This window comes from Ambystoma mexicanum, chromosome 6q, assembly GCF_040938575.1.
Source record: "Ambystoma mexicanum isolate Mex_15411 chromosome 6q, UKY_AmexF1_1, whole genome shotgun sequence".
NCBI lineage: Eukaryota > Metazoa > Chordata > Amphibia > Caudata > Ambystomatidae > Ambystoma > Ambystoma mexicanum.
In genome coordinates this window covers 192163473-192235561 of record NC_090937.1, presented here as the reverse complement: position 1 = coordinate 192235561, position 72089 = coordinate 192163473, and positions in this window count along the sequence as shown.

Here is a 72089-nt window from a genome sequence, read left to right as displayed (position 1 = left end):
CACTTATCCACGACACGTTATGGGCCGTGAGACTTGCAGTTTCAAATATTAGTCACCATGCCATCTTGGAAGCTTGCCAAGCCATGAATGATATTTCCTTCCTGACAATCTAGCAACGCATGCACGCGTTCTTGAATCCACACTTCCGGGAGGCCTATCAACATCATTGCCCAGGGAGGAAGGCACTCTGCTGGGATACAAGAGTTTGTTCGTATAAGTAGATATATTTCTCCCCCCTTCCTTCGTGCACTGTGCTGTTCTATCTAGGGCAAGGGAGTTGCTAGGTCTGGAAAAGACCCGGGGCTAAGCTGATGTCGGAACTGTTGGGACTGGGGGCTAGCTAGCCTTTTGGCTGTAGCTCCTGAGATTCTATCCGGGGCTACAACCAAAAGATCAGGGGCTATAGCCCCCTTAGCCCCCCTAGCAACGCCCCAGATTCAGGGAGAATGCTGTCATGGTATTGTCATGCCAAAACATGCACCTCTCCGCGAGTGCATGCCTAGCTGCGCACTGCCCAAGAACAGCGCCGCCCCCGAAAGAAAAAGGAGATATGGGGAGTTTAGCATATGTTAAGACTGACGAGCTGGGCCACACGATCTTGAAATATGATGTTTTCCCTTCTGTAGTAAACCTAACGAAACCCGTGACTCAATGGGATTGCGGCCAGAGAGCGTGAGTGGGGGGTGTTGTTTTTGGCAGCATAAGTTGCTTGGCAGGAAAGGAACAAGAATTATTTTCCTGAGAATGCAGAATAAGACAGGAAACCTCTCTACCGTTTAAGGCACGGCCAAGTGTTAATGGTGACTAATGCAAGCAAGATGTGAGAAACACTGATAGGTAAAAGGGATGAGGCGTGAGGGTGAAAAACACTGATTGGTAAAAGGGTTGAGGCGTGAGGGTGGGAAACACTGATTGGTAAAAGGGTTGGGGCGTGAGGGTGAGAAACGCTGATTGGTAAAAGGGATGAGGCGTGAGGGTGGGAAACACTGATTGGTAAAAGGGATGGGGCGTGAGGGTGAGAAACGCTGATTGGTAAAAGGGTTGAGGCGTGAGGGTGAGAAACAATGATTGGCAAAAGGGATGGGGCGTGAGGGTGAGAAATGCTGATTGGTAAAAGGGATGGGGCGTGAGGGTGAGAAACACTGATTGGTAAAAGGGTTGAGGCGTGAGGGTGAGAAACACTGATTGGTAAAAGGGATGGGGCGTGAGGGTGAGAAACGCTGATTGGTAAAAGGGATGGGGCGTGAGGGTGAGAAACACTGATTGGTAAAAGGGTTGAGGCGTGAGGGGTTTGGGATGTTTGTTCTGTTCACCCATTCATATAGTGAAGGATACATATTATCTTGAGGTATTATGGTTTAGGAACAGAGAGGTATGTACACAGTGAGGTCTATTACCAATGGCGTCTGTATCAGCCCGTACATTTGAACTGAGAACTTCAATGGGCCGATATTAGTGGCTAATATGATTTTGGGTTATTCTCTGATCCTGTTATGCCTTTGATGGGATATATGGAATTAATATGCTTCTGTGTAGTCATGTTAATAAATTCCAGTAAAAATTGAATAAAAAGGTAATCATTTCCCAAATGAATAAAACACAAAAAGTATTTGTTTAAAGGAAATATATGCAACATGGATGGCGTCAGGGTCATTCAACTCTTTCAGGAGCCTCAGGCCTTTCCCCACCTCCCCAGGAAGTTGCCTCCACATTGGCAGTGTTATGACAAAGCAAAATACTTCTTTATTTCACTAAATTAAGGGCCCAATTCATGTAATTATCTGGCAAAAAATTGGGACTTTGTGTGCCAAACTGCATGTAAAATCCTGTTTCTTGATTCATGCAATCGACTGCGCAGCACTTTTTCGTACTTTGCGTGGACTTTGCGCAGGCTCGGCACGTCACTGCGAGAGGCCCAGTGCCTTGTGCGAGACACCACGCATAGCGTGGGTGTGCCTTGCGCAGAGGGCAGGGTAGGTGGTCGAACACAGAAAATGAAGAACAAGGCCAAAAATGGGCGTTACAAGGGATGGCCCGCAGGTAGTGCATTGCACGGCCACTATTGCGTTGAACGATACATATTCATGGATCCGACCACATAACCTCTTGGTGGGGAAATGGCCACGCAAAGACCTCAGACTATCTGCCACCGAAGGCAGGCATACAGACACTTGCGCATAGGAGTCAACGCGCGGGAGCAATATCGGGTGTCATATTTAGGGGTGCGTGTACGCATTTGTGTTTCTGATCTGACTTAGGGGTGTGCATACGCAGTGTAGCGGGGTTAGGAACAGTTTTCGGGGGTTCACAGGCAGATTTTCTGAGTTTTACCCGATTGATAATAAATCGTACGCATGTTCACGTGGTGCTGGTAACAGTTACAGGGGACCCCGCACAGAGTCCCCAAGATGCAAGCCTGCTTGCGGTGGTCCCCAGGCACTGTTTCAAAGGTGTGTGTCATTGCACGCAGGGGAGCACGCAAAGGTAGCTGTTCTGGCTTTTTTTTGCTTTGCATGGGGGCGTGTCAGGGGCGTTCCGGGCGTGACTTGCGTATATATGGTTACTTTTTTATTTTTTTTATTTTTTTTATTATGGTTTATTTAAACCTTTAAAAAACTGAACCACATATATGGTTACTTTGCGCACACAATTCCATGATTACGCAGCGCGCACCAGTGTCATTCTCGGCGTGCAGCCTTTGCGGAATGAATGCGCAAAATTCCATTAATCGGGCCCTCACTGTGTGCTTTGCAGCGCACACGTAACAGAAGGCCTGCTCAGGCAATCACCTACGTCAGTCCAGCACCATTAAGCAATGTTTTTATCTTTGTATTCCGGTTTCGACTACATTAGTACTTTGCTGTCAAAGAATGATTATTAATAGCTTTTCAGCGGACATCTACTATCTGCAAATATTATTCCCGCCCCTTCCTGCATTACTTTGTGTCCATCTTAAAATGTAAGTACACACATAACACATCACATGCTTCTCTGAATCACTCCTGATGGGACTGTTTCCCCCACGCGCTTATCTCCCTTTGTTATGTGTGTACACTGTGTGCTGCAAGAGCTAGCCAGGAAGGGCAGGCCATGAGTTACTTCATCTGATGTCATGCTGACTCATAAATAAAGGATGTCCCCCAGGAGGGAGGCCATTCACATTGTGCTGCCTGTCATCCGGGAAGCCGAGCAGCTGACACGTCGAACGCAGCAGCGACGTGACTAATTACGGGACGCATTCCAGCCTTCCCTCACTCGGGCCAAGCTGGGCAAGGAATACTCTAATCCTCGCCGCTCCATCCGCGAGTAATACCGGAATTATGTGCGCACAGCAATCAACTGAGTACACTGCAAATAGGGAGTCTCTCTTCTCTGCCAAAGAATTTTTAAAAACACCTTTGTCCAAACTGTAAATCCATCATCTTCCGAATCCAGGGAATGTTCAGTGTGTGTTGAATTTCACACACGTTTCATGTTTGCCGGTCCGGAAACAACGTGCCGGTTAGCCTACTGGCACCGTTGTTTCCAGACCGGAACACTATGGGTTTGCCTGCCGGAGCCGCTGTGCTTGACAGGGTAGACCCTGCCGGACAGAGCGACCACGGTAAGCAAGCTGTAACGGAAGCACCGGCAAACAGTGCCGGTGCTTCACTGTTCCCCATTGCCATGGGAATGGGGAATTACAATTTACCAGCGCCTGACTTTCCGGAATGCCAGGGTTGTAATCCCCTGGTGTTACCGGCAAGCCAGGCACTGGTAAATCACCCGCCGGTAACACCGGCAGGGTTACCGCCAGACTTGTAATGAGGCCCAATGTGCCCAAACATAGCCAGGGACTCAATTCACCAAAACGCCAGGCGCAGTGGAAACAACATCACATGCCCAATGACATCACAGGAAGTTAGGTCACAGAACTTTTGACCTTAGAAGGGACATTCCAGATAAAATCCCTTAAAACATTAACAAAATACAAATAGTTACTAAAGAAAACAACATACTATTTTAGTTAACAGCCAAAATTTAATAGAAATAGAATTCTGCCTCGATATGCCACAAGGGAGTTTGTGATATACTAGGGATAGACCCAGCAGGATCATCATAGGCCAGGGCCCCTGCCTTCACATGCCAAGACAGCTGCCACATGGGCAGATAGTGCTATATTATGGCAGTTATAGTCATGCTTTGCTAAATACAGACTCAAACTTCCAGGTGCTGCCATCGTGTGCCAAGTGCTGCCTCCCGTATGCAGAGGCTACCACCGTGTCTTGCTATAGCGCGCGCCAGAGTCTAGTCACCTTACACATTGTGCAGCCTTACATTCCTAGCCACTGCCATCATATGCAAAGCAGAGACTCAAACGCCGCTGCACTGCGATCCACCAACAGTAAATGCTTTTTGTGTATGGTATTGTCGAAAATGCAGAAAAGAAAAATGCCAAATGTGCTTTTACTTCGCATTCGGCTGGGACAACAAAAATGAAGCCCATAATGCCGAACATGGGGAGCAGGGTTTGCGGGGTTGTGGGTGTCCCCCGCTCCCCTTGTTCGGCATTATGGGTTTCGGAGGTTGCAGGGGACAATAATGTAAAAAAAAAATGATGCTGCAGGGAAAGAGGGGAGATGGCACACACAGAAGTGTGCCACCAAAAAGGTAAGTAGGGGGAAAGGCGGATGTGGAATGCCGGGGAAATTTATCTGTATGATCACTGTGTGTTGCGATTTTCGAATTTAGGTATTTTTGGATTCGCAATTTCGTGCTGCGCAGTAATCACATAGATCCATTGGGCCTCATTATGAGGTTGGCGGTCCGGTAATAAATAGCATTCCATGCACTGGCAGGCATGCCCAATGTAATTGGTGCCCTCGACTGCACCCACGTAGAGTTGGTAGTCCCACATGCCGTGGAGGTGGTGTACCACAATCGGAAGCTATACCACTCCATCAATGTGCAGATGGTGTGTGATGCCAGCCAGATCATAACACATTGCTGTGCCAGATACCCAGGATCCACGCATGATGCCATGGTGCTGCGGAACTCCTCACTTACCCGCTACATGGAAGGAGACGTCGTACGATGTGGCTAGCTGTTGGGTGAGTCTGCCCACTGGGCCATGGGAGGAGAGGGTTGGGGGGGCCTACATGCATCTGGAGTAATCCCCTGCCACACACCCCTCACATGTGCATACATAATGGACCTTGATAATGCATCAGGGTGCCTGGTGGTTCCAATGTCTAGGCTCCTAAGTCATGTACGTCACCCAAGGCTAGCACCATGGATTGGCAAGTACTGTACTGGGCAGATAGTTATGTACATGTGGCTGCCATTGACGGGATAGTGCATGTGAACATGAAAGATGTACAGGCTGAGCACATATGGTAACTGAGCAGTATCCTTACACATACCTCCTTCTTCTCCCATGCAGGTGATGCTGGCTATCCCCTGAAGGTGTGGCTCCACACCCCTGTCAGGAATGCGCAGAACAGGCATGAAGAGGACTTCAATCGTGCACATACACGCACGTGTGTGGTCATTGAGCAGACCTTTGGCCTGTTGAAGGCACAGTTTTGCTGCCTCAGCAGGTCGGGTGGCGCCCTCATTTACGGGCCTGAGAAGGTGGGCAAGATCATCATGGTATGTGCAATGCTGCATAACATGTGCATCCGGCGGAACGTACCCCTGCCACCTGACATGGAGCTGCCACCGCCTGGTGAAGTAGAAGGAGAAGAAGGAGTAGATGTTGGACATAGGCCAAGATTCAATACATTTGATGGTCGCGCAGTGCGCCAATCGGTCATAGACCAATCATTCTGATGTACTGGGATGCAGAGGGTGCCATGTATTGGGAACTGTGGGCACTGGGTGTGGGGGTATATGGGCACAGTGCACTATGAAGCAATAAATTGACACACACCAAAGAAGCAATGTCCACTCATGTGAGGTTTTGTACACAACGGGTGCATTCAAGTGATGGTTTGTACAACATGATTTAACACTCCACGCCCCCAAACACCCCTCGCCCTTCCCCTGACACCCCTCCACCCCCCACATCTCCCCCCCACATCCCCAGTACTACACCCCCTCCACCCTCCATCCTCCCCCTAACACCCAAAGTCATCAATGGCACAACATGTGTCTGGATGCAGTGCTAAACAGAATGTGCTGGGTGGCCCTGCTGCTGTGGAGCCCCCTTCGGAGGTGGGGGTTACACCTCTGAGCACCGCGCACTTCGTGGGACATGCGCACAGGGCTGGTCTGTGTGGAACTTGCTGGTATGGTAGATGCAGATGAGGTAGATGGTTGTGTCCCCAAAGCCGCAGTTTGCCGCTACTCCATGCTGTCTGCAATCCTGGTGAGGATCTGGCCCACAGCATTGAATCCATCCTGGACTTGCTGAGCATTAGAGTTGATGGCCTGGATTATGGCCGCAGTGCTGTCACAGATGACACGGCGTGTTGCCTCGCCTTCTGCAAGGTACTGTTTAACATAGCCATGCATCTCCTCCTGCCAGCCCTCCATCCTGGACAGACGTCCTTCAAGGTCCTGTATAGCAGTGTTGGTGGTGGATGGTGGGTTAGGTGGTGTTACTGCAGCCAATACGGGGCTGTGCAATGTTGGAGACCACTCTCCATGGCTGCTCTGCCCTGATAATCCTGGCGAGGGGTGTCCTGTGGGGTGACCTGCAGGCTTGGGGTTTGACCTACAAGCTCTGAGTGGAGGACTCCTGCATTGGTGTATTTGTCAGGGCCACCTTCCTCGTCGCCACTATGCTGTGTCGATGCAGCCACCTCCCCTATTGAGCTTTCGGCAGTGGACTGTGTGCCAACATTCTCCATACCAGCATATGTGTCCTTGCCCTGTGTAGGTTGTGTGTCCAGGGGTGCAGGGGCAGGTGTCTGCTGGTCCTGTGTAGGTGGCAGCGTGGCTGGTTGGGTACTGGTTGTTGTCTTGCGTGCCGCTTGGCCCATCCTTGGTCCCCTCGACGTAGATGGCCTGGTGCCATCATCTTGGCCCCTGGGCCTTTTGGCTGGTGTTGTGGCTTGTGCACTTCCATGAGCTTCTTCGGTGTCTGCATCCGTACCTGTGGGGGACAGAGAGTGGCAGGGCATCAGTGATGGTGGTGCTTGCATCATGCATGCGTTGGTCTTTTTGCAGTTGGCACCATGTGGCTGAGCAGTCAGACTTCCCTCAAGAAGAGTTAGGCAGTATGTAGAGTATACACAATAGGTACAGAGATACAGTAGTACAAACAAACACTGACCAGAGCTTTGGTGTAAAAGTATATAATTATTTATTTTAAAGACACACTTTTAAATTATACTAGCACAAAGAGGTAAGTAAATTCAGCACACAGTCATTATTATATATATATACAACCCTAATTACTTATTAGACAAGTCTTAGTGAGAAACACCACTTATTTTCAGACAGAGGTGAGCGCTTAGCATAAGATGACACTCTAATAAGTTATAAAGAAAGGGAGGGAAAAAGGCAGATTTAAGGAAGCACACAAGTTTCAACACTTTTAAAAGAACCATAGTAAGGCAGGATAGGCAGAGTTCTACTGGAGAGCCAGGAAGTCAATTGCAAGGCCCACTCTTGGAGAGAGCAGGCAGAAGGGGTCCAGGTTCACACAGTGGGGTTATGCCCAAAGAGTCTTGTAGACAGTTCGCACAAAAAGGATGAAATAAAAATCAGGAAAAGTTAGCTAGGTTGTCCCAGGCTAGCCCAGGTTAGAAAGTCGATGCTTTACTGTCACCCCGAACAAAATGTCGCAAGGGAAGCCAGGCGGGACACAGTACCTTAAGTGTGAAGGAAGCTCCAGTGGGGGCAGTTGTTCCTGGCAGCAGGGGCAAGTCAGCGTTTCGTCCTGTGGAGGAAAGATGAAGGTTGTTGCACTGCCAGGCAAGAAACCAGCCGCGGAGTTCTTCGGTTAAAAGGTACTACCCTTCTCTTCGCGGTCGTGGTAAACCGTGGTATTCCGGTTGCCGGGGTGCTTGGCACGGGCAAGGCGGCCACGAGATGCTCCAGGAAGGTGAAAAGAAGGCAAAACTGGTTATCCCCACCAGTCAAAGGAAGAAGACTCTCCGGACTGGAGATCTCCTCTGTCGTCGGGAAAAGTGGTGAGACGGTTCAGCAGGGCTCCACCGGTGGTGTCGTCGTTGCAGGTCGGCTCAGCTTCTCCCTCCTCGGATTCTTAGGTCCTGTGCCGACTTCTGAAGTTCCAGTCCCCAAAGCCCTGCTTTTATGCAGCAAACCCCCATTCATTTAGCCTAGCTGTCAATCAAACATGCTAAGTGATGAGCCGGCCGGCTCAACACTTGGGCCAATCACACAAGAGTGCGACTTGAGTTACCAAGGTAACTCAGTCTATGGTGCCTAAACCCCCTCCCACACCACCTGTGGTACCCAGACAGAGTGGCACCACTTTTGGAGGCTTCTGTGGAGAAGCCCGCCGAAAAGTGGAACAAAGGGCTCGACTTGGGTTGGAGTCACAGAAGAGAACACAAACGCCATTTTAGAATCGAGTTCTGGCAAAAAATACCAACCGGTGAATTAATATTAAATAAATAAACCGGCGGTATGTTCGAGGCTATAAGAATTAAATAATTAAAGTTGGCAGCCTCGAACAATGGGAAAATCCCATAGAGATATATCGCGGTCGAATATAAAAAGTAGTATCCACTGCCACCAGCCAAAACTCGATCAGGGAGGACGGAGACATGCTCCCTCAAATAACAGACCCCGGGGCAATCGAATTGCCCCGACCAGTACATCCACAATATGATGGTTTGTACTGGTTTCTGTTCATAATTTGGGACTAGTAAAGCCAATGGTGACTTTACATGCCCTGGGAGACAGTAGTCATTCCCAGGGTATGGAGTCTATGTTGGGGGGTCGCTACGACACCCCTGGGTTACGGCACGGAGGGTGCTGTGTAACCCACATCAAAAACACATGAGACCTTATGGAGTAAAAGACCCCATAGCCCATAAAACACATTGCAAGATAAAGGAACACCTCAAATCATGTCTAAGAGTGGGAGTAAAAAGAGTCTCACTCTTAGCCGGAGAAAAAAATAAACCCCAAAAATTCAGCAGAGCTGCTGGGGGACTCACTAGGTTTGGGAAATTAGCCTTTACAGAGAATTCTCCCTAACACTCGCCCCCCCAAGACTAAGGGACAGGAGGATTTAATCCACTCCTGGATGAACCTCATATCTGTAGTCGATGACCTACATCCTAGAATGTCCATCAGCATTTCTATGGTGACACCCTGACCTATGTTCTATGGTCAAATCAAAGGATTTCCTTTGTAAGCTATATGACCTACAAACCCTTTGAGGAACATCAGTCTTTTTGAAACTATAGGGGATCTGGTTGACCAGTGCCTCAGAAGTTGGTACAACTTCTGAACCTGTGATAGGCTTTTTCAAGGGGCCCTTATAAAGGATTCCCTTAGATCTAGAGGGGCCTCCAGAGGTCCTCACCACCTCTCTGTTGGGAGAAGGTTGGGTTTTAGGCCTCTTGGTTGGAGGGGATGGAGATCAGCAAGGTACATGCTTCTCCTTCCTCTTAGCCCCAGCCCCCCCACTTTGCGCCGCAGTTTGAGGTGAATGGAAGTTGTTGTTGGAGCCATCCGACCCCATTTCAATTTAAAAAAAGTGCCCCGAGCCCCTGCCTATCCCCTTGTTGCCCGTCTCCCACCCGCATCCCTTCCTGGTTCCTTTGCCCGCCCTCCTCCCTCCCCGCCCACGGTGCCGTGATTGGCCTGTGCATCGTTGCTTCCCCAGCCTAACACTCGTTGCAGGCCCCAGCCCCCTCACTTTGCGCCGCAGTTTGAGGTGAGTGGAAGTTGTTGTTGGAACCATCCGACCCCATTTTAATTTAAAAAAAAGTGCCCTGAGCCCCTGCCTAGCCCCTTGTTGCCCGTCTCCCACCTGCATCCCTTCCTGGTTCCTTTGCCCGCCCTCCTCCCTCCCCGCCCACCGTGCTGTGATTGGCCTGTGCATCGTTGCTTCCCCAGCCTAACACTCGCTGCAGCCCCCAGCCCCCTCACTTTGCGCCGCGGTTTGTGGTGAGTGGAAGTTGTTGTTGGAGCCATCCGACACCATTTTAATTTTAAAAAAGTGCCCCGAGCTCCTGCCTATCCCCTTGTTGCCCGTCTCCCACCCGCATTCCTTCCTGGTTCCTTTGCCCGCCCTCCTCCCTCCCCGCCCACCGTGCCGTGATTGGCCTGTGCATCGTTGCTTCCCCAGCCCAACACTCACTGCAGGCCCCAGCCCCCTCACTTTGCGCCGCGGTTTGAGGTGAGTGGAAGTTGTTGTTGGAGCCATCCGACCGCATTTTAATTTTAAAATAGTGCCCCGAGCCCCTGCCTAGCCCCTTGTTGCCCGTCTCCCACCTTCATCCCTTCCTGGTTCCTTTGCCCGCCCAAATCCCTCCCCACCCACAGTGCTGTGATTGGCCTGTGCATCGTTGCTTCCCCAGCCTAACACTCGCTGCAGCCTCCAGCCCCCTCACTTTGCGCCGCGGTTTGATGTGAGTGGAAGTTGTTGTTGGAGCCATCCGACCCCATTTTAATTTTAAAAAAGTGCCCCGAGCTCCTGCCTATCCCCTTGTTGCCCGTCTCCCACCCGCATCCCTTCCTGGTTCCTTTGCCCGCCCTCCTCCCTCCCCGCCCACCGTGCCGTGATTGGCCTGTGCATCGTTGCTTCCCCAGCCCAACACTCGCTGCAGGCCCCAGCCCCCTCACTTTGCGCCGTGGTTTGAGGTGAGTGGAAGTTGTTGTTGGAGCCATCCGACCCCATTTTACTTTTAAAAAAGTGCCCTGAGCCCCTGCCTATCCCCTTGTTGCCCGTCTCCCACCCGCATCCCTTCCTGGTTCCTTTGCCCGCCCTCCTCCCTCCCCGCCCACCGTGCCGTGAATGGCCCTGACAAGAGGACTCCCATTCATTACCAGTCCCCCCTGGGCAGCCCTCTGCCCGCAGCCCGTCGGCTAAGGACCCAAGGCAAAGGACGGCTTTTTCAGTGACGGCTCCAAGGTGTATCTGCAGTTATCCACAGGAGAAGCAAGAAGCCAACAATAAGTAAGTGTGGCAAGGGCGGGGACTGAAGCAATTACTTCACGCCATACTACCCTACCACCCATCCACCGAAAGCTAAACGTTGTAATCTTTTCCATCTGTAGTATAATTGCATATACAAGTGTGCCTAATAAGCATGCCCTAGGTGAACTGACTAGTATCCATAATAGGCTCTCTATGCATAGTTAAATTTAGAAGTGTGAGTTTAGAACTGTACCTAATTTCCTCTCTATATAAAGTTGAATTTGGAAGTGTGCCTAATAGCGTGCCCTGGTTGAATTTAGAAGTTTGCCTAATATCCTCTCATGGTAAAGTTGAATTTAGAACTGTACCTAATAGCCTCTCTGTGTAAAGTTGAATTTAGAAGTGTGCCTAATAGTGTGCCCTAGTTGAATTTTGAAGTGTGCCTAATATCATCTGTGTGTGTCTAATAGCGTGCCCTGGATGAATTTAGAAGTGTGCCTAATATCCTCTGTGTGTAAAGTTGCATTAAGAAGTGTGCCTAATAGCCTCTCTGTGTAAAGTTGAATTTAGAAGTGTGCCTAATAGCGTGCCCTGGTTGAATTTAGAAGTGTCCCTAATATCCTCTGTGTGTAAAGCTGCATTTAGAAGTGTGCCTTATAGCGTACCCTGGTTGAATTTAGAAGTGTGCCTAAATATCCTCTGTGTGCCTAATAGCGTGCCCTGGGTGAATTTAGATGTGTCCCTAATATCCTCTGTGTTTTAAAGCTGCATTTAGAATGTGCCTAATAGCATAACCTGGTTGAACTTAGAAGTGTGCCTAAATATCCTCTGTGTGCCTGATAGCGTGCCCTGGTTGAATTTAGAAGTGTGCCTAATATCCTCTCTGGCTAAAGTTGAAGTTAGAACTGTACCTAATAGCCTCTCTTTGTAAAGTTGAATTTAGAAGTGCGCCTAATAGCGTGCCCTACTTGAATCTAGAACTCTGCCTAATAGCCTCTCTTTGTAAAGTTGAATTTAGAAGTGCGCCTAATAGCATGCCCTGGTTGAATTTTGGAAGTGTGCCTAATATCTGCTGTGTATAAAATTGTATTTAGAAGTGTGCCTAATATCCTCTGTGTGTAAAGTTGAATTTAGAAGTGTGCCTAATAGCGTGCCCCAGTTGAATTTAGAAGTGTGCCTAAATATCCTCTGTGTGCCTAATAGCGTGCCCTGGTTGAATTTAGAAGTGTGCCTAATAGCGTGCCCTGGTGGACTTTAGAAGTGTGCCTAATAGCGTGCCCTGGTTGAATTGAATTGAGAAGTATGCCTAATATCATCTGTGTGTGCCTGATAGCGTGCCCTGGTTGAATTTAGAAGTGTGCCTAATAGTGTGCCCTAGTTGAATTTTGAAGTGTGCCTAATATCATCTGTGTGTGTCTAATAGCGTGCCCTGGATGAATTTAGAAGTGTGCCTAATATCCTCTGTGTGTAAAGTTGCATTAAGAAGTGTGCCTAATAGCCTCTCTGTGTAAAGTTGAATTTAGAAGTGTGCCTAATAGCGTGCCCTGGTTGAATTTAGAAGTGTCCCTAATATCCTCTGTGTGTAAAGCTGCATTTAGAAGTGTGCCTTATAGCGTACCCTGGTTGAATTTAGAAGTGTGCCTAAATATCCTCTGTGTGCCTAATAGCGTGCCCTGGGTGAATTTAGATGTGTCCCTAATATCCTCTGTGTTTTAAAGCTGCATTTAGAATGTGCCTAATAGCATAACCTGGTTGAACTTAGAAGTGTGCCTAAATATCCTCTGTGTGCCTGATAGCGTGCCCTGGTTGAATTTAGAAGTGTGCCTAATATCCTCTCTGGCTAAGGTTGAAGTTAGAACTGTACCTAATAGCCTCTCTTTGTAAAGTTGAATTTAGAAGTGCGCCTAATAGCGTGCCCTACTTGAATCTAGAACTCTGCCTAATAGCCTCTCTTTGTAAAGTTGAATTTAGAAGTGCGCCTAATAGCATGCCCTGGTTGAATTTTGGAAGTGTGCCTAATATCTGCTGTGTATAAAATTGTATTTAGAAGTGTGCCTAATATCCTCTGTGTGTAAAGTTGAATTTAGAAGTGTGCCTAATAGCGTGCCCCAGTTGAATTTAGAAGTGTGCCTAAATATCCTCTGTGTGCCTAATAGCGTGCCCTGGTTGAATTTAGAAGTGTGCCTAATAGCGTGCCCTGGTGGACTTTAGAAGTGTGCCTAATAGCGTGCCCTGGTTGAATTGAATTGAGAAGTATGCCTAATATCATCTGTGTGTGCCTAATAGCGTGCCCTGGTTGAATCTAGAAGTACGCCTAATAGCATGCCCTGGTTGAATTTTGAAGTGTGCCTAATATCATCTGTGTGTGCCTAATAGCGTGCCCTGGTTTAATTTAGAAGTGTGCCTAATATCCTCTGTGTTTAAAGTTGAATTTAGAAGTATGCCTAATAGCGTGCCCTGGTTGAATTTAGAAGTGTGCCTAAGTATCCTCTGTGTGCCTAATAGCGTGCCCTTGTGAAAATCGAATTTAGAAGCGTGTCCAATAGCCGCTCATTGAAAGTTGTATTTAGAAATGTGCCCAATAGCCTCCTGTGAAAATCGAATTTGGAAGTGTGCCCAATAGCCCCTCTGCAAATTTAGAAGTGAGCCCTGTAACACCTCTGTCCAACGTTGAATTTAGAAGTGTGCCCAATAGCCCCTCTGTGAATTTAGAAGTGTGCCCTGTAACACCTCTGTGCAAAGTTGAATTTAGAAGTGTGCCCAATACCATCCCTGTGAAAGTTAAATCTAGAAGTGTACCCAATAGCCTCTCTGTGAAAGCTGAATTTAAAAGTGTGACCAATAGCCTCTCTGTGAAAGTTGAATTCAGAAGTGCATTTAGAAGTTGAATTTAGAAGTGCGCCCAATAGACTCTCTGTGAAAGTAGAATTTAGAAGTGCATTAGAATTTGAATTTAGAAGTGTGCCCAATAGCTTCCAGGTGAAAGTTGGATTTAGAAGTGCACTTAGAAGTTGAATTTAGAAGTGTGCCCAATAACCTCTCTGTGAATCTAGAAGTGTCCCAATTGGCCCTCTGTGAATGTTGAACTTAGAAATGTACCCAATAGCCTCTCTGTGAAAATTGTAATTAGAAGTATACCCAATAGCCGCTCATGGAAAGTTCTGTTTAGAAGTGTGCCCAATATCCCCTCTGTGAAAAGTTGAATCTAGAAGTGCATTTAGAAGTTCAATTTAGAAGTGTGCCCAATAGCTTCCAGGTGAAAGTTGGACTTAGAAGTGCATTTAGAAGTCGAATTTAGAAGTATACCCAATAGCATCTCTGTGAAAGTCGAATCTAGAAGTCCGTAGAGCGGACGCGTATGTAGAACGAACGAGCACAGATTGCATCCAGTACTGATGAGTGCGTAGAATAGATGGGTACGTAGAAGTGCTGAATGCGGAGAGCATGGGGCAGACAGCAGCCCATGCGTGGGGCAGACAAGAGTGCATGCGTACGGCAGACAAGAGTGCATGCGTGAGGCAGACAAGAGTACATGCGTGGGGCAGACTGGAGCTTGCGGGGCGCACTGGAATGCAAGAGTGGGTGGAGCGGACCGGAGTGTATGGAGCAGACTCGGGTACATGGAGTGGATAGGAGTGCATGGAACGGACTGGAGCGCATAGAATTGCATGACGTATATAGTATGGTTTGGAATGCAGAGAACGTTTGAAAGAACATATAACCCATCATATCACACCACCACGCTTACTCTCTCCTTTACATCACCACTCAAATGGAACACAGAGATACTATGACACCATTCGGTATAACTGTTCTCATACCAACATCCGCCGCTCACTCCACATCATTCTAACAAAACACTGCTGGTTACACACCCCCCAGCCAGGCGTTCTCCTCAGGCCTTACGCAGCCACATCCGGTCTGGATAAATCCTGCCAGAACGAACACATACTCCTGATCTCTCAACCACCACACCTACCGCTAAGAAGCAGCTATTACACAAATACCGCACGAGCTGCACACATACCCGGTGCTCACATGCACCTTTTGACTCCCTCTACTCTCTCTACTGATCTGAAATTTGGTTCCCAAGGGCGTTCAACCTACCAGCGCCTTCAGACCATACCAATGGTATATAAGGCGCTATATAAATGCAAAATAACATAACAAATAACATAACATAACATGTGATCAGTTGCATGCCTGGCTTTGCAGTGGGCTGGGTATGTGCAAGGTTGGGGGGTGAGTTTTGCAATCATGCAGGTGTTCACATGTTCACCATGGTGTCTGCTGTGGGTCCTTGCGGTGTGTTGTGACTTGCGTGCTGTGTGACATGTGCAGGTCATCTGTGTGTCGGGTGTGTATTCGTGCATGGGAGCGGCATGCATCATGTATTGGGATGTGATAGTGGTGGGCCCAGGATGTGTATATGGATATGTATAGGTGTGTATGATGGGCCATGTCTTGGCTGTCATCGCTGTCACATTTGGCAGTGAACTGTGATGATTGGTTGTCGTGTGTTTGTAGGGACACTCACCTTCATCTGCCGATGTTGGCACACCAAACTCCGCTCCACCGACTCCTTCAATGGACTCCACGTCTATCACTGAGCTGCAAGTTTCCTCCCATCTAGCCAATTTGATAGGTGAGTGAGGTCCGCCACCTGTTGCCAGCCCCTGGCTCTGATTGGCCGACAAGATGTTCCTCACACTCAGCCTCAGGTCATCCTAGCGCTTTTTACAATCACGCACTGTGCGTGCGGTGGTGCCAACTGTACTTACTTTCCTTGCCACTTCCTCCCAGATGGCCTACTTTCTCAGCTTTGCTGGCCGCCTGAGGTCACTGCGGAACACCACATCCGCATTCTCTACTAGGGTATCGGCTAGCATGTTCAGCTCCTCGTCCTGAAATCGTGGTTTCCGCAGGCGGGCAGTGCCTTTCTGGGTAGCCTTTGACATTTTGTCCGTGGTGTACTTGGAGTTTTGCCTGTGAAGGTCCAGTATGTGGAGGATGACAATGGATTGTGTTTTTGAAGATGGCTGCCGATGCATTTGCCGTTCTGGCGCGATGACATTACTTCCGGGTCTGGTAATGACGGGTCCGTTCTTACCACTATGTTACTACCGGACCGCTATTTAGGGGTTGCCGATAGCGGAGGTGTTATGTGCACATTCGATGATGCCGCTATCTGGGGGTTTGAGGGTCGTTACCGGCCTGCCGGTATGGCCGTCACCAGCATGCAGGGGTGCGCGTGCTCGCACACTCGTGATCACCCGCTTTTTGTGGGATGAAGCCTACATGGACATTTTATTACCGGCATGCCGGTAAAGGGAGAATCTTAGCGCCAACCTCGTTATGAGGCCCATTGTCACCCTATGTAATGTGCTGCCCCACAATGATAGGCCAAGTGCAGCCGCAAATTCCTAGTAATGGCAGTGCATACCTCATAAGTATAGTATACTTTATCACTGTGTGTAATGTGCAGCCTCAAATGCCCCAGTATTATCCTCTAATTCTGTTTAATGCCTTTTATGATTGTTATAATGGTAAGCATATATGTAGCACATGCCCAATTGCTGCTGTCACATAAAATGCAAAAGCCAAGCCACTTGCTCATTGCGTGGCCTGCTCGGTTGATCCCCACTTTTACTTAGCATGCACCCTTGGACACACCATTCTCTGCTCCCTGCTTCGACATTGTGGGCTCCACTTTGACAGGGTAAAGGCCCCGACCCTGTCATTTGTGAGTGGGATCCCTCTCAACCTGGGGCAGGAGGCTTAGTGTGGTGTTTGTCAGTGGCAGTCCTGCCTCAGCAGTGGGCTGAGGGAATTGGGCTTAGCTGCAAATGTCAAGTGCCACTTGTTATCACCCTATGCTTGCTGTACCATGGTGCATTTGGTGGATGTTGGATGAAGTTGTGCTCTCCGATGCAGCTAATGTCAAAGGGGGGAACGAGCCAAATGAAAGGGTAAAATATGAGTTACAGGCCATATCTCATCCCGAATTACAGTCTATCTGCTGCAGTAACTGCGAATTCGGGAGAATTGCAGACGGCTGTGTGAAGATTTGAATCATTTGGGCACTGTTGGCACTCACTTCATTTGTCAGGGTGGATGGCGTAACAAACTAAAGAAAACTTACATCACATTGACAAAAGACTGTCATTGGAATACTGCAATCGCAATAAAGGAAACTGTGAAGGTTAAGAAATGTGAAGTGGACAACTTGGTAAAGGCTTTTCATAAAATGCCATTTTATTGACTAAAAAGGGTTTCACAAACACCTCACTATACCTACCCTAAGGAAGATGTCCCTGCCTATCAAAATAAACTAAAGGCAACCCTCTAACAAAAGGAATCTGTCCCTTACACTTATACATACATCAAACTCATAAAGGGAATATATGGCAAGTCAAAGAAAATAGAAATAACAGTTATATCCAACATGAACCTTATAAATGTATATCCTTTTAATCTGGGGTCGTTCCCCTTCCCCATATTCAAAGTAGGATTTTCAATTACAAGTTCAAAATAGGAAAGTTCCATTTTGTACCCAAGTTCTGATTATAAAGTTCTTTTGGCTACAAACATCTTCCACTTGGACTTTAACAAACAGTTCAATTAGACGACAAGTCTTTGTCTTTCCATTTGCAGTAAAAGTTTAACACAAACACTTCTACAATTCTTCTGTATCAAAAACAAAATTTGGCAGGATGATTCCACAACAATTCATGAAACACTTTAGTGACTTTGCCATTTTTTCTTCACAAATCCTTCAACCACAACATTCTTCTGTGTCATCAGCAAAGTACTGTCAAGATGATTCCACAATAATTCAGGAAACCCTTTTGTGACTTTTGCCACTTCTTCTTCACAAATGCTTCAACCACAATGCAGTACTTCAGTGATTTCTTCCTGGTTCACTGCCCTGCCAGGACTACCACTAAAAGGCCTCTATCTGGGATACTCGCCTGCCAGGACAAAATCTCCTAATGCTAGTACAAGTACTCTGTGGTAAGGTCTACTTCAAATTTTTAGGAAAGTCTTTAACTTTCAACCACATCATCATTCACAACTTCTTTCAGGAACATATTTTTGCACATTGGTGCTGTTTGTTCCTCTCTTGGTTTAGCCACAGGCAATGCAAGTTGTGCTCCACTCTTCCTGAACACTCTATACAAAGAGGTTCCCTCTCCTGCCACTTCTGTTTTACCACTTTCACATCAACAAACTGCTGATAATGTTTTCTTCTTACACTTGTTTCTCTTTGGCGTGGGCAATGCTTGTTGTTATCGTGCTTAACTATTGCCTCTTCCTTATTCTGGCAACAACAGCAACAATCTTTCTGCAACTATGTTCTCTTATCATTCAGCCAACATGATTTATAAATTCTGTAAAGTATTGTCCCCTCTTTACTTTGGCAATGCTGGTTATGATTAGCTTGCTTCTGATTTGTCCCTTCTTTACGTTGGCATTGGTATTTGTAATTAGCTGGCTTTTGGCAATACTGGTTATGAGTTGCTTGCTTCTGTATTGCCCCTACTTTACTTTGGCATTGGTGTTTGTAATTAGCTGGCTTTTGGCAATACTGGTTATGAGTTGTTTGCTTCTGTATTGCCCCTTCTTTACTTTGGCATTGGTGGTTGTAATTAGCTGGCTTTTGTTTTGCCCCTTCTTTATTTTGGTAAATGTGCTGAATTTCTATAACAATGATTGTAATCTGATTTGCCACTCAACAAAGTTCATATTCCGCCAGCATGCTTTCTTTATATTAGTTCTGTATTTAAAACAAGTGATCAGCGGTTGCATATGGAGCGTTCTGGGATTGCCCTTCACTGATAAACTCATCTGCTTTTGCACACACGTCCGTGCGAACCGCTGCCAAACAGGAAAGGAGCTTCCCTCGCTCCTAGTGTTCAGAGATGTTTGCCTGCCACTGGGACACCACACTTCAACAGGAGAGCCTCTCTCTCCAGGGGGAAAGCTTGCTGCAATGTCGTTTCCTGCTGCGTGACCTCTGCAATTCAGGTTATTAACTTGGAAAACCCTCTAAGGACTGATACCCTCTTCAAAAATAGAGGCGGCTCCCTCTTCTTCCACTTCTGCTTCTCCTGCAACTGCAACGGATGGTCTCTGCAACTTCACCCCTTGTTCTAGTGCTCAAATGCAAATGGGGGTTAGCTTACACCAACTGATGACACTCCGCGACCTTAATTGATATTTGGTGAAAAAATAGCTGTGTCGCACTTACAGGGGAGACCCCACCTCTGAATTGTAAATAACATGGAACACCACACTCCTGCATACAAATGCGCCAGACTAAAATGTTCAATCATTCAAGAACTGCTGTTTATTGGCACATTCAGTTCTAGAAATAATTCTTATATTGCCCTCTGAACGGTGACACGTGTTTCGGCAAATAATGAATGTCTTTTTCAAACCAGGGCTGATTTCTGTGTTACAAAAGCATATGTTAAGCAGTCTGTTGTAGTAATAACCGGGTTAGATCCCGACAGGGAGCAGCTCCTCTGCTACGGCTGCTAGGCTGAGGGGACATCTCCTCCCGGTGATCCACCCACCTAACACCACCACCAGGGTTAGGATCTGGTAGCTGCTGCCTTACACTGGCCCCCTGGGAGACTTTAGCTAGGGATTTTGTGAGGATTCCGCAGTATTCATCACAAAACTCATAATGCCTTTTACTTCCTCCATGATGGTGATTGATGAGAGTCTGAGCAGACTTTATCCTCCCCATTGAAATGAATTAGTGGAGGATACAGCTGCTAGCCACATGGGACTTGGATTGTTCCTGAAGAAAGACTGAATGTTCGAAAACAAGAGTCCACTTGCATAACGTTGCACATTGAAATATTTATTGGCCTGTGCCAAATGAGGATATGGGGAGGGGGCTGCCTTGAGTTGGTGTTTTCTGTGAGCCACCCACTCAAGGAAGCTAAGTGTCCTGGTGCTAGCCACCTTGTTCTTGCCTGTTGTAGTTAGGACCACCCTTGATGGGCCTAGTGCTGAGGAGATGTGCTGTTGCCCCGCCTGGGAATCCCAGAACCCTAATATGCTAACAGCTGTGGCCAAAGCATACTTATGTTTATCACAGAGGGTCCTCTTGCTGAGATTGTTGACTCAAGGGTGCCGCACTGTGTGCTCTAAGGTATTCTCACACACAGGAGTTAACCGTGGCTTTAAGTGGACTAGGGCTAGCTGATGCAGAGCCCCCACAGTCTCCAAAAGCTGCTCCTGAGCTGGAGATGCCTCAATCACTGGCAAGCACGCCAGGCAATTTCATCTATGGGGACATCCTTATTCTGGAATCATGCTTCTGTGAACTTGCAGGAAGCAAGCAGTTTCCTGAGTGATTGCTTTACACGGTCAGTGAAGCCTTTAAGAAAATGTAACATCGTCCTTCGCTCAAGCAGAACAGCCCACCTACAAGCTGGCACTGTTCGAAAGAGTACATATATCATGTGGTTTCCAGACCTTTCACTCTTAGGGTGAGTGTTGTGGCAAATGAAATGAGCAGAGAGCACAGTGTGCATTATGTGCCCAGAAGGGTTTCATTATTGAATCACTATCACAGACATATTTCAAATTATAAACTTCAATGGTCATTCATTTTATGCTAATTGCAGGTAACCACATTGGTGCACTCTATCCCCTAGCTTTTTCTCATATGTGATTTATTTACACAATAAGGGTGATTTACTCACCAACTGTATTGTTTATGTACTGAGCGAGGTAGTGATTCATTTACAAATCCTAGGGAAAATAATTTACACCAGGCCTACTGAAAGCAAACAATGCCATCTGGGACCATACTGAGCGACACAAAGCACATCTTTGCAGGGTCTCATGGTGTACGGTATGGGCAGGCAGCGCCCCCTTTAGCCACAACCAACACTTTAGGCCAAACCCACCATTTGAGACATACCCTGTTTTAGCCCCCCCAACCCCGCCTCAGCCCCTTCAGTTTGCATCACACTTAAAGCATTGCAGCTTAACTGTTTGTTGGACCACAATGTGCACTGGCTCATCGGTCTGAGCCATTGGGCACAGTAGGGGTTTCTTGGTTCATGCCCGTTTTTGTTTTGCAGAAACCTTTTTCTGCATCTTACATACACAGTCTGCAGCTGTCGGTGTTCAAGTTTTATTCCTTCCTGGCACTCATACTTAGCAGAACTGTACCTTCCTTTGAAGTCCATACCTGCTCATCATCACTTCCGTGTTGAAATGCATTCTGGGACATGTGGTTTTATGCACCAAACTATACATTGATTTCTGACATAAAGAGGATGAGATAGAAGGGAGTCTATGGGTGGTTTGGACCTATGACAAGAGACATGTGTGGACCTATGACAAGAGACATGTGTCTTTATTAACTATCGAATTGGGTTGCATTATATTTTCAAATGGGAGTAGAAATTCATGTATGCAAAGAGTTTTTCACAGCTTTATCCCCAATACATGAGGGTGAAGGCACATCAATTGGTTTCATGATCCAAAAACTCAAGCGGTGTACTTGTGGCTTTTTCACCCGTGCGCAAACTTCAGGTAACATCAGTTAACATCAATTATAGCGCCTAATCAGGCTCCCGCTCATATCACATGAAAATACGAACACAATACAGTAAAGGATAATCTAACAGCATGCTGAAAGCAACACTACAGTAGTCTCAAGATACTGACGATGGCAGACATCTTGGAGTGTAGACGTCCTCTTCATACTTCTACCTTAACCCACAGGACTTTCCAAAGCATTACCAGCAGAAAGGAAGCCACAAGGCCAGAGGCCCATGTTGGCATGTGGTGGATCCGACGCCCCGACCCAGCAGGTACGTTCCAATGCGCCAGTCCACCATGTTGAGACAAGTGCCCCATTCTCGATGATGTCCCAGGAAGCCATGCTGAACCCGATGCCCAGAGTCACCAAAATGGTACTGATGCAGACGCCTAACAACTTATTTATCAATCTGCCATGAGCATTAATAAGAATATGACTAAATAACACGTTAACTATGAACCTTTCATGGGGAATTTCTAGTATGATAACCGAGGTAATAGCAGAATTAACAAGGAAAGGAAATGTTAAGTACACTTAAATGGAAGGATGCGATAGGAGGAGTAGGTTTATGGTTAGTGGATAAGTGGAATGAATGCTAAATTGAAGTAAAGAAACGTGAGAAAGAAGGACAGCATGGAACGGTTAGATTTAGGGTTAGGATAAGTGGACAAGGAGAAGGCCGTGGAAAATAGGGTTTGAGTTTTAGAAAAAAATAACTAAGAAGGTAGAGCGCAGACAACAATAAGAGGAGGGTCGAGGGAACCCATGCCCCCTTCAAAAAGAGAGACGAAAAGGAATGAAAAGTGAGAAAAGGGTCATCACAAATTCACAAAAAATAAGGCAAGTTGTCAAAAGTTTTTATAAAGAAAGTGCACACAAAGACAACTGTAAATTCACCAGAGTGAACTCGTGAAAATAAATCATCAAAACAGTAGATGTCCTAAAAACATACAACCCGGTTTGTTTCATCTGTTCCTGTCACAATGGGGCACTCGTTGAACCATCTTCTGACCTGGCCAAAGTCTGGACATTGTGCCCTCTGTAAAAGGGAACAGACATCCCACCCAGCCGAAAAGGACAGACATCTAGCCTTGTGAGCCCTGCAAAAGTACAAGCCCGCGAGACAGCCCCAGGGCGCCATGTAAAAGCAAAGATGGTGTTACATTCAATGTGTTCCAAAGTTGAAAAATGAAAAATGCAGGCGCAAGAAGGATTGCGTGTGAACCCTATGTCACATTGAGCTCGTAGCATTACTGAAATGGCCGTTGCACCCAAAAACTTTAGTGGAGACAATTGATTGTCCAGAGGGGCCTGCACATCTCTCTATCCAATTGAAGAACCATTCAATACTGGTCTGGTGAGGAAGTCTGCTTTTAACAAGTTCCCTTGGAGATCATGGCAAGGTACATACTTTGGGGGCATCAATTAGTTCCAGAATTGATTCGGATCCTGACATTACTTTTTGGGCATGTATCAGCCAAACCTAGAACTATATTAAATCTTTCTTTGATCTGAGCATAAGTTCGATTAAGTTGACTTGGGAATAGATAAACTTATCAGTGAAACATTTAGAGAATTTGATATCTGGCTGAGGGTTTGGTGCAGACTCGCGGCCCCTTGCACAATTTGTATGATACTGCCAGCTCTGCACTCATCTCTGGCGTGTGGCAAGTATGGCCACGATGGCCGCACGTGCAAACTCTTTCATATACTTTCATTGGACCAAATACGGATTTCAGTATCTGAACCAAAGGGATAGAGTGGGCTTCTTTACTACACACAGGTAGTGGAGTAAGTAAGCAGGGACATTGCACACCATCGTGCCAAAGTGGTCGGTAGCAATAAGCATCTCGATGGCCGTGACATGATATGATTGGTTATTTATAATGCACTTCATACCCGGAGGTTTCTAAGCGCCGACCCGAGGATCCAACATGTGGTGCTCTCTCTGTGTCGTCTTGCTTCCAAGGCGAGCACATTGCCCCTGAGCTTTCCTCCCGAGAAGAAGCCAGAGGAAGACACTGTCTGTGTTCATCTCTTTGTGGGGATCATTTATGAGGGGGGCAATGTTCACTGCAGGAGTTTCCAAGATCCTAATATTGATCATAGGAACACTGAAGGTTTAACCACGAGTGATATATGTCCCTTACCTGCTTGGGAAGCTATTAAGGTTGCATTCTATTTGCTAATTCAGCTGTGTGAGGTGCAAAGCACCCATATCATCAAATATATGGCACAGGAGCAGGCCGAAGCTGTATTAGTAGTGGGCGGTAGTTGGACAACGGTCAGTTTGCTGAGAAGATGTGAGTAAATTGGTTGCATGTGATAATGCTGCCGTGAATAAGTCGGCAGGTGACTTTTTTTTCCTGACCCCAAAAAAATGTCACCCAAATATTCTAAGAGGGGTATAATTATATATTACCTCCAATCCTAGAATATTTTAGGGAAATGTCGCCACCGACAGTCATTTGCACGGTGTCATTATCAATAGATATGAGGAAAGGCATGTCCATTCCTGAACAATTGATCAGAGCGAGTCTGGACACGACACATCCATCAGGAGAATACATCTCCATACTAATGCTAATGGCCTGATGTGAATTTTCAGGGATATTTTACCTTATGACAATGCTGATAAGCGATCCACCATGTGCATGTTTCCCCGTTGTGTGATCATAGATCCTGAGTAGCACATGTCTAGACATCGGATATCCACACGCAGGGTTACCATGGCAACCGCCAGTACATAAACACAAAATAAGGGGCGCTGTCCGACACGCTCGGTAATGCGCTGCTGCAGATTACTGTGAAGATGAGAACGCCGACCCAGTAGGCGGTAAGTTTACATGATGTAACTCAAACTGACACGCATTGAGAGTTATATGTATAGGCAACATTGTTATTTGTTAAAATCCCTCATTAGGCGTACGCTCCGATATCCAGAGATGGTGTACAGATTTTAGTTATTTGACGCCACCTGCCCTCTACCACGCGCTGAAGAACTGCTTCATGGGCAATTGGAGGTAAGACGCACACATTTTCTTGCCTTACAATTTCGTAGCCAAGACGCAGTAGCAATTTAGTGACTGCGCCTTTTTTCTTATGTTCCTGCTACTCAGGATCTATGAGCACACCGTGGAGACACATGCACATGGTGGATCGCTTATCAACATTGTCATAAGGTAAGATATCCCTGACAATTCAAATCAGGCCACTAATATTAGTATGGAATTATAATGCAACAGAAAACTGGAGGAGAGGTCACCCTGGGTACATTTTCTTTCACAGGTGAACACTTACTCCCGTTTGCCCCAGTACCAAGCACTCATTCTGGCGGCATCGCAGACTCCCAGTGTTTCATAGCTGCAGCACGGTAAGCCTTGTTCTGACCCTTAGGGGTTCAGCGTTTTAGCTACTCATTGAGCTGTTCATAAGGAATACTCTGGACACAGAACACTCATTTTATCTATTTTCTAACTATTGTAGTTACACACCACAGGCAGTGAGAAATTGCTTCCCCCACTCCCGTCCTGATGAAGGCCATTATAATCGAAGTTGAAGTAGTATAATAGGCCGAAACATCTCTGTGTTGAATTATTTTTCTGTTTAAATGTGCCAAAAAGTGGCCAAAAGTAATTGTATGTTCTTTATATACTCTGTCATTGTTAACCCTTGACAATACAAGGTTGATCTGTTATAAATCACCAGATTTTTTTGAATGCATCGTCTGTGAACATTTTGTTTGTCTTATAGGGATGGTTTTAGGCTCACTATACTTTGGTGGTATGGTATGTCACATATGTTTTTCTTTCGCATTACACTGCTATACAAGAAATACACAACTGTGTTTGAAATATTTTTGTTGGAGTAGATTTATTCTCCTGATGGATGTGTTGTGTCCAGGCACGCCCTGATCAATTTCTTTTGACACATTGTATAATACCTGGAATGGTTAGGGAATAGCCAGGGGCCCCTCCTTTTACTACATCTCCATTCCTGAGCCTGCTGTAGCCTTGGCGACCCCAACCGTACTCTATCAGTGGATTCAGTTTGGGTTAAAGATCACCAATGAATGGAGAGGTTTCGGATTGGAGGGTAATAGATTTAACCAACCAAAGAATAGCTTTCTACTTGAAGCCTCCACACACCCAGTCTCAATTAGGGATGGGTGTAAAACCACTGAAGAGTGAACTATCTGAGAAAAGCTAAGTGGGGAGAAAAGTGTAAAACACTAGAAAAATATCCATACTAAAAGGTAAATATATGAAAACAATGTACGGCCACTATAGAAGTTATGGAAAATGTATTAGCAGCTCCTGGGTGTCTGTTGTTTTCCCCAAGTACATTACTCTGTGGTTATTTACTTTGACAAAAATCACTTTGTTGGGGAAGTAAATATATGTCTTTTAAGGGTTGGGCATTTGGGAGGTTGAGGTGGTGGGCGGTAGGGGTGGTAGTTGGGGATAAGTGGATATTCGGACCCCCAAGTAAAAAACAAAATTAAAACATATTCAAAGTGATTTTTTTGAAGTAATGTACTTTGGCAAAACAATGTAGAACCGTCCAAGCACCACCTTCTAAATAAATAGAGGGGTGTAGTAAGCCCCAACAGAATAAGATTAAGGCAGAATTTGCAAAATTAAGGTGCGGATTAAAGGAAACATAAGGGTTATTAGGGTTGCCTACTCTCTAATGGTAATGTTGTGCTGAAAGCGTAATGCATACAAAAAGTCTGATAAAAAAGATGAACAGGTCTGTTTGTAAATCCAAGGTTTGACAGATATCTTGGGCCAATTTCCCTGAAGCGTCTGACAGTGAAGACTTGGATGGGACCACTTGTAGGAAGGGATATGACACTCGAGACCCTAACCCATCAAATTCCAGCAAAGGTCCCGGAGTTCCAGGCACCCCGTCATATTCCGACGGAAGGTAACGAGGCAGCAAATAATCCAGCCGGAAAGGGGGTGTAATGCTTAAGACTTAAGGGAAAGGGCGAAGAAGTTAGATCTCTGGTGAAGTGTAGCATTAGATTGTTACAAGTCGTGCATCGTGAATCTTATTGGATGTTCACCTTACAGAGTTTGTATCCACATGAGATGAATCATCTAATTACTTATCGGTGATCTTGATTTCTCTAAAGGCCGGAAGTTCCTCGTGACAGCCCTTCTCATTTAAGTAAGGAATGGAAGCGAGAGATGGACAAATGGACCAAGGCCACATTTATTTTACCCTTAAGTCTGATAAGAGCCTCTTTTATTTCTTTCAGGCGCGCAGCATGAAATTCGACAGTGAGTATTTCTTGGATCTCTGCAGATGGTTGTCAGATGTTTTCTTCTCTGTCAGATGCTGGTAATTCCCATTGAAATGGGCATTCCAAGCCACACATGCCACTTTTGTTTTGCCATGATTGATTAGCAGAACTCGGATCACATTCAGGGATTCTGAAAAGCTTTTTTTCATTATTTTAAATGTGTTTGTCATAAAACCTAGCATTTGAATCCAGTGTTCTCAATTTCATTTTACTCTTACCATTCAGCACTCAATGAAGAGGAAGCAAAGCTTGAAACATGAGGTGTGAGTGTATTGAACGCGGCAAGCAATTTGATGAACTATCATGGAAAAACTCCAATGGAACCCATGCTTGGGTAATATATCTGAACACACATGGAGTCAAACCGGTCAAAAGTTAGGTGTGCGCAATCAGAATTTATTTGAATCTCCAGAGCCTGATTCACCAACATTGGGGCCATTTCTGATTTCCACATGTGGCCCTACCGTGGATTCAGAATGCGGAAAGGGAGGGGAAGGTCCTGTGGGGGGTGGGGAGGAGGGGGCGTAAAGGCCACAGGTTGAGAAGCAACATATAAATGAGGTACGCAGGGGAAGCCAAGGGGGGCTGAAGGGCACAGAGGGCATTCAGGATTACCCATCCATTCAGGAAGGTGAAAATACGGTATCAGGTAATATTATCCCCACCAATAATATCACCATATATATGGTCATGGGTTAAGGCCATAGGCAATATTATTAGTGGGGATTATTTATGGGGTTATTGGGACCAGGGGTTGCGGGGTAGTCTCCTGCTCCATGAAAGAATTATGGGGGTTGCAAGGGTGTCCCCCGCAGGTATCTTGACTTAATATTGCCTCAAAAATATGGAGATATTTTTGTATGGCGATAATTTTGCGGGGATATTAACACATGGAACCGAAATTATCTGCCAACTAACAGTAATTAGTTCCCGGAAGTCCTCTGAGGAAAAGACGGATGCTAACAGCGTATATGACGCTGCTAGGTTTTCCAATCACTCTTCCATGATTGCTATTGCTATTGTTCCACCTGTTGCAGAGCCCACTACAGCTGGTGTGGAACGTGTGTGTACGCAGTTAAATGAGGACTCATCCCTGACAGAGTCACTACCCCCCTCCTCAGGGGCTAATGTCGGATGAGAGCCAGGGCTTGGGTGTGCCCTTCCTCACAAGTCACATTCGGTTCCATGTTCGAAAGTGGTAAGTTAGTTACTTCATGGTAGGTTTCATTGCAGGGGTTTACTTTTAATGGGGGATGCCCCATACCTCTCTGCCCACCCCTGTACACCTGACTCTTTCTCAACCTTCTACATTCCCTACCGTTATGCATACACCTATCTTTCACCTAAAGATGAAACCTCTTTCTTCTTTCCTCTTTCTAATTCATGTGGATGAAACCACGTTACACGTTCCTATTAACTGCGAATAATGTATCCCTGGTACACATGAAGTGCAATAATCAGGGGCGTAGGGTGAAAGGCTCATCAGCTGTTGGTTTGATTGGCAGGGATTCTGAAAGTCCTCTGGAGGTACCATCACTAACCAAGACAGACCGGTGAACCCCTTCCCCATCCCCTCCTGGAATCGAGCTGGTTCGTTCAGTCAGCCCTATCCAGACCTGCAGAGGAGCAGACTGCAACAAGCGTTCATTATAGGAGTGGCTACAGTACCCACTACTTATTTAAGCCACCAGCAGTCCACAATTGATGTGTGTGCAGCTGCTTCCAACCAACCTTGTAAATGCTGATGAGATTTGCATTATTAACATCTCTGGCACTAACAGGAAATTTATCATGATCGAGCTGGGGGTGGCCATCAAAAAAATCTATGATCTCAAATTCCTGAAAGATTTCCCCATGATGTACCAATCATAGTTGCAGATTTAAATGCAAAGTCTGATATCAACCAAACCCTGGACACTGCCTGAGTGGCACATTGAACAGGTACAGGCATTTAATTATCTAGCAGCCTGGATAAATAACGGTAATGTGGAAGCACCAATGGCGGATGAGCTGCGCAAAAGAGTAAAATCTTTGACGAGCCAAGCACCTGCTCTAAATCGAAAATCTGGGCGCTTCTCTTCGATTCCGACCTTGGATTTTTACAAAATGAAAGTGGTCCCCACTCATGTTTATGGTGCCGAGGCAATCCCGAAGCTCCTAGATAACATTTGGGAGGCGCTTGAGGAGGCCTTCTGGAGAAAAGTGCTGAGACTCCCGAACTGTCTTCCAGTCACTGTCCTACAGAGAGGGATTGGTATTGTCTCACTGCAGGCTGTAGTGGACGGGAAAAGACTTGCGCTATACTGGAAGTGCCTTGGTGACTCTGATACTGTTTTCCTGGAGATTATTAAGAAAGAAATTAGAAACCAATGGGCCCCTGAAAATCTGGGTGGACACCAACAAAGCGAAATTGAAGCAAATTGGTTCCACTTTTGAAGATTTGATATCTAACCCATTCAGGGTAAAAATGAAGTTTGAGGAATTCGATTGGATCACTATGATGGAAAAAGCTTGGACCCACAAGCTATGCCACCAACTGGATTTGGAGACAAGAAAACTGGGGTCTAGGGCAAATCTTATAGAGAGCAGTTCCTTAGAACTAGGTTGAATCTACTTTTAACAAATGGAGTGATTGCATCAAGATCCCCACCGAATGAAAAGAAAACAAACTGTTGCCCTTTTTGCTCGGAGGAAGGCCAAGTGGAAACCTTAACTTAAAACATGTCATGCTCTCATGTTCGAGCCTGACCACAGAAAGAAGAGCAGCTTTCTCAGCAATGATTAAAGAAGCATCATCACTCTGTACAGAGGTTTGGTGGTCATGTATAATAAATGGGGACAGGGTCCCTATGGTCATTGCTGCGTGACATTCGTGAAAGATTTTGGGTGAACAAGGGAAGGAAGATGCCCGTTCAGATGAATGTGTGAATTAATTGGTAAAAACTTTCTTTGCATATTGGGAAGATTTTGTTTTTGATTTGCAGGATTTAAACTTTGCAAATGTTTTGTAATAAATTAATGCAATACATTTTTAAAAAAAGAAAACATTTAAATGCAAAGTGTCTGGTAGATTTTGAAAGAAAAAAATTGAAGGGCTAAATTAGCTCAGTGATATTCGTAGGCCTTATGTTGAGGTTCCATGTCATTTCATTGCGGGATGCTTTTTCGTGGGGGGTTTTACCGCAGATTTTTTTATGAAAAAAACTCATAGAATTTTTTTTATGGGGGTTCCACCCAAACCCCCATCCCCTTTAATGTTTTTACTATTCTCGAACACCCACACCACATATATATATTTTTCTAACCCTGCCATAAAAATTCAATGAGTTTTTTTCGTTAAAAAATCTTAGTAAACACTTAGTAAAAACTGCTGTGAAAAAACATCCCGCGATGAAAGGACGTTTTACCATTACCATATTGTCTGGGTCAGTTTGGTTGTCTAATGAAGTAGGTGGAGAGGCGCCTGTGGGGTTATAGAAATACACTATCAGAAAGGGGTAACACAGCTAAGAAAACTGCCTTTGCTCCATGGGAATTACCCGGCACCAGGAAGCTGTGAGCATGTCGACTCTGCAGCGTGGTGTCTACAACCCTAGAGGGAAGAGAATGCATTAGGCTAGCCGTCTGTATTGCACACACGAGAAGACACAAGGAATACAAGAAATACAGAGAAGCAAGTGCCGCTGCAGTTAGAGCAGAACATGGGTGTGTAAGCAGTTATTTGAGGACTCATCCCTAACAGAGGTATTACCCCCACTCCTCAGGAGCTAAGGCTGGATGAGAGCAAGGGCAGGGGTCTGTATCCAGGCACAAAGGCACGGGGAGGGTGATTGACAGCCATGAGGTGCCCGGAAAGCCACATTTAACTGCCCAGAGTGAAGCGACGGCCCTAAAGGTGGCGTAAGAGCAACTAATGGCCAGCATTGCCCCCCTCTCCGCAAGGGTGGTGAGGATTTAAGTACCTAGTTAGAGTGCTGCTAAGCCCCCAAAAAGGAGAGAGAGTGAGTTGCCTTGAAAATGTCCCCTAGCGGTGTGCAGCAGCCGTGGCATAAAGGGAAGAAAGAGAGACGCAACGAGTATGCCTCAGGAAGCGGGCCACCGGAAACGGAGGGGAAGGTCCTGTGGTGGGCCACAGAGGCCACAGGGTGACAAGCAACACATAAATAATGTACGGAGGCGAAGCCGAAGGGGCGTTGAAGGGCACAGAGGGCATTCAGGATTACCCATCCGTTCGGCAAGATGAAATTACCGGCCAACTAACATTAATGAGTTCCCGGAAGTCCTCTTTCCAAACTGACTATGCTGTCATGAACGTTCTCAAAAGGATGCTAATATCACAAGGTCGATAGGACCCCAGAGAGCCACTCTTTCCTCGTGTTTTGAAGTAACTTTTTGAGTGAATGTTAAGATTCTGTTGACAGCCTTTTGTTTTACTACATATGTTCTATGGTACGGAGTGTCTGGAAAATATAATGGCAGGGCACTTTACTTGGGGGTTGCAAGAAGATGGTTTCAGTGTACGGGCTAGATTTAAAGCATCAGCTCAGAAGCTAGTGAAGCTCACTCTGACTAGCCCCAGCCACGCTGACCTCTCAGTTAGCCGTTTAGCTGAGCGCTGCGCGGTTAAAAGGCTGCATGCATTTCGGATTAGAAAAAAAAACCGGCAATTGCTTTTCTTTTTTCTAATCCAAAATGCTGACACCTGAAGTTAGCAGTGTAACCGAGCAGCGCTTCGGCTAAGCCTGCTGCGTGATGTCTCTTTTTTTTCGAAACAGGAGGAAGGCTGGATTGGCCAGCTTCTCCTTTTGTTTCTCAATAAAGAGCTAACATGCAGCAGGAAGCCCATTAACTGTGCTTGGTTAAAGGGCTTCCACTGTGTGTTAGCTCTTTACTCAGAAACAAAATCAGAGACTGTCCAACCCAACCCTCCTCCTGTTTCGGAATAAAGAGACATGACACAGCCGGCAGCCCATTGCATTCAAGGAGCCATCTGTTTAAAAGGTTGCCTGGAAGGGTCAGTGAACCCTGCAGGCAATTCTTTAACCACAGCTTCTTGAATGCAAGGGCTGGGGGGTGGGCGGGGGACTCTTGTTGGGGGCATGGCCTAAGCACTCATACTTAGGCCACGCCCCCTAACGAGAGCTCCCCTCAATTTACCAACCCACTTAAAGCACTTACCAGCACTGATGAAATATGTGCATGACTAGTTTTCATTTTTACATGTTGCTGATGCTATAGTATCACAGCTTATTTAATCCCCTTTTGGCCTGGGTTCAGCAGGAGGAACAGGTGGCCCAGGGCCCCTTAAGGCCACCTCATAGCCCCCTTTAGAAAGGAGGCCTTGTTAATGGTGTTAAGCACCGCTGGTACCCGGAGGGGGGACTAGAGAGGTTGCAGGCAGGGGTGGGAGTTACCGATTAGCATTCTGAGCAGCTGCACTGCAGGAGGCCTGGCCAGGATTTATTTGCTTTCCTTGGACAATGACTTATGCCCCCAGCCATGAAAGCAAAAATGACCTGGGAGATGGAGTGTCATTCACACCTCTAAGTGAGTTAGCACACTTGCTGAAGCAGGCAACCTACAACTAACTAGCATGGTTTTCACTGCGGGTAGAAAATTGAAACCCTATAGTTGGCCGATTGGAGGTGCATTCTTTGAACAACCCATGAAAATTATCTATTTAGGTTACAACTTGAGCAATGCATCTTCCATTAAGATGTGGAGCGATATTTTAAATGACAAATCTATATCATTGCTGTCTCGTCTCAAATGAAGGTGATATATGGCAAATATTGTACATTTTCAATTGTACCCTTGATCGACTTTTTTACCTTGAAAGTGGAACCTGTTCTTTTATAGGGACTACATTTGTGTATGATCGATATCAAACCGTTTCTAAATATCTTACAGGGCCACTTATTGAAGTCTGTACTTCACTTGTCCCTATCCGTTCCCGAGTCCGTGGTTCGACATGAACTTAGTCTAATTTCATTAGCTTCTAGATTGGCATGGAGGTTGCTTTCTAATTTTGCCAAAATGGTAGCTCCTCCCAGAAACTCGCTATACCTGGTTGTCCACGCAATGATGTCGGCTAATGGTCCAAGAGCCTTTTCTTTATTCTGTATAAAAAAGCAAATGCTAATAGAAAAACCTGGTATCACAACTAACGATCTGATCACTCGTCTAGCTTTCGCTAAAAAAAACTTTATGAAATGGACTGGATTGAAACCATAGAGGATTTGAACAAATATAGTACATACACCGAATATACAACATTTTTCAGAAAAAGAGAACCGCGCTGTTTATACATAAACTCTTTCCCCTGCAACTTTGTTCGCACTTTGTTCATGCGCTTTAATCTAAATCAATTTCATACTCGGGAGAGGGTAGCCCACCTGTCACGCAAAAAGGAGTTAAACCTGTGATAAAATGCAGGTTCTCTAATTGTGAAGAACGTAAGGAGACACTGAAGCATCTGGTTTTAGAATGCTCACACTTTAGGGAATCAAGACAGAACCTGCTTATCACATTTTTGAACGCAGAAGTAGAAAGTGCTCAAGAATTCCTCTGGATAAGAATGATGTGGGGAGAATCTAGATCTCTTATTTTTGCTCTAACCAGATTTCTGAAAAGTATTGACTTAGAATTACACAAACATGATTGATTTGCCTTGCCTGTTCTACTCTTTTTCCCGTCAATTTGATTACTTGAATATGGAATGAATACAAGAATCTAACTTATTTTTACCCGGTGCAAATTTTATCTACCTTGTTTGTTCTGTTGACTCTTTTGCACTTTTGCGCAATTTGCACAAAAACTTGCTTTTGCACAACGATCGTGGGAAAAATATATATTTGAACTTTATGCTAGTTTTTTTTCCTTTTGCAAATAGTTTAACGTGAGCTTATACTATAGAAATATAAAAGTTTATGTATCAACACCAATGATAATCAAGTGATTTTATGTTGTAAAACCTGTGATTGTATCCTGCAAAACATGTGATCTTTGAATAGTTTTTGTTCTGTAACTTGTTCAAGACTATATCAACTTTTTGTAAAGGTTTTTTTAAACCATAAACAAATAAAAAAACAACTAACTAGCAAGATCCTGTGAGCTTTTTTTTACTGCACTGCTCATTTTACTTACATTTCAAATATCTCATTTACAAGGTAGCTATTTTTTCAAACCTGTCATGTTGATTACTCCTATTTAAAGTGGTTATCTTTGTGTGGGAATATAACTGTTGTTCCCATCATGCTTAATAAGATGGCTAACTATAGCAAACAATAAATGGCAGGTGATGATGCTTGGACACAGATTTCTGCAGCAGGTGCAAAAACGGCTGAGGACCCTGACAAATTCCATTCACTGGAACACAAGCCACCGCAAGCATTTCTAGGCCTTGTGGTCCAGCAGTTTGGGCAGAGCTGCTCACATTAGTGGCAGGGAGGCCAAGGCTGATTTGCAAACAATGGCATGGAAGCCTGACCAAGTCAATGGCAGTGGTTATGATTGCTTCAGAGACTTACATCCATCAGACTGAGAGCCCTTACACATTACATTCAAAGTATATATTATGCTGCATGAACTACCTGAGTATAAGTGAAACAATAAGGTTGGTAGTAAGAAAAATGTAATTCTAGAGGGGAGAGTGTAGTAAAATCTAAAAGTGATTAGATGTAAGGTTTGGAATTAGGATATTAGGTGTACGCCAGAATGATTGCATTGGACAACAGATAGGATGAAGAAAGGATTCCAGGAAAGACACACAATCGATGGACGCGTTTGGTCGTTTACCCATCTATTATCATGTTAATTTCTATGGTATTCCCACCAACTTAATGTCTTCTTCTTGCTGAAACATACCCTCTTGGGTATTCCTTGAGCTAGCTCTTTCACAAAGTAACATCAAACTGTGTGCTGTATTGGGCCTGCTTGTGTTATATCTATGCATTTTTTTGAGTCTTTAATGATTTAATTGCCTCTGTAAATGAGCTCCTGTTGTAATACAAAATCTCTTAACAATGTGTATTTGCAGCCAGTAGATTTAAAAGCAATATGGGTGCCCTTGCATCTGTTCATTGCACTGGAATCTTAAAACAAGCAATCGCAAAGCCAACCGTTTTGACTTGTGTATAGGTATTACACAGGCATTTGCCAGACAATGGGCCTCATTACAAGTTCGGTGGTAGCCTTGTCGGTAAAACTGGCAGGCTGCTGCCGAACTTGCACATTTTTCCGGCGCCCAGGAATGGGCAATTAGTGGGTCATTACGGCCTTGCTGGACTGGTAATCGACCATTCCCGGGCCCCGGAAAATATTCTTCCCCATTCCCATTTGAGCGCCATAGGGCTCAATGGAATGGGGAAGCCAGATGCACCGGCACCATTCGTGAATGGTGCCGTTGCATCTGACATGCTCTGCTCACGGGTGCCTTTCCACCCGCCAGGTCAGACCTGGCGGGCACAAAGGCACCCCTGAGCAGAACTCGTAGTTTGCCACTCCAGTAACTGCAGTACCGGCAAGCTTACCGGTACCGTAGTTACCAGACCGGCAAACTTGTAATGAGGCCCAATGACATATGCATATGCACTCACACCATTTTCCAGATGTTCCCACCTTATTGTCAGGTTGTACCCTTATGGCTGTGACTGGCAAAGGCCTATCTCATGTGCTCTCAAAAGCGAAAACTGTATATTTATTTATTTATTTGTTTTTTACAACGCACCTAATACCATACCTGAGTTTGGTTTCTTAGCGCACATCTGAGATTCGATCCTCTGTTGCTCTGCGTGCTCTTGCTTCTAAGACCAGCGTGTTGCCCCTGTGCTATCCTCGCTTTGCCAATGCATGTTGGTTTCAGTTTGTCTCCCTTAATGAAAGTATATATGCTCAGATATGGGTGCATTGTTTGTTACGCCTAGGGTATCATACTGTAGCCCACTGAGTTGGTCCAGCAAGAAACTACCTTAACATATCAAGGCTAGGAGGGCAAGTATGGACCAGCTTCAGATCTTCTTTTCATGCATGCAGACCAGTGGAGTTCTGACCTAAATAGTATGTATCTTGTTTGTGTGGAAGCCTAGCCTGCCTGGCTAGACCTTTACATAAAACGAACAGACGAGTACTGACTTGATAACATCATGCTGTTGGAGTAACCATTAGCAATGTTTGTATGCAAACATAATACATCATGTATACTATGGATCTTGTTTGAAAAGTATGATATAACTGCTGGCTGTTTGGGCAGTGCCAGAAATGTAAGTTATTTACTGTGGGATCCCACCAGTGACGGAGGAGGAGAGCAGGGCTGGAGCATTGTCCTAACCCCCCTAGCCCCACCAATAAACATCTGCCTCTCAGAAGATTGAACATGAAACCTTGAAAACAACTCAAGAAAAGAGCATTTCCTATTGTGGTGCTGGCAAAGTATAAACGGTGCACAACTGTTAAACCTAGAAATAAGGGTATGGAAATATGTCCTGCAGAGAGCAATCAGAGGTGGATTTAACAGTCAAACAAGGGAAAATTGCATGTGGGGAACCCTTGCTCTGCCTTTCTCTCCAAAGTCAGCCAGGGCTGCACAAGCCCTCCCAGTGAGGCCTTATCTTTCTACCCTGTCTCGGCCGCAGCTTATTTAAAACAGGAAGTGTTTAGTGATGGGAAAAGGTAACTGGCCCTTTTCTTTAAATTATATAAGCTTTCATTGAGCTATTTAAGTGTGCTTGTTGGGCGATAAAAAATAGGGGGGTACAGCACAAGCTGTGTGAAACAATGACTTTGTTATGCATTTCATTTCACTTTGTATCTGTTGAGTTTTTTGTAAATTTGCATCAATTTGCATTCTGGCTTCCATCCAGGATGGGGAAAATAAAGCTACAATTCAAATAAATTGCCTGTAGGGCCCCCTTTTCCAAAGAAGTGCAAACAGGAGTGGTACCCTCCATGCAATTTAGGAATCAATAAAAAATGTCTCGAATACTCTTTTTCATCAACCTGTTTCTACAATGAGGTTCATACATATTGTCAGGTTGCTTTATCATGTGACTTGTACATTGTTAAAGTAATTTGTATAAAATTGAGTCTTTTAAAAAATTGTTTATGCTTTACTACAAACCTTTACAAAAGAAGTTAGCAAAGTAAGACAAAGAAACAAAATAAACGGAAAAAGAGAAGTAAAGAGAAAAATTGAATGAAGAAACTTACAATAATAAACAGCATTTAATTTTAATTGCTTACAATCATTGGTATAAAAGTGTACAATTCATAACAATAACATTCGTTTTCCTAGACATCATCCCTATCACTTAAAATGTCTTTTATGTACAGAGGAGCAGCTATGGTAAGAAGAGTATAAGTATCATTTAACATTCTGTACACATGGTTACTTGTTTGCAAAGACACACAGGCCGATTCATGTAATTCCCCTCAAAAGTGTCGCACGCGGCTGGCGCACAGCGTGCCCGTGCGAATGTCTGCGCCAGCCGCGTGCGATAAAATCAATTTCCGCGCACAGCGTATTCATGGATTCCCACCTCCAAAAGCAGACGTGGCGCAGAGTGGCGCAGCGACCCTGCATCAGCGCCAGTTACGCCCGCAAGAACGCCCTCGCGCAAGGAAAAGCCACCAAGATCGCAAAACCATTGCAAAGGGCTGCGCCAACCCTGTACTAGTTTACCGGACTGGCAAACAGCAAACGCAAAGCGGGGAACGCGTATTACGGGTGTCGGGAACACGAGTGCGCGAGAAGTTCCACACGCGACCTGGCCTGGGGGAGCGTGTGCGTGTATTTCAGGGGTGCGCAAGAAGTATTACACGCGAATGGCCTGGGTGCGTGTATTTCAGGGGTGCGCGAGAAGTATCACACGCGAATGGCCTGGGTGCGTGTATTTCAGGGGTGCGCGAGAAGTTCCACACGTGATTGCCCTGGGCGCGTGTATTTCAGGGGTGCGCGAGAAGTTCCACACGCGATTGGCCTGGGCACGTGTATTTCAGGGGTGCGCGAGAAGTTCCACACGCGATTGCCCTGGGCGCGTGTATTTCAGGGGTGCGCGAGAAGTTCCACACGCGATTGGCCTGGGCGCGTGTATTTCAGGGGTGCGCAAGAAGTTCTACGCGGGAATGGCCTGGGCGGGTGTATTTCAGGGGTGCGCGAGAAGTTCCACACGCGATTGCCCTGGGCGCGTGTATTTCAGGGGTGCGCGAGAAGTTCCACACGCGATTGGCCTGGGCGCGTGTATTTCAGGGGTGCGCGAGAAGTTCTACACGCGAATGGCCTGGGCGCGTGTATTTCAGGGGTGCGCGAGAAGTTCCACACGCGATTGCCCTGGGCGCGTGTATTTCAGGGGTGCGCGAGAAGTTCCACACGCGATTGGCCTGGGCGCGTGTATTTCAGGGGTGCGCAAGAAGTTCTACACGTGAATGGCCTGGGCGCATGTATTTCAGGGGTGCGTGAGAAGTTTCACACGCGATTGGGCTGCGTGCGGGTATTTCAGGGGTGCGCGAGAAGTTCCACACGCGATTGGCCAGGGCGCGTGTAATTCAGAGGTGCGCAAGAAGTTCCACACGCGATTGGGCTGCGTGCGGGTATTACAGGGGTGCGCGGGAAGTTCCACACGCGATTTCAGCAGGGTACGTGTATTTCAGGGGTGCCGGGGAGTCCTACATGTGATTTGGCAGTGTGGGTCCTCCCAGGTGTTCCCTGTACACCCTCCACGGCCCCTGTAGGCAGCCCACACCACAGGGGACTACCCTGCATCCCTGGTCATGTCCCGCAGGCAGCCCACCCAACATGGGCATGCCCCCCAGCAAACGCACATGTCTCATTGCACTAATGATCACCAACTCATGTCCCCTTGCACCCCCACCCCCAGCATTGCGGGGCACCTGCCAGCAGGCCCCCACCCATGTCCAACTCATGTTCCCCACCACCCCCACCCCCCAGCACTGTGGGGCACCTGCCAGCAGGCCCCCACCCATGTCCAACTCATGTTCCCCACCACCCCCTCCCCCCAGCACTGTGGGGCACCTGCCAGCAGGCCCCCACCCATGTCCAACTCATGTTCCCCACCCACCCCACCCCCCAGCACTGTGGGGCACCTGCCAGCAGGCCCCCACCCATGTCCAACTCATGTTCCCCACCACCCCCACCCCCCAGCACTGTGGGGCACCTGCCATCAGGCCCCCACCCATGTCCAACTCATGTTCCCCACCACCCCCACCCCCCCAGCACTGTGGGGCACCTGCCAGCAGGCCCCCACCCATGTCCAACTCATGTTCCCCACCACCCCCACCCCCCAGCACTGTGGGGCACCTGCCAGCAGGCCCCCACCCATGTCCAACTCATGTTCCCCACCACCCCCACCCCCCAGCACTGTGGGGCACCTGCCAGCAGGCCCCCACCCATGTCCAACTCATGTTCCCCACCACCCCCACCCCCCAGCACTGTGGGGCACCTGCCAGCAGGCCCCCACCCATGTCCAACTCATGTTCCCCAGCCAACATGTTATCACAATCTAGATCCCTGGTCCCTATGGTCAGCCTCCTAATGCAAAATACCCACCCGAGTATTGCATCCACCCACTCAGAAATGGCAATTACATGACAGAACACCAATTGCAAGTTTCGAAACAAACACATGTCCCTCACATACACCCAATGGGTGTCAGTGAATCTCAAAGCCCATATCATGATATGCATGAAACCAATGAGATGATACTACACATTGAAGTTCGATAAAAAAATATGTATTAAAGGAAACATAAATAGATTCAAAAATAAAGAAACAGAAATGGGAATGTACAAAAATGAAAAGAAGCATGTCCGTGAAAGAAAGCAAAACCAAAAATCATAATCCAAAGTAATGGTGTCCAAAGTCACTGTCCACAAAAGAAAATCCAATGGGAAATAATAATTGAAAGCCATTGCTCCATGGGTAAATTGTGCAAGAAAAATAAAATCCAACAGTGAACTATGTACAGACGAACAAGCCAGGGTCCATTATCCCAACAAAATAAATGAAACCTATCTAACTACACTAACTAATAAAATAAACTATATACACAAATGTGGCCAATGTCCAAAAGGTCCAAAATAAATCCAAAAAAAAAGGAAACCTAACACTACCTACATAACTATGTACAAGGGCAGCGGGCTAGTTTCATGGCTCACTTGTGGATGTCCCGGGCCAGGGCATCATCGAACTCCTGCTCAATGTCCCGGAGGCGGTCCTCCTCCATGGCCCCGAGGGTCCGCAGGGCCGTCGACGTGTCCACCTCCAAACCCCTGCGGATTGCCTCGAGGCACTCGGCCCGCCTCAGGGCCCTCCGCATCGAGTTCTCCGCCCTGACCATTGTGAGCCGTGCCTCTTCCGCCCGCTGCTGCTCCGCATCTATGGCGTGGCCCAACTACTGCCACACGGAAGACACTCTCTGTCCTGGGTCCTCCTGCCCTCCGGCCGATGCCTGCCCCTCCGATGTTGAAGGCCGTGAGCCTTCATGGCTCCCACCACATTGCTGCTGCTGCTGTGCCTCTGCCCGTGCACTGCCTCCTGCTGCCTGCACATCCTCCGCCGGCTGGGGTGCAGTCGTAGATGTGGCCACCCCTGCTGGACGTCCAACTCCCGACTGTGGCAGGGATGCCTCCTCCACCAGCCTGGCCGCACTGTCAGAGGCAGCTCCACAGGGAACCCAGGTGACTGATGGGTGGGAAGATGGCACGGAGGACGACTGGCGCGTAGGGGGTCCAGTTGAGGAGGGGGTCGTAGCAAGCCCCATCAGACGGAGGAATCCGGCCTGGGTGACCTGTCCTAGCAGGCTGACGTGGTCAACGAGCCATTCGAGATGATGTGCAGTCTCCTCATGAAAAGACTGCAGGTCACCTCGCATGGCCCGTTGATGCAACGCCACACCAGTCAGGACAGGCTCAACCCGGACCCGGATAGCCACGTCCGCAGGCAGAGGAAGGCCAGTTGACATGAGCTCATCCCCTGCCTGAAAACGGGTCTGGACGTAGGCATCCCTGCTGGTGCAAGATGATGCAGGGACAGGATCAGGGACAGGATTGCACACAGGCACCTGCGCGGCGGCCTGTGCTGCCTCCTGTCCCTGGTCCTGCACTGCACCACTAGCACCAGTGGGATCCCCACCTCCAGACCCCGTCTCTGGTGCTTGCACGGCCTCCTCCTCCACCAAACCCCCCACCAACCTGGATGACTCCGTGGCATCTTCCCCTGTTGGGCCCTGTGGGGCCCAGCTGCCCCTTCTGCTGCCGAGGAGTCCAACTCCAACCTCCGCCTCTTGGACCTCCCCCCGGCAGCTGCGGCCTGGGACGCGGCACCGGACTCCTCACTCCCCGACGAGATGACAACATGGGAGGGGAGCCGGGCCTTGCGTCTCCGGCTGGCGGTGGGATCCCCGCCGCTGTGCTCCACAGCACCTTCTCCGCCCTCTTCATCAGTTGACGCTGCAGACAGGGAGAAACAAAACACAGGCATCAGGGCACTGTACAATGGACACATACACACATGACAGTTGTACATGAGTGGCATTGGCAAACCTCAGACATGTCATCAGAATCCCCAACACACATGTCATTTCAACTCGCACACATGAGCCATACCACAGCCATATCGCAACTGCCAGCACCATCCATACACATACAACAGCATGAGCAGGCAAAGGTGAGCCAAACATCATATGCAACACAGGAAGTGCACCACACATGTACACACATCACCACACTTGCATGCATGTGTACACCCCTGCCAAGTGTCGCAGTGTTCAGACGGGCATCCATGTCACATCTGCCAATCAGGCTTCCACATACCGCTGTCACATGCATCCATGTTGCATCACTGTTGCACCCTTGTCAAATACACACACATGCACATGTACACAGTGCTGATACATGCAGCCGAAAACAACATACATGCGTGACATCACGGACATGTCTACTTACATACACATTCATCCAAACATATGTGCCCACACAACTGCATTAGGCATGCAAGCCTACACACACAAGCACCATCCATGTGTCACACATTCCAGCCCTCGCATGTGTTAGCCCCACGGCCCTGTACACCCCCACCCATACTCGACCCCATACAAACAGATGTGCAACCTGCACACTACTGAAAAATCACCACACGCACTGCTCACAATCAGGATGCATGTACACTTAACGCTCGACTCCAGACGGGTCTGCCTCTCAAGGACCTGGACGTGGAGCGCTGGGGATATGCATTCCAGGACCCTCATCTGTTCTTCCGACAAGTGGCCCTGGCGCCCCTTGGCATCCGCTGCCTTCAAGAGGCGCCGGGCCTTGTTCAGGGTCCTGGACCTGAAGTCCTCCCAGCGCTTCTTGACATGTTGTAAGTCACGGACTGCCACCCCCTCCGCGTTGATGGCAGTCACGATGTCAGTCCAGATCCGAGTCCGTCCTTCCTTGTCGGCGCGGGAACTTCCGAAGAGGGCATCATACTGCCCCAGGACTTGCTCCACCAGGACACCAACTTCGGTGGCACTGAAGCTGGTGCCCCTCTGCCTCTCTGGCCGGGGGTTGTCAGTGGTCTCAGATGGTGTTTGCCCCGACATGACAACCCCAGAGGCAGGAGTGGGTGGGCAACTGGGTCCTGGGGCTGGGCTGTGGAGCGATGGAATCCCAGTCGGGAGTCTTCGGTTCCAGCAGGGGTGGTCACAGCAACAGCACCCCTGGCTGATGTGCAGGCAGCAAATGGCAGGGCACGTGGGCAGCAGGCAGTCAGGCAGCAGCAGATGGCAGGTGGGAGCGTGCTCGGGGCTCTGGGGGGCAGTAGTTTGGCCTTCTGGGCAGGAGCGTGGTCTTCCGTGTGCTTACGCATGGCCAGCTTGATACGGAGTGATTTGGCACGTGAAAATTCTGCACGTCAGCGTGTGAATCGAGGAAAGGCCCTTAGCGCGTAAGCGCGTCAGCACGCATACGCGATTCCATTGGACCAAAGGCCCTTAGCGCGTATGCGTGTCTGTGACGTATCACGCACGGGCATTGCTTTTCGTGGGGTGCGGTGCGTGTGTCGTGCAGGCGTTGGGGTTCACACGCTATTACTTCACAGCGGGTGGGTGTTGGCTACACGTTCTTCTACACGCAAGGCAGACGGTGAGTGGTACCCTGCTCCCCCAGGCCCGATCGCGTGTGAAAACACCCGCGAGCCCCTGGAATACACGTACCCCGCTCCCCCAGGCCCGATCGCGTGAGAAAACACCCGCGAGCCCCTGAAGTACACGCGCCCAGGCCAATCGCGTGTGGAACTTCTCGCGCACCTCTGAAATACAAGCGCCCAGGCCAATCGCGTGTGGAACTTCTTGCGCACCTCTGAAATACAAGCGCCCAGGCCAATCGCGTGTGGAACTTCTCGCGCACCTCTGAAATACACGCGCCCAGGCCAATCGCGTGTGGAACATCTCGCGCACCTCTGAAATACAAGCGCCCAGGCCAATCGCGTGTGGAACTTCTCGCGCACCTCTGAAATACACGCCCCCAGGCCCGATCGCGTGTGGAACTTCTCGCGCACCCCTGGAATACACGCGCCCAGGACAATCGCGTGTGAAAACACTTGCGAGCCCCTGAAATACACGCACCCAGGCCAATCGCGTGTGAAACTTCTCGCGCACCCCTGAAATACACGCACAAGCTCCCTCAGGCCAGATCGCGTGTAAAACTTCGCGCGGACCCCTGAAATACACACGCACAGGCCAATCGCGTGTGGAACTTCACGCGCACCCCTGTAATATACGCACACGCTCCCCCAGGCCAGATCGCGTGTAAAACTTCGCGCGCACCCCTGAAATACATGCGCCCAGGCCAATCGCGTGTGAGTAACTTCTCGCACACCCCTGAAATACACGCGCCCAGGCCAATCGCGTGTGGAACTTCACGCGCACCCCTGTAATACACGCACACGCTCCCCCAGGCCCAATCGCGTGTGGGCCTTCTCGCGCATGTAGGACTTTGGCGCACATTTTTTTCCTGCGCAGGAACGCTACCGCCTGCTTTCGTGTGGCGGACATGTATGGGCCTGTGCGCGTCTTTGGCCGTGCGCTGTTTTTCCCTATTCGATTCCATGAATACGTGTTGTAGGCGAGCGTGTGGGCGTTCTGCGCACTTGCCTCCTGTACTTCCCCCGTGACGCCCACATTTTCACGAGTTGTTCCCCATTCTGCGTGTGACGCCCCGTGTTACGCCTACTTTTGTTATGTGCGCCGCGCTATGTGCGAATTCGCTGTGGCCTTATCGCACGGCGTTCGATGACCTGTGCGCCAGCGTGCGCCAGCGTGCGCCGCGCTCTTTCTCAGCGCACATCCCACATTTTGCGCGTGCAAGGACTTCCATGATTGATGTGCGATGTTTTCTGTGCGATAATCGCACTTGCACTGCGATTTTCGCTGTTTCTCTGCGAATCGCACGTTTTCGCACGCGTGCACCGTTTTTTCGGCGCACGTTGATTCCATGAATCAGCCTGTAAGAATTGTACTATTTTAAGCATTTAAAACCAAGCTTCAATACATATTTGTACCACCTTGAGCTGGGAAGATGTGTGGTCAAGCACCTACATTTCAGGCTAGGCTCAAATTGTGGCTTTACTACTTAACCAAAGTGTGTAATCCTCGGCAAATCATGTATTCTCATGTGTATTTCCTGCCAAAATTAGGTGCCTCTAGAAGTGATTCAGTTTGCTATATGAGCTATTCAAAAAAAGACCCACTCATGGTTTAATAGATTGGCAGCCCAGGGGTCAGGGCCCACCAAGGAGACATGCACACATCTTTCTTTGGAAATCATAAGTCTACATTTATTGTACATAATTGTTATATTCAACAGCAAAGCAAAGTAAAATGTCAAAAAAGAAGCCATCATGGACAATTGCATATTATAAACAGTATGCAATCAGTACGTACCAGACAATGATGTACAGTGGGTGGCTGGGTGCGGTGGTCCCTCCTCCCTGCCACGTCCAAACTGGAGCGATACCAGGAGGTCGGAAACCCCTCAATCTGCACTGTGTAAATATTGATCCCACTCTCTCCTGCATTCTAGCACTCCCACACACACTCAACTCAATTGCAATGTGCTGCAGAATTGCAACCCAAAATACAATTGTGTGCTTCTGTCACCAGCCGCTCTCTTTGGCGTATTTGGTCAAGATGGTGTTTAGGGCACCATTGAAAACTCCACCACGCACGGCTGTGCACCAGTTAGCAGTCTAGTCCTTCATTCAGATTTCCCCTGTCTTTAAAACCACCGCACATGTTTGCTGCGGCGCGTTCCAACCCTTCTTTTACCTTTGGTTGAGTCTGGCTCTGTGTTTTTCTTCGGTGTGTTTTTTCCTTCCTTGCTACCTTCTCCCTGCTGGTCCCGCACCAGCTTACTCTTCTGGATTTCTGCCTTTCCCCCGCTGGCTTCCATGCCCGCATATCTACCTGGTTTCTGCCTTTCCCCCGCTGGCTTCCGCGTCCGCATTTCTACCTGGATTTCTACCTTTTTCCCCGCTGGTTCCCACACCAGCATACATATCTGGATCACTGCCTTTCTTTCCACTGGTTCCCATGCCAGCACACATAATTGGATCTCAGCCTCTCTCCCTGCTGGTTCCCGTACCAGCATTCTTTCTTGGATTTCTTTCTTCTCTCCCCTCTGGCTCCATCATACTTACCTTGATCTCCCTTATACCTTGTTGATTCCCACACTCTCTTGCCTCCTGGGTATTCTCTCTGCTCTTGTTGCCTGTCATGCATCTCCTCGCTCCTGCTAGGGTCCCTGCAGCTCCTTCCATTCATACACGCACATCTAGGGTCCCTGCAGCTCCTTACATTCATATACGCACATCTAGGGTCCCGGCAGCTCCAGCTGTTCATACTGACACACCTACCAGTTTCAGGGCACATGTAGCGCAGGGGTCACGTGACCAGCCTGAAACCCGAAGTACTCAATCAAGTTACGGGTCCATGAATCGAAGCGGAGGTTGTGTGCGGACCCATTGGTATCCATTTTTGCACTGGCAACTGCTGTGGCGAATGAGGGCAGGCAGAGTCAGGCGGTTCCGGCTGTTTTCCGATCACGTGACGAGGAAATCCCGATCACGTGACCCTGTTCTCAGTCACGTGACGAGGAAGCAGTCGGGATAAAAACAGCGTTCTCGCAGACTCTCGTTGCTTCACAGCTGTTCTCCACTACACTGTTCAGCATTTGTTTTTTGATCAGGATGCTTGGCTCATATCGACTTGGACCTTGCACTATGGACTGCTTGGATACTCCCTCTGGATTTGGCGCCTCTGCTTGTGATTACCTGGCTACTCGACTGCTCAGGATTTGTTTACCTTGCTCAAGCTCTTACCTGCATTTACGTACCTTGCTCTAAGACTTTGGCAGTTTCCACATCAAGGACTAATCAGGTGTGTTCATTGGCTGGTGTGTCATCCCGGATTATTCTGATCCGTACTTCCAGCAACTGACACTGCTACTCACGTGGCCCCTGCAACATTTCCCAGGTCCCGTGTGGTTAGCAGCAACTCCTCTACTGCACATAGGTACGCTTTGTTACCCAGCATCCTCCCGCTAGACAGGTTAATACCACTGTGATTGCTTGTGCTAATTCACTGTTTCCTTTACAGCGGTCTTGGGCTTACCAGTGTTGCGTGGTTCCGGCAGTCAAGCATCTCACACCTGTGGCCTCAACGATCGCACAGGGAGTGTTTTTATTTTCCCCGTGTGGTACTTGGGGACGGAGGACCCTCCGATCTTCACGACACAGCAAGTTTTGACAGACTGTGAAGCCTTGTCGTTGAGAACATGGAGGGTTCAACTGATGACCCCGTGGCCGCTTTGGAACAGGCAATCACAGTGTTACGGGTGGACATGGCAGCTGCCAATACCGCCATACACCAATGCCTGGATTCCCTACAGAGCGTCCAACATTCTTTACCCGCTGACCCGAAATTTGGGGATCCTGTGGCACAGCCACAGGCACCACAGCCCCCAGTACCCAGTGCCTCACCGCAAGTCCCTGTGGTGGTACCCACCCCTTTCCCATTGGCAGCCCCAGAAAGGTTTCATGTTGATCCCAGAAAGTTCAGTACATTTCTCAATCAATGCAAATTGCATTTCCTGTGCAGACCTTTGGCCTTCCCTGACTCCACCACTAAAGCCGCATTTACCCTATCTCATCTGGCCGGTACGGCCGCGGCTTGGGCCAATCCCCTATTGGAAAATAACAGCCCCACATTGTACGATTTTGACCTGTTAGTGGCAGAAATGACCCGGGTTTTTGACACTAGACATAAGGCCCAATCACGTGATCTGGAACTGCTAGATTTAAGTCAAGGCAAAGGCACCCTTGTTGAATACAGCACTCGTTATAACCAGTTAACAGTTGAGACCTCATGGCCTGATGAGCAAGAAAGCGGTAGTGTTTTATAGAGGGCTGAGCAATTCTATGAAGGACGCCATGTCAGTCATCCCCTCTTTACCATCTCAATATTCTGATCTGGTGGATTTGGCTCTACAGATAGATGCTAGACGATCAGAACGCAGAACCGAAGCTGGGTTTTCCGGTTCATTCCCCACCAATACACCCTCTGAGTCCTCTAGTGAACCTATGAAGGTTGGGGGGATACGTAGTCCCATCTCTCCCACGGAACGGAAACGTCAAAGGGCAGACAATGCATGCTTCTATTGTGGTCTAAATGGACATTTTGTCAAAGAATGTCCACGCCGCCCTAAGTTGGAGAACCGGGTTTTTCAGAATGCTCAACCATAGATCCGGGGACCGGCTCGAGTACTCCATGTTTTTCCTCATACTCAGTGTTGGCCTTTGGTTGCATCAGGCCCGTTATTGTACAAGCCATGTTGAAACCTACCCCAGATATCACGCATCCCGTCACCATCATCATTGATTCAGGGGCCACTGGGAACTATATTGACATCATGTTGGCCGCGTTCCTGAACCTCCCACTAGTGAAAAAATCACACCCAGAACCTGTTCAAGCTGTTGACGGTACTGCTTTAGCATCTGGTCCCATCAAACAACAAACCGCCCCTCTTACTATGGTCATTCAGAACACCCATCAAGAGACCATATCCCTTGACCTTATATCCATGCCACAGTTTGGTCTCATACTGGGTATCCCATGGTTGAAGGAACAGAATCCGCTGATTGATTGGAAGTCAGGGCAAGTACACTTCGAATGCGAAGTGTGCCAGAACTTTTGGCTCATCTTACCCGAAGTGGACGGTTCACCAGCACAAGTGTTGGGTGCCGTTGCACAACTCACTTTGGAAGATACTGGAGAAGCCGCTCCTGGTTTGCATCTGGTGGGTGCAGTCACTATGGGTATTCCTACGGTCTATCAGGATTTCCAGGAAGTCTTTGACCAAGGTACATCAGAGGCTCTCCCTTCGCATCGTTCCTACGATTGCCCTATAGATTTGCTTCCCGATTCATCAATTCCCACTGGCCGTATTTACTCTCTGTCTCATTCAGAAGAACAGGTCCTAAAGGCATACATCCAGAAGTCTTTGAGACTAGGTCACATACGCCCTTCCACATCCCCGGCTGCCAGTCCGATATTCTTTGTCCCCAAAAAAGATGGCAATCTCCGCCCATGTGTGGACTATCGTCGTCTAAATGCTATTACCATAAAGAACTGTTATCCGATCCCTCTTATCACACCCTTGTTGGATCGGCTAACACATACGTAAGTGTACTCTAAACTTGATTTTAGAGGAGCCTATAATCTGGTGCAAATACGCAACGGGGACGAGTGGAAAACTGCATTTTGCACCCGTTATGGCTTATTCTAGTACACGGTCATGCCATTCGGGCTTTGTAACGCCCCGGCCACGTTTCAGCGTTTCATGAACGAGATATTTAATGACATCATAAATGTTTGCGTGGCTGTGTACTTGGATGATATCCTCATATACTCCCAAAACATGGAGGACCATGTAACTCACGTTCGAGAAGTACATTCTCGCCTACGCCAGCACTCCTTCTTTGCCAAGTCCGAAAAATGTCAGTTCCACACCGATAGTGTGGATTTCTTGGGTTTCCATATCACCCCAGGAGGGTTAACCATGAACCAATCAAAAGTACGGGCAGTGTTGGATTGGCCAACACCTGTTAATCTCAAAGCCCTACAGTCATTCTTAGGCTTTGCCAACTTCTACAGGCGGTTCATCTATGGGTTCTCGTCTATTGTAGCCGCTCTCACAGCCCTAACGAGCCCTCATGTCCGGTTTCTGTGGTCAGAAGCACAACAGAACGCCTTCGACTCATTGAAAACCGCCTTTACCACTGCACCGGTCCTCCAACATCCAGATCCTGAAGTGCCTTACGTGGTGGAGGCGGATGCTTCTTCTTTTGCTCTTGGAGCTATCCTGTCCCAAGCCTGCCCTACTTCTGGTCGTCTGCATCCCGTGGCATTCCACTCCCGCAAATTTACCTCTACAAGTCCATTATACAGTCACAGAAAAGGAATTAATGGCAGTCAAAGATTCATTCCGGGTGTGGCGACACCATCTTCGGGGGGCGTAAACATCAGGTTACCGTTTTTACGGATCCTCCGCAATCTCCAGGATCTGGCTTCTCTCAAATGTGTAAATAGCCGACACATGAGTTGGCATCGGTTTTTTGCCGTCTATGACTTCCAGATCAAACACCGGTCCGGCCTGACACATGGGAAGGCAGACGCATTGTCACGTTCCCCTGGGGGTGTTTCATTACCCATATTTCCCGAGACCTTGCTGGAACAGAAGAATGTCATTTGCCTTTGTACCCCTCCTCTGTCTCTATTGTCCTCTGTCCGTACTTGGGTGGCTCTGCACCCTGACCAATTGTCTGAGTGGGAGCCTGTGTATCACAACGGGTTACCCTTTGTGCAGAATAGGTTGGTTCTACCCACGACTGACACACGAAACCTCGCATTCGAGTGGTCCCATGACATCGCCATCAATGGACATCCCGGTCAGAGACGGACACTGGCACTGTTGAAACGCTGGTGTTGGTGGCCGTCTATGAAACAGGACGTCGACTGTTATGTGAATACGTGTTCGGTGTGCGCCCAGTGCCAACACTGTAGGGGGTACCCTGTAGGTCTACTACAGCCATTACCCGTACCCCCTAGACCGTGGCACACCCTTACCATGGACTTTGTGACTGATCTACCTCGTGTTCAGGGATGTGACACGATATGGGTGGTGGTAGATTCGTTCACCAAGATGGCCCATTTTCTACCATGGGTTGGCATCCCTTCTGCTCCTGTGTTGGCTGGGCTTTTCTTTAGATCCATATTTTGTTTCTTCGGGTTACCCACCATTATTGCCTCTGATAGGGTCACTCAATTCACGTCCCGTTTTTGGCGTGCTCTGGCAAAACTGCTTGGTGTTGACGCTCGCTACTCCTCAGCCTATCATCCGGAAACGGACGGTCAAACTGAGCGGGTAAATCAGACTATGGAACAATATCTGCGCTGCTTGACCTTGCAGCATCAGCAATCCTGGTTCTACGTCCTCCACCTCACTGAGTTTGCTTACAAAAACGCTGTGCATACCTCTACTGGCTTTTCCCCTTTCTTTGCCCTGTACGGTCAGCATCCTCGCACGTTGCCTGTCCCGGATCTTTCCCTTTCTAGTAACATGGCTGCTGCCGCCTGTGTCCGGGATCTGTCCGCCGTCCATTCTCGCATGCTTGCTCATCTGCGTGAGGCACAGGCTTCTCTGAAATGTGCGGCTGACCGGAGGCGTGCTGTCGCTGCTGTGTATTCTGTGGGGAGTAGGGTGTGGTTGGCCACTCGGCACCTCCGTTTGCCGGGCTGTCGCAAGCTTTTGCCCCGGTTTATTGGGCCCTATGTGGTATCTAAGGTCATTAATCTGGTTGCCTTTCACCTCTCGGTTCCTGCCTCCTGGCGGGTTCACCCTGTTTTTCACACCTCTCTTCTCAAGCCTTGTCCTGGCCCTACGCGCCTCCGTTCCTCCCCTGCTCCTGTTTCTGTGGACGGCCCGGATGTGTATGAAGTCTCCGAAATTCTGGGTTCTCATTTCTTTAGAGGGAGGTTGCAATACCTGGTGGGTTGGCTTGGTTTTGGTCCGGAGGAGCGTTCCTGGGTCCCTGCTGGGGATGTGCATGCTCCTCGTCTTGTTTCTCGTTTTCACCTTGAGCACCCGTCCTGCCCACGGGGTTGTGGGCCTTTGGGGGGGCTCTGTCATGCATCTCCCCACTCCCACTAGGGTCCCTGCAGCTCCTTCCATTCATACACGCACATCTATGGTCCCTGCAGCTCCTTCCATTCATACACGCACATCTAGGGTCCCGGCAGCTTCTGCCGTTCATACACACACACCTACCAGTTTCAGGGCACATGCAGCGTGGGGGTCGCGTGACCAGCCTGAGATCCGAAGTACTCAATCAAGTTACAGGTCCATGAATCGAAGCAGAGGTCGTGTGCGGACCCATTGGTATCCATTTTTGCACTGGCAACTGCCGTGGCGAATGAGTGCAGGCAGAGTCAGGCGGTTCCGGCTGTTTTCCGATCACGTGACGAGGAAATCCTGATCATGTGACCCAGTTCTCGGTCACGTGACGAGGAAGCAGTCAGGATAAAAACAGCATTCTTGCAGACTCTCGTTGCTTCACAGCTGTTCTCAACGACACTGTTCGGTGTTTGTTTTTGATCAGGATTCTTGGCTCATATGGACTCAGACCTTGCACTACGGACTGCTTTGGATACTCCCTCTGGATTTGGCACCTCTGCTTGTGATTACCTGGCTACTCGACCTCCGGACTTCTCAACAGACTCCTTTTTGACCTGCTCAGGATTTGTTTACCTTGCTCAAGCTCTTAACTGCATTTACCTACCTTGCTCTAAGACTTTGGCAGTTTCCACATCAAGGACTAATCAGGTGTGTTCATTGGCTGGTGTCTCATCCTGGATTATTCTGATCCGTACTTCCAGCAACTGACAGTGCTACTCACGTGGCCCCTGTGTGGTTAGCAGCAACTCCTCTACTGCACATAGGTAAGCTTTGTTACCCAGCATCCTCCCGCTAGACAGGTTAATACCACTGTGATTGCTTGTGCTAATTCACTGTTTCCTTTACAGCGGTCTTGGAGTTACCAGTGTTGCGTGGTTCCGGCAGTCAAGCATCTCACACCTGTGGCCTCAAGGATTGCACAGGGAGTGTTTGTAACGCTCACCTGGCTCCCACGCAGGCGCTGACCTGGTCTGGATTGCTGTGACCTCTTCAAGCGTGATGCGCAGGATTCGAAACACGGACTGAACTGGACTCCCAAATCTGGCTTGTCTGGCCCGTAGAAAAATCTTTCTGTAGGTGGAGAAAGGGGATTAACTGACTGCAGAGTATTGTGATTGCTTCCCACCTCCCCTTTGCTCTTCTCTGACCACCTCCAAAATCCTCAATCAAGGCTCACCTTAATATTTGAATGGATGAGCTCTCCATCCTGCTTCTGGTGCAGGGGCGCGTATTTGACCAGTTACTTCACTGGTTTCGGAAGGCGAAATGCCGTAAGTATGCAGTTTAAAAAGTTCCAGAGTAGAGTCTTCTCTTTGTTTGCTTTTCTTAACCTGCGATCTGTCCTTATTTTCAGGTGCAGAGCGGAAGTGATGCTTCGAGGGATATTGCCGGAGATAAACTCAGGTGAGTTTGTGATAAAATGATCCCTTTAAATGTCTTTGAATCCCTCTAGTAATGTCTTTCTTTTTTCCCCTTAGGGGCCGGGGTGCGGTACCAGGCCAAGAAGTGGCGCCGACCTGAAATGAGGAGTGGTTCCGTCAAATATGGCCAGGTAAGTCTTGTGACGGAAAATCAGGCTTTCCTCATTTGTTCATCCTGCTCACCTTTTGTCTCTTCTTCTCCCCTGCAGGTGCAGAGATGTGGCGGAATGCCCAGAAGGTCGCGGTGGATAGTGAAGAGCCCACGAGGCAGGTGAGTGATGCGCGGCGCTGCAACAAGTAGCGCGATTCTTTTAAAGAATGTCTATCTTCAGGATCGCTGGCGGGATTGTTCCGGACACAGGTAGGAAGTTAGATTAAGTTCTTGGTTTTCACCTTTTCTCTTCCCTTCCCTCCTTTCAAGTATGCCAAGATCGAGGCGGGCGTGGCTGGAGGCAAGATGCAGGAGCAGGCACGGTGAGCGTTCAGCAGCTAGATGCAGAGCAACGCGAAGCACGTGTGGCAGTCCGGGCGTGGTTTAAATAGCCTTGGAAGAAGTTCCAGGTAAGTATTCTTCCACGGTCCCCACCCAAGTAAAATAGTTCCTTTGATAAAATAGTCCCTCCTAAGCCTCATTTGGCTTGAGGCTTCATGCAGCATGGTCTGCGTCAGGTAAGTGCACCAAACACCCTCTTTTATGAGCCTGGCTCATAAAAGAGGGCCGCTGGGCTTTTACCCGAGGGCATGATGCCTGCTCCCGGGGGTGCTGGGCCTGTCCTGGTGCTCCGGGGGTAGGCATCATGACAGCGTTTTTATTTTCTCCCTGTGTGGTACTTGGGGACGGAGAATCCTCCGATCTTCACGACACAGCAAGTTTTGACACTGCCTTTGTGTTCCCTGGTATAACTTGGCATCTGATTCCTTGACATTGACATTGCTGGCCATGTGCCTGTCTGTTTCTTTGAGAGTCTCACCAGCGCTTGCTCAAGCGCTTACCAGCTTTCATATGGATGCCCTGATCTTCCTACAATCTGCAACCTGCGTCCACGATATGCAGTACACTCCTTCTAATACACTTGCTATTCCAAAACTGGACACTTCGTTTGGAGAAGGTTTTTTTTAATCCTTCCCAGCTTTTTTCCCCTTAAAGGGTCCTTTCAGGCAAGGGGCCTATTGCTTGGGCTTTAGCCTTATAGGCATAGTGGCTTCTGCCTGAGATCGGTCATACCTCTTTGAGGATCGGAAAAATTCCTAGGAAGAAGGGAACCCCTCCACTGCAGGAAGAGAACACTTCTCACCCAAGTTCAGACAAATCAGGTGAGGAGGAGGTGGGGCTGGACATCAGTAACAGCTTCAAAATATCATTTTGGAATGAATAAACAAAATGTCCTAATCCTTGTTTCAAAATGTATTGAGGAGGAAGGGGCTGTATTTCACAACAAGGTGGATGGACCACAAGGAACACCTCTGTGGCCTGCTGGGAGTAGCCACAGTATTCAGGGAGATATTGTTGTGCGTACACCATCTTAGATGGAAAAAGCACTGGGGGCCTCCTTGCTCAGCACCTGAGGAGGAGGATATGGTCATGGGGAGCTGAAGGAAGGTGACAGGGGGTGAAAGGTAAACGAGGAGTGAATAGAATAGAAAGGCGGTGAAGGGAAGATAGTGTAAAGGCATTATGAAGTAAGACACAGACAACAGATTCAACTTTCTAAATAAATGGTTTATTTTTCCTAAATGTCAAGATCGAGTAAGGTCTAACTTGCCCTATGCTACGGTGGGATTTCCCTATCTAAAGGAAACTAAGGATAGTCTGTGTCAGTAGGTTGAACTCAGAAGTCTGTCTGTGTCCAAAACCTTTACTTACCCTCCCAACTAAATCTATAAAATGTTTTGGGATGTCAGCAGCAAAATAAATAGTGTTCAAAATAAAGTTCTGAGCTTCTTCCCGCTCCTGGCTTAAGTTCAGCTTCCTCTTCACCAAGTTCAAAACAGTTCCACAAGGCCTCGGGGTCCCCTTCCCCAAGAGTTCAACACAGATCACAAAGTCTCGGGGTTCCCTCCCCAAAGAAGTCAGCTCTTCCAACTTCAAAACTACAATCAGTTCAAATCTCTTGGCTTTTAAAACAGCTCCAGCTCAACTCCTTAATCATCCAGGCTTTTCAATAGCTCACATAGATTGCTCTTTCTCTCATTTCTCATTCACTTCAGCAACTGTTATAAAATACAGCTACTTTATATTTGCTTTCCTTGGATGTTTTTAAGCAGAGGTCATTCGGTCTAGGCGCAGCTGTCAGACCACACGATCCACCCATTACACGTCACACAACCGATAACCCATGGCACATTGTTATGCTTCTGTATTCTTTCTGATTCTCCTTGGCAGTCTCTTGGCTTTGCCACAATGCGTATCTCACACCTCTCACTCTGTGGTGTTCACCCTTTTCCCACCACCTTGCTTTCACATTATTCATAAGTGCTCATCACTTGCTTTTGTCTTGTGGTGTATTTTAATATGTTCATCACATCACATATTTCCTTTAGTTCCATATTCAATAATGTTTGTTGCACTCTCAAAAGTACTTATCCCACTCTGCAGCTTGTTAAATGCAGGTGTAAGTCCTTTACTTCAGTTGCCTGACCATATGTAAGCCTATTAGCTTGACATGCCTGGCTATTACAATGTTACTCCTTGATAGCCCTCTTCCTCGTCTGAGTGTGAATGAATGGAAGTGTGCATGACTGCCAGTTGCCTCTTCCTCGCCCCAGTCTTAAAGTGAAATGCCTGTGGGACATTTGTGTGGAAGAAAGAGGCAAAGACTGAAAATAGCCTACGAAGGCAGGTGAAATATGGGGTGCCTTTTTATAAGGGAAAGGGGGATACCATGTCTCACCCAAAGATATATTCGCCCCACTCCCCAAGTTCCCTCTACCCAGGTGATGCTCCCTCGCGTATCCACCTTCAGGGTCGAGATCCAAAAGCAATGGCCTTTCTCTGGCCACCTCAGAGGAGGACCAATGAGAAGTAGAAGTGAGAATGCCCTCAGGTACCTCACATAAGGTAGATTAATATTGCCACACTATTTTTTCTGCTTCTCTTTTGCAATGTACTGTTTTTGTATAGTTCTTTTCTAGCATTATGTTGTAAAAAGGTACACAACATTTGTCTTAGGGCATGATTAATTGGGATTCATCTCTCACAGTCTTGTTAAGGGTTCTGCAGTATACAGCTTTTATTTCTCATGCTTTGGTAGTAGTTTTCCTTATGGAGATGGGGGAGTGTATGGAAGATGAAGTGAGTACCGAATGGAAGGCTAAAGTAGTGCAGGAGCTTATGGGAGGAAACAGGAGCAAATGGAAGAAGAGAGCAGAAGACTTTCGAAGGGTACTTGTGATTTGGGAAGGGATGAGCATGTGCATGGCAAGAGCAGATTTCCCATTTGAACAAATTGAGTGAACCTGGTGTGAGAAACCTGAAGGTGTCACTTACTAGTCCCCGGGAACCTGTGTCATCCAGGTGGCCAGGACACAGCCATCGCTATTGGATCCAGTTCCTGGGGGTGGACCAGTGCGGGAGGATCACCTGGATTCGGGGTCCTCAGGGAGTGGAGGAGGGACGCCGACGGGTGAGACACGGCATCCCCTTCTTATAACACCTTTTCCCCATCCTATGCCGTAGGATACTAAAACACTCTACCCTCCCTTTTCCCACATGAACACTCCTGTACACCACGAAATACGATGGACAAACACCAGGGCTGTTTACCTGACATGTCCCACCACAAGGGTCAGGCAAAGCCAGGCAATTGACCAGAATCACGCACACCTGACGGCCCTTTCCTTTCCCCACAGGGATCACAAGAGAGCACAATGCGAGCAAGGCAGACCGCACGAGGACGGCAGTTCAAGAGAAGGAGAAAGACGGCGCGAAACGAGAGGGTGACATGGAATGAAGCGACCTTACTCTTTCCGACCAAGGTCCGTGAATCCTCAGCGGAAGGAATCGTAAGACCACAAACAATTGCCAGCGTGTTTTGCAGCAGATGTCAACGGTACACAGGGCCCGCCTGCGCTGATAACCAAGCCAGGGAGAGACGCTTGCCACCGTGGTCCCGGACTTGACTGCAGAGACAAGAAAAGTCAAGCAGTTCATCACAGCCGGTGAGTCGATGGAGAGCCGATAAGAAACCCAACTGTGTTGAACAAAAGTAGCAAGCGGATAATTGAAGAAAGTACAAAGCACTGTTGATACGAAAGGGGAAAACCAGCTACAGAGGAGTCAGGCACCACGTGGGTGCTCACTCGGGAAACTCTGGGTGATTACCCTATTGTTGAAACTACCATTACCAGAAGGCATTGGGAAAAGGTGAGAAAGGGGTCAAAGTGGTCATACAGTGGTCTAGTAAAGTCCTATGTAGCATCAAAAGTCTTTGACCAGCAGATGATTGTGAAGCTAAGGGAAGTGTTCAAGGAATTGTGTGATTGGCAAAGTTGGCAAGAGTGAACCCGATGGAGGGATGCCAATGAAAAGGGGGCAAAGCCTAAATGTCCCAATAAACAGTGTCTTGACAAGAGTGAACCCGGCAGAGGGATGTCCACACTGAACTGTATAAAAAGACATTAAGCTTCGTAAGTGCCATGAAGTTGAATTGATAAAAGCCGCTGTGAACCCGACAGAGGGAGGCAAACATTCGAGAGTGATCTGAGCCCGGAAGAGGGGGATCCAGGTGTAAAAAGCCATCACCCACCGAAAAGGGCCATAGTGAACTTGACGGAAGAGGGCAAACATTCGAGGAGGGTCTGAGCCCGGAAGAGGGGGACCCAGGGGTGAGAAGCTATTACCCCACTGACACGTGAAGTAAAACAGAGAAATCTTTTGAATACAAGCCAGGGTGAACCCTACTGAGGGAGGCTGATATTCGAAAGGGGTCTGAGTCCGGAAGAGGGGGATCCAGGGGTGAAAGCCATCACCCAACGTACATGTGGAAAGGAACTTTGTTTATTATTTTGGATACATCAGGTCCTCTGAGGCAAAATGTTATCTTGTGCTGGAAAAGCTCGAGCGTGTGTTGTGGTCCGGAGTCCCACCTTGTCCCATGCTCAAAACGTGGGGAAGTGGGACCCCCGGCTACCACATCCTGAATTATCATTTTCGAACACTTATTTCTTTCTTGTGAACATTATCCCACACTCTTTTGTATTTACCGCAAGGATTGGCAATAGTTTTTTTTTAGTATAGGACTTTTTACTTTGACAAGATGCCACAAGGACTGCCTTATTTTTCATTTGATGATCGAAGCTTGCTCCCATCTTAGATTTAGTTTTATGTTAGGCGTTTTTCCACCCTGCATTTACAGTTTAATAAACACCCTTGAACTGTGATCACTTGTGTCTGTCTTTACTGTTGCCACCATGAGTTCCTTGCACTGGGCAAATCACTTTGTGTCAGCAAAACCTGGTCAGGTGAACAGGCTGTTTCCAGCAAGATCATCCGCTAAAAACACTGCTCCAATAGTAGAAAAAGACAACTTGAAAACATGTAACATTTGTTGCACGAGGGAAAGCCATTAACTACTCCCGCCATAAGCTCCAGAGCCATGTTCCACCTACTCTGGACCATCTGTCAGCCTTGCTCAAGGATCCCTTTGCTTTAAATCTGCCACTGAGCACATGCAATCCTAACAAGCATCTTTATCAGACATTCAAGTAGTCTTGCGGGTAAATGTGTTAACACTGGTTCTAGCAACCTGGGTTTGAATCATCCAGGCTTCTTCGCCTTGTAGAGCAGTCTAATAGACTAAACCAATGCAAATGGATTTTTCCAGATCCAGGAAGACATTTTCTGCTGAATCACGGATCTGAGAAATCTGGCTTAAGCGCAGCACTTTTTTAGGTACTCCTACACCCACACACAATGGAAGTTGGGACCCCTGATCACAAACCTGGCCCACTTGAAACACTTGTGTATAGGCGCGTTACAAATGCCATATCATATCATATCACCCAGATACAACTTCCTGGAGCTAGCTGGGCCTAGTCCCCTTACATAATTGTCAGCTGATGCTGTGAAATGTAACGTGAAACAGAACTGGAACAAAACGTATTTTTCAGGACTTTTTTTTTTTCCAGATAAGTACCGCTTGAAACGAAGACCTGCAATGGAAATCAATGGTTGCACTCCGAATGTGTAAATGGACACCACTCTTCTGCGATTGTGCTTTCTGCCAGACGCCAAATCAGTCAAAGCCTGATGAATAGACAGCACCTTCACTCTCAGATTTCGACTGCTGTTCCTGGAGTAGAGTCTGCACATTCAAGAGTCATAGTGTTCTGCCCAAGGGTGAAGACACTCTACCTATCAATAAGGACCCAGGAGTCAAAGGGAATGACTCGAAAAATAAAGCCGAGCTTCCTGCGCGATGGCATTGGCCTCAACCTGGTCCAGTTTTGTGCTTGGTTTGTAGATCGGCTCACGCCTCTCCTACAGTAGAAGAGAGCCTGTGTGAGGCATGATGTCTGCCCTATGCTCCCCCATTCTTTCACAGACTCTGCCCCACGCCTGGGTTACACAGTTTGCTCTTCTGTCATTTCATGGCCCACATCTACAGTGGTTCCTGGAGATCTATGTGTTTTTACTGCAGACATTTATTTCACCACAGTATCTGTTATCACCATTTTAACACCGATTTCTTTTGGCAGAAAAGTGCATGCAGTCACGCCCAGCACCACCTCACCAGCACCCACCCTCTGCCCTGCATTTTGGCGCAAACATTTGGTTAAAAAGTGCATAAAGAAATCAGTGACATACAATCCTGGGAGGATAGCTCAGTGGCAACGTGCTCGCCTTGGAAGCAAGACGACACTAAGCAACACAGGTTCCATCCCCTGCTCGTTATAGCAACTAAGACAACAAAAAAATAAAATAAAAAATACAAATTCTATAACAACGCCTCGATGACCCCGGGCTGTGTGAGCGCTTTAAAAATGCCAATAAATACATTCCTTCAGTAAAAGGAAGAATACTGTACCTGACCTTAACTGAAAGCCAAGTGTCAGGGTAAAGGAGTGCCCCAACCTTCTTTCTGTGGCATGTGGCTCAGTCTCCTCTGTGCAGTACACAATAACGTTATGAACTAACTACCGCACAGTCAGAGGATGCTGTCCAGCAGAGGGGTTGCTTGGTCGCATAAAGTAACAGAAAAAGTGTGACACTCAGTCCCGTCCACCGCAGGCTATCCTAGAATGTCTGGATCAGGAGGGGGAGATTATTTGCCCCATTCTTCTTCTGTGGCCCCACATCCATTCTGCACGGAGGCAACCGTGGCTCTAACTCCACGTCAGTCGCTACTACCCTTGAGCTCTCCTCACAATGCTATTCAATAGGAATATCTGTTCTGAAGCCCCTACAACTCACAGCAACCCCTGAGCAAGTCTCAAGTCCACCACGTATTCATAGCTCCATTTAAAATAAAACCAACAACGCATTGCACTACTAAACACTGACATAAAGTGAACTGTCCAATAGGGGCAGCTCCTGACACTTTCATGATCATTTTTTGGTCTACTTATACTTACAACTATACGGTTCTATAGTGTTACATCGACTACACTTGATAGTCTGGAATTTGGTCGTGCACATTTTGTCGACCCAAATTACACTGGTTTTTCTTGATTGTTAGGGGGTCTCTGCTAATCCACCCCTCCCTGCGGCATGCCCCCCACCTCCATACTCCCCTATCCCCCACACTCACATATAAGTATCTATGGGCCTCATTATGAGTAGGGCGGTAAGGGATACCGGGCACCCCTTACCGCCCTACTACGAGTTCCCTTAGCGGGTCCCTCCTTCAACGCCTGGTTTTACCAGGCGTTATGGACGGGACCCGCTAAGGGACTTCAGAGCTAATAACGGTACCGCAAATTGCAGTACCGTTATTAGCTACTTCCCCATTCCCATTGAGCCCTGTGGGGGCTCAAATGGGAACAGGGAATGGTTTTTTCAATGGGGACTTACCGGCCCCTCAAAGGTCGGACTACACCGGTAAGTCCCCATTGAACAAGACCGGTGCCGGTAACGTTATTGGAGGCAGTCATGCCGTAAATAGCGCCATGACTACCTGCAATCTCGGAATGAGGCCCTATGTGGATTTGGGCGAATCAAGTAAATATGTACAGCCACATTGCAGACTATCAAAAGATAGTCTATGCAACAACTACATATCCAACTGTGCATGCATCCCCGCTCGCCCTTCAGTATCTCTCTCTCCATCTCTCGCCGGCAGCTCTGCTTTCTCTACATGCTCGCTGTCAGTCGTTTTGCTTCTTCTGCGTCTGTAGCTTCGGCTGTGGACTTCCGACCAATGAGGCTCCTACACCTGTGGTCTTCTCGCGGCTGCCTGGCCCTTGGCTCCACAGCTTCCTGGGGTCGTCTGCCAGCATCCTGTCTCTCCCACAGAACCCACCTCAGCTGCCTCTTAAAATACAAGAGTCTCTGCTGATCTACTTGCTGATGGTCCACTTCCCTTTTATAAACCTGCAAACACTTGACAGGTTGCAGGTGTGACTTCCAAATTGTAATTGCCTGGCCGCATTAGTGGAACACTTGAGACATGCCTGGCCTTTACAGCCCTTTGCAGTCCTCTTCCTCATCTCAGTACTAGAGTGGTGAAATTACTTACTAGTGTTCACTACTCCTAGTCGCCTATTCCTCGTCCCAGTACTATAATGGGTTGAATGAGGGGAGATGGCTTGCAACAGCTCATTAAGGGAAGGTGAGGTTGGTTCTCATTAGGGAAAGGGGGGTACCATGTCTCGCCTGTGGATATCTTCTCCCTAATCCCCAAGGACCCTCCACCCGGGTGATCCTCCCTCGCTTCTCCACCAGCAGTGACAGGATCCAAAAGCGATGGCCTTTCCCTGGCCACCTGAAAAGAGAATCCAATGGGAGAATATGTGACGATTCTCAAACAGTATAAAATGCCATGCCACTGTCAGAAAATATATCCATACTGGCTGCACCAATGTAGGCCAATATGGCCACGTAAGAACATACCCCTGTTGGATTTGCTCATCATGACAGCAACGCATGTCATTCCACCATCTGAAAGCATGGTCTAAGTGGCTGCACCAATCTAGACCAGTATGGCCCAATAAGAAAGCTCATCATATTGGCTTTGTCCACATTAATACCATCAACAAATGCCATGTCACTTTCAGAATACATGAGCATACTGACAGCACCAGTGCAATGTAGGCCAGCATGGTCACATAAGAACTTTCAATATATTGGCTTTGAAAATATTAATGTCATTACAAAATGCCCTTCCATATTAAGAATACATGTACATGTTGCTTGCACCAATGAGCTAACCCCCCACCAGAGGCCCACTTTCTGATGGCCCACAGAAGCACATTCATTCATACATGCACCCACACAACATACACACTCTCTCTCTCTCTCTCTCTCTCTCTCTCTCTCTCTCTCTCTCTCTTTCTCTCTCTCACACACACACACACACACACACACAGTCATACACCATCTCATTCACACCTGCACCCATACAACATATACACTATCTACTTCACATGCGCTTCCACACAAAATACACTGCGTTCACATTTCAAACGTGTTGTGCACCTAAACAGACAGACCTTTGCATGCATGCATACTGTGAGGAACCTAAGGGCGTCCTCACCACTTTCCCCAGGCATCATCTGCTCATGTGGCCAGGGAAAGACCATTGCTTTTGGATCCCTACCCTGGGGGTGAATATGCAAGGGAGGATCACCTGGGTGGTGGAATTTCGGGGAGTTAGGAGAAGACGTCTTTTGGGGAGACGTGGTATCCCCCTTTCCCTTGTCAAAGTGAATCCAATATTCCACCTACCTTTGTAGGGTACTGTCTGTCCTTAACTCTTGATTCCGACCAAAATGTCCCATAGTCCTTTCACCTTAAGACTGGGACGATGAGGAATAAACTAGGAGTTATGCACACTTCCCTGTATTCACACCACTTAGGTACTGAGACGAGGAAGAGGGCTTTTGAGGAGTTCAACTGCAATGGGCAGTCATGTCCCGCTAATAGGCTTTACCAAGGTCAGGCTATTAAGGTGGAGGACTTACACCTGTAGCCTTTGAACAGACTCCAGGTGTATATGAAGGAGAAGGAGAAGGAGGCGGCGTATTGCTGCAGCGCAATCTGGAGAGGAACCGGCTGGAGGAAAGCCAGGCTAAGCAGGAGTTCAAGGGAGACACTGGGGCCAAGGCTGGTGATGATAGGGTTGAGACTTCTGCAGTCCCTCTTCCCCAGTACCCACAGCAGGAACTGTAGGGCACCGAAGCCTACCGAGTGCTGGCGGCGGCTGAGAGAGCGAGAGTGGCTCTCAACAGCTCCCGCCGTGAAAGAGCGGGGCTGCAAACTACAGAGGATGGCGACCGATGCTCGCTCGGGATCCCGCTGCAAGGTGTAGCAAAGAGGAGTTAATCGAGAAGAGCGGAGGAATGACTGCATACCAGTGAGTGCAGAGTAGGCAACACTCATACTGGAGTGCTCCGGGGATTAAAATCGGCACATATGAATGCCAAACTAACTGAATTGTATTGCACATGTTAAGGAAAGTCAAATGAGATGACTGTGAATGATGAACAAGTTACCAAGTATAATAAGTACTTTTGAAAGGTGCAACAAGCCTTATTGAATACAGAACTAACTGAAATATATGATGAATATGTTTACAAAGCAAGTGAAGTACTTTTGAAAGGTGCAAAGACCATTATTGAATACCGAACAAACTAAAGGGTATAATAAGTATGTTTTGAATACGGCAACAAAGCAAAGCAATTGATGAACCATTATGAGTATTTATGGATGAAGTGAAAGCAAGAGGGTGAGAAAGAGTAAATCTCACGGAGCAAAGTTGTGGCAAAGCCAAAAAGACTGCCAAGAAATAAGTATTGATCCAAGATACAAGAGTCCACAGGATTACAGGTTGGCAGAGACAAAAACTTGTGTTGACCAGAACCTAAAGAATACAGAAGTACAGCAAGGTGTACAGGGTTAACAGTTGTGTGACCTGCTATGGGTGGACCGTGTGGTCTGACAACTGGGCCTAGACCGAGTGTAGCACACTGGGAAAGAACCATGGAAAGCAATTGCAAAAAAGCGTGTATGTTATAACAGCTGCTGAAGTAACCGGTAAATGCAGAGACATAGCTATTTATTTAAACTATTGAAAAGCCTGAATGAACAAGGAGTTGAACAGGTACTGTTTTGAAAGCCAGAAGATTTGAACTGACTTTTGGGTTTTTGCAAGCTGAAAGAGCTGGCGTCTTGGGGAAGGAAACCCTGAGACTTTATGAATTGTGTTGAACCCTTGGGGAAGGTAAACCCCAGGGCCTTTGTGGAACCGCAGAACTGTGTTGGACTCTGGGGGGGCAGGGAAACCCAAGGTCTTTGTGGAACAGTTCTGAACTTGGGGAAGAAGCTTGGAATGTTACTTTCAATACTATTTATTTTGCTGCTGACATCCCTACACATTAGTATAGGTATTGGACACAGACAGACTTTTCATTTGAACTTATTGACACTGACTACCCGTAGTTTTCTTTAGGTAGGGAAATCCTACCTTAGCATAGGGCAAGTTAGGCTTTACTCCAGCCTGATATTTAAAGTAAATAACGTTTTTTTTCTAAGAAAGCTGAATCTGTTGTCTGTGTCTTACTTAATGATGCCTTCCCAATACATAAATACATAGAGGCTTTTTTTCTTACCTGCAGCCGTGGTCCGAACTCCAGGCACTACCTCAGCCTTGCATCGACTCCCAAGATGGCCCTCCGGATCCCATGCAGCATGTAAACAGAAGCCAGGGAGCAGAGATAGCTTCCTGGTTTCTTCACATGTGAGGTGGAGCTGGAGTACCAGCCTCCCACTGCCCCAGGTCCTGATAATGTGCGAGGAGCACAGGAGTGACTTTTTATCACATAGGCCCTGTAGTTCCCCAGCCTGAATTCCCAATAGGCTATGCAAAACTGTGGAACCAAAAAGCCCACACACTTGCACGACCCATTGGGCATGGATGCCAGAGAACTGTAATTTTGAAAGGGAAACACACTCCCCTACACACAAAAGCAAGCCCAGGAGCACATCCTCAACTGCAGCAAGTTTGCACTGGGCTGGTGATGCGTTTCCATAAGGGGTGGTGGGCATTGCTCTTGCACCCATTATCGACAAGTCACTTGTTGACTTCGCACAGGAATGCAGCACCTTGCATGAACTGAAGGGAAATTGGTCATGGAGCACCTAGCTGACATCCCAATCAAGCTAGTTAATCTACAGGCAGGGCCTTACCCACATATACACATACACTATGATTTCAGTGCATATCAGTCAGCGCTTTATAGTAAAGGTGAGTGACTAGATCCATAGCAAAAGCAAACATTCTATCACTAATAACTTTTGACTTGCAGGGTGGATCTTTCAAACAAAAGGTTTGTCACAGCGCCCCCAGACTGGACAAGATTTGTTAAAAAATGAAAAAGTTATTAAGAAAGAAAAAAAACATGTTTTCGGCCTACTCATTCATTTTCCCATAGAGAAAAAGTCCACATTTTGTCAATCCAAAATGCAAAAACTGCTGGACAGAATTGGACTAAATAAGAACTTGGGCACAAAGTTTGGCAATGTTCTGTTCAGTAGTTTAGAAAATATTTAGATGGGGCAAGGGGTGTCCTTGCTCCCAAATAATAGGTAAATCTCCCATGGTGCTTTGCAGCAAAGAGGCTGAGAGACTTTTCAGAAATGAAAAATCTGCCATTTCTTCCCAAAATTGTATTGCTAGTAACCTTTAATTTACTGGATAGATTTGGATGAAATTGTCAAACCAAAACATTTGTCAAGGGTCTCCCCAAACTGCAAGTTCTGGGAACAAAAGGTTTTAAAATGAAAAATCTATGAAGAAAAATAAACACCACCATTTTAAGCCCATTGATTTTCACATAGAGAAAAAGTGCAGTTTGTGAACAGTCGTATTGCAAAATCCACATCGCAGATTTGGACCTAATAAGAACCAATGTGGGCACAAAGCATTGACTTAATTTCCATGGGTAACTTGGGGTAAATCCATCCTCTAGTTTTAAAAACATTCAACAGAGAAGCGGGTTCCCCCTCCTCCTTAAAGGCTTTATATCGCCCTTGGTACTTTGCAGCAGAGAGGCTAAGCGAGGCTAATAACTTTTGACTTGCTGGATTAAAAATTAAAAAGTTATTTAAGAAACATAAACATTGAGTTTTCAGCCTACTCCTACTGAATTTCCCACAGAGAAAACGTGCAGGTTTTGAACAGCCATAGCGTATAAACCGCTGGGAAGATTTTAACCAGAAAATAAACAATTTGGGCACAAAGCATTGCCTGTATGGTTCCAGGTCAAAAAATCACTGCAAAAATGGCAGTGAATACAAAATATTGCAGCAAATGCTGTGTTTTTTTGCACCACAATCATGGAAAGGATTGGACCCATTATACCATTTAAGGGGAGCGGGGGATACCCCCGCAACCCCTGTTTCCCTTAAATGGTATAATGGGGTACAACATTACCGGGTCAAAGCACAGCATTTGTGCAGCGATTTATTTTCCTGGAGACATTTTTGCTGCAATTTTATTACCTGATACTGCTTGTATTTCCTTGACTGGTTTGGGGTAAATCCATCTAGTAGTTTCTAAAATATTCGACAGAGACATGAGGGTGCTCCTGGTTCCTTACGACCTTTATATGTATCCGCCATAGTGCTTTTCATCAGAGAGATTGATAAGCTTTTCAGAAATGAAAATCCCAATTTTCTTTGCTTGATCAATGCAAAGGATTCCCGCAATATTACTGGGAGAAGCCACAAATGAAAGAATTCACTATTTGGAGGAGGAAAAATTATGGCATCAAACTTTGGAATTAACACCCCAAAGTGACCTTAAAATGTCTAATAATATTCTTGACTTTAGAAAGAGACTCAAAATCTTTTTGTGAACAACATCGTTTAGATGGCCTGGCCATATGCGCTATATAAATACCAATAGCAATAGCAAAAACGATAGCAATAGCAATCACATCAGGATAGAGGTCGGAGTGGGAAAGAAGACACCATGGGCATCATTACACGGATGGCGGTAACCATGGCGCTAGTAGCACCACGGTTGCCGCCGGAGTCCGGCATGGTGAATGGCGGAATTACCGCCCCATTCCAAGGTTGGCGGGGGTAGTAATTCCCCATTCACCATGGCCCTTCCCCATTCCCATTTGAGCCCCCATACGGCTCAATGGGAATGGGGAAGGTACAAATAACGGTACCGCAATTAGCGGTACCGTTATTTGCTCTGAAGTCCCTCAGCAGGTCCCATCCTTAACGTCTGGTCTGACCACATGTTAAGGACGAGACCCATTGAGGGACCTTGTAGTAGGGCGGTAAGGAATTACCGGCACCAGTGCCCTTACCGGTGCCGGTAATCCCTTACTATCATGATCCACAGAACACGCCCCTTTTGGACCTCATGGTCCTTGTCACAACGGGGCTTGTACTCCTTGATACTCCCAACATGGCCGTCTAACGTGCAACATCTTCCTTGTCCTTACGTCAGATGCAGCGTATTTACAAATAAGCCGTGCCCCCGCGAGCCTGCGCGTCTAAATGCTACTGCAAGCAGCGACTAGACGTGTGCTCCGCAGTTCGCAACTCTGTTGTCCTTGTTCCTGGACCTCCTAATTCCATTCCCATTACCCTCTTCCTTCCTCCTTGTTTCCCGGACTCGTTTGCTGTGTGCTTACCTTCTTCGTTCCTGGATCCCGGAGTGTCTGAATCCTGGAGCTTTGAACGCACTCTGGACCCAGAAGAGGCTCGCGCGGGTTTATACAAGACCAGGTCCGTGCATAAGAAGACACCGCCCAAGAAATCCTGCAAGGATCGCTCCCAGGTGAGAAAGGGGGAATTCCTAGACAGTTTGAGATGCCAAACGACCGAAGTCGAAGCCGACATGGAAGCGGCTGTTCAGGATCTCATGCGTGGCATGCAAGAACTAACGACCGAGGTACAAAATTTAAAGGCGGAAAACGCAGCTCTCAAACAATTAGTTCTATCCCGTGATTCTTCCACAAAGGAAAGCGTATTGCTGGGCGGCATTGTTGACAAATATGATGGGTCGGCAAAAACCCTTCGTGGATTCCTTGATTCTTGTTTGGTCCACTTTACTTTTAAGCCCTACTACTTTTCAACCCCTAGGGCTAAGGTTGGCTTCATAATTTCACACCTGTCCGGAAATGCTCTAACCTGGGCTACGCCCTTAGAAATGCTGGTGATGCCCTCCTGGATGACTATGATGGTTTCATAGAAGCCCTTAAAAACATGTTTGACCACCCTGAGCAGGTCTATAGTGCCCAGGAGCGCCTGCTAGACTTTCAACAAGGATCCCAGGATATGCTTACGTATATAACCCGATTCAAGCAATTGACCAAGGAAGCTGACTGGTCTCCTGAAGCAAGCTTTACACTTTTCAGAAGGGGACTGAATGAGGAGATCAAAGATGAGTTGGCCAGAGTGGCTCGCCCAAGCTCGTTCCAGGCTCTTTTGGACCTTGCCATGCAAATAGATTTTCGTATCCAGGAAAGAAAGGCAGAAAAAAGGAAATCCAAAGTAACCCCCCCCCGAAGGTATCCTTCGAGATCACCTCCAAGATTGACAAAAATCCAGGGTCAGCTGCTGAACCAGAACCTATGCAGATAGGAGCCTTCCGTGGACCCATATCCCCGCAAGAAAGGATGAGAAGGATTCATACGGGGTTGTGCATGTACTGTGCCTCGGATAAACACCTGGTTAGAGAATGCCCTCTAGCCCCTCCTCGGCATTCGGGAAACGCCAGCTACCGATCCTAGATGGAGCAAGGCTTCGGGAGAGAGATGTTTGCTCCACGTCTATTCCATCCTTGAACTCTCCTGGACAAAACAGCCTAGTGATTGTACAGGCACTTCTATCGCCATCCAAGAATAAGACCTACTCCATTTTGGCCTTGGTTGACTGCAGAGCTATGGGAGTATTCATTGATCAATATTGGGTTACATGTCACCACATTCCATACGAGACACGAAGTACCATGCAACCGGTGGAAGCGATCGATGGAAGACCCCTCACTTCAGGGCCTATAAGCCTGTAGACTAAAGAGATCCAACTTTCAATAAACCATCACCAAGAGCTGATCAGATTTGACATCATTAAGACTGCTCATTATCCCATGGTCCTGGGTATGCCCTGGTTACAGAAGCATAATCCTTATATCAACTGGGCAGCAGGATCCTTATTTCTTGGATCTGAGTTTTGTATGTCTCACTGTCTATTCCTGGAATCATCCGTGACACCTTCCAAAGAACCATCAGTAGATCAGCAAGTTCCACTCATGGTTTTCAATATCGTATCGGTTCCAAAGGCCTATCAGAGTTCTGCTGATGTGTTCTCAACTGCCATAGTCCAGGCTCTACCCCCTCACAGACCTGAAGACTGCGCCATAGACACAGAACCCTCAGCAGTGATTCCCTTTGGGAGGATGTTCATCCTATCCGAACCTGAAAAGAGAGCCCTACGAGAATATTTGGATACCAACCTTGAAATTGGCACCATAAGACCATTGACATTCCCAGCTGGAGCCTCACTGTTTTTTGTTCCCAAGAAGGACACCAAGGAACTTAGACCTTGCCTCGATTATCGTAGATTAAATCAATGCACCCTCAAGGACCGCTATCCTTTACCCTCGGATATCCTGGAAGCGGTGAGAGGAGCTGTAATCTTCCCAAAACTGGATCTCAGGGGTGCCTATCATCTGATCCGTATCAGGGAAGGAGACAAATGAAAACAGCCTTTCGAACACCCTTTGGACACTTCGAATATCTGGTAATGCCCTTTGGACTTGCTAATGCCCCTGCCGTCTTTCAACGTTTCATGGATAGGGTGTTTTCCGATATGCTGTTCATCTTCATCATCGTCTACCTGGACGATATCCTGATCTATTCCAAGGACCTTCTAAGGCATGAAGAACATGGTAAGGCTGTCTTACAACGACTACGTGAACATAGACTCCTAGCCAAACCCGAGAAATGCCTGTTCAATGTGACCTCAGTTCATTACCTAGGATTGGTCCTTAGTCCAGAAGGAATTGGTATGGATCAGTCAAAGGTAAAAGCCATATTATCCTGGCGGGCTCCTACTTCTGTGAAACAAGTTCAATCCTTCCTGGGGCTAGCCAATTTCTACCGGAAGTTCAGACCCACCTTTTCTGAGATTGTTCAGCCGATCATTGCACTCTTGAAGAAAGACACTCCCTTTCTCTGGTCTACACCTCAAGACAAGGCATTCCAATGATTAAAGACAGAGTTTACTCAAGCCCCCATCCTAGCCCAACCCGATATAAATCGACCATTCATAGTGGAGACGGATGCCTCTAACTACGCCATAGGAGCAGTGCTGAAGCAACAGTTTGAGGACAAGATGGAACACCCCATTGCTTATCTTTCAAGAACTCTGACTCCCAGTGAGACACATTACTCTGTCCTGGAAAAGGAACTGTTAGCCATCCATCAAGCCTTCACCGAATGGCGACACCTATTCCTGGGAGCGAGACATCCAGTCCAGGTCCGCACGGACCATTGGAATCTTCAAGTTCTACAATCCTTGGAGTGTGGGAACAGTCGTCAGGCCCGTTGGGCCTTCTTCTTTGCCCAGTACTAGTTCCACATCCATCATGTCCCCGGATCACAGAACATAATTGCTGATGCCTTATCTCGATGTCCTGACTACGAAACAATTGAAGACCGGACCTATCCCAAGATGTTTCCCCCACACGATTTTTGTAGCTCAAGCAGTCAGTCTCCTTGAAGAAATTCGGATACAAACCCAATGCTCTGAGCTCTGGAAGGATGTTTCAATGAAGAATCAATGGAATCTAAGAATCAAGGATGGATACTTGTTCAAGGATAATGCTCCAGTCATTCCCACACAGAAATTACAACAAAGGATAATCAACCTCTGCCACGATACCCTTCATTCTGGACATTGTGGCGTCACCAACACCCTCCGTCTTATACAAAGACAATTTTGGTTGCCTAGAATGAAGACAGACGTACAACTGTACATCCACGCCTGTTCTATTTGTAGTCAGAACAAACACGATAACAAGAGACCAGCAGGTCTCCTACTACAACCTACTCTACCAACAAGACCATGGGAATTCATCGCTACAGACTTCATTGTGGAATTGCCACCTTCCAGGGGATACACGACTATCATGGTTACCATTGACTTGTTCACTCACATGGCTCACTTTACACCCCTGCATAAACCACCGTCCTCATCAGAGCTAGCTGGAATCTTCCTGGAACACATTTTCCGCCTACATAAACTTCCTTCCAAGATCATATCAGACAGAGGACCTCAATACGTCTCACAATTCTGGAAACATCTCTGCCGCATTCTGGGAATCCAACGCGCTCTCTCATCAGGTTATCATCCACAAACCAATGGAGCTACGGAACGTGTAAACCAGACCCTGGAACAATACCTACGCTGTTTCGCCACTAAGGTTCAGGACAACTGGTCGCTCCTAATACCCGTGGCTGAGTTTGCGTACAACAATTCCGATCATTCGGCAATCAACACCAGCCCCTTTTATTGCAGTCAAGGATTCCATCCATCAGTGTTACCCTCTGTTCTTCCACATCCCACACCTGTTCCTACCGTTGACTCCTGGATGGAAACACTCATCAATGTACACAAGGAAGCCAAGGAACACTTAGAGAAGGCCAGAATACGAACTAAACAAAATGCTGATTCTAAATGAAGACCAGGGCCTTCATATGCAGTTGGTGATCAAGTCTGGTTGTCCTCGAAGCTACTACCCCGACACTTACGGCCAAACAAACTGGCCCCCCGGTACTATGGTCCATTTCCCATCAAGGAAATCATAAAACCTGTCTCATATCGACTCAACCTACCCGACTCCTGGAAAAAGATTCACCCAGTTTTTCACACTTCTTTATTAAAACCCTACATCCGATCTTCCCAGAAATCTTGAAGACCCCCTCCGGTGGTGGTGGACGACCAAGTAGAATATGAAGTGCCCCGAATATGCGATTCCAGGTATAAACGGGGTCAGCTTCAATACCTGGTTGAATAGAAAGGATATCCTCCAAGTGAAAGAACCTGGGAACCAGCTTCTAATATGAATAGCCCTCGATTGCTCAGAAGATACCATCTAATACACCTGGGCAAACCCGGTGGAACGAGTCTTCGGAGGGGGCATGCTGTCATGATCCACAGAACACGCCCCTTTTGGACCTCATGGTCCTTGTCACAACGGGGCTTGCACTCCTTGATACTCCCAACATGGCCGTCTAACATGCAACATCTTCCTTGTCCGTACGTCAGACGCA